At 34.3% G+C, this 72,089-nt stretch overlaps 1 protein-coding gene and 4 non-coding genes across 5 annotated transcripts; 4 read left to right on the top strand and 1 right to left on the bottom strand.

Moving 5' to 3' along the window:
- Window positions 1-12,637: 12,637 nt before the first annotated feature.
- Window positions 12,638-12,709, top strand: TRNAP-AGG (transfer RNA proline (anticodon AGG)). The gene has a single exon. It is a non-coding gene; the product is annotated as a tRNA-Pro (tRNA).
- Window positions 12,710-20,967: 8,258 nt separating this feature from the next.
- Window positions 20,968-23,100, top strand: LOC147790567 (uncharacterized). Its single transcript, XM_087127625.1, has 2 exons — window positions 20,968-21,640; window positions 23,009-23,100. Exons 1-2 carry the CDS (start codon window positions 20,968-20,970, stop codon window positions 23,098-23,100), a joined length of 765 nt encoding a protein of 254 aa, XP_086983751.1.
- A 17,398-nt stretch (window positions 23,101-40,498) lies between these two features.
- Window positions 40,499-40,571, bottom strand: TRNAF-AAA (transfer RNA phenylalanine (anticodon AAA)). The gene has a single exon. It is a non-coding gene; the product is annotated as a tRNA-Phe (tRNA).
- Window positions 40,572-49,111: 8,540 nt separating this feature from the next.
- Window positions 49,112-49,183, top strand: TRNAP-UGG (transfer RNA proline (anticodon UGG)). The gene has a single exon. It is a non-coding gene; the product is annotated as a tRNA-Pro (tRNA).
- A 10,183-nt stretch (window positions 49,184-59,366) lies between these two features.
- Window positions 59,367-59,439, top strand: TRNAA-AGC (transfer RNA alanine (anticodon AGC)). The gene has a single exon. It is a non-coding gene; the product is annotated as a tRNA-Ala (tRNA).
- The last annotated feature ends 12,650 nt before the right edge of the window (window positions 59,440-72,089 follow it).

Raw genomic sequence — 72,089 nt, 5'->3', positions numbered from 1 at the left:
TTATGTCATAGATATTTGGTTCGATTTCAACAAGTGAGGTTGAGGTTATTCAAATGGTTAATGTGATAATCCGGTCATTTTCAAGGTCTCTTTTGTTGAACGCCATCATGGCTGAGATGACTGAGATGACTGAGATGAGCACCAGAGTAAGTTTGACAAGGAGGGTCGTAAAGAACCACACCCCAAGCCACGCTCATGTTGGGCTTAACAAACTAAAAATCCAAAAACACAAACCCTTAAATGGGAACCAGGATGCTAAGGAATTAAAAAACTTTATTTTTGACGTAGAACAATACTTGAAGGTTACAGGAACTTGCTCATAGAAACTAAGAGTTACGTTGGCCACAATGCATCTCATGGACGGTGGCGCTCGAAGGTGGATGATATAAAAAATGGGTCATGCACCATAAACTCATGGGAAGACCGTTGATGGAATCGATGCAATCGACGCTCCCCTTGATGGGTTGCCAATTAAAGACCTGACGTTTGATGTTGACTCTTTTGAAGAAAAAGCCACACGATCGAACACCTTGAAATGTCGCGGTAGCTCTAAGAACTCTATCATACGACCTGAGAGTTGAGGGCTACAGGAACTTTCTCATACGACCTGAGAGTTACGTTAGCCGCAATGCATCTCATGGACGATGCAAAACTATGGTAGTTCTCGAAGGTGAATGGTATAAAAAATTGGTCATGAACCATAAACTCATGGGAAGATCGTTGATGGAATTGATGCAATCGACACTCCCCTGGATGGGTTGCCAATCAAAGACCTAACATTTTATATTGACTCTTTTGAAGAAAGAGCCACACAATCGAACAGCTTGAAACGTCGTGGTAGCCCTGAGAACTCTAACACACACAGGGAAGGACGTGTCGAAGAGTTAGACATTAAGCAAAAGATCATGCTAAAACTCTTCAGCGATCTGACAAAAGACTTCAGGACATCTACACCAAAAATCCATTGTTGTCCAGCGGTAAGGATATCTGGCCTTCACCCATGAGTCCGGGTTTGATTCCCAGCAATGGAATATTATTTTCTTATTTCATTTTATTTTACAATTTCTATCTTAGACTAAAAAGACTTTTATGAACTTCGTACCTTTGTTAGAGTTATGTTATAGATATTTTGTTTAATTTCAAATGGTTAATGCGATAATCCAGTCGTTTTCGAGGTCGCTCTTGTTGAACGACATCATGGTTGAGATGAGCAGGTAATTCAAATGGTTAATGCGATAATCCAGTCATTTTTTGAGGTCTCTCTTGTTGAACGACGTCATGGTTGAGATGAGCAGGTGATTCAAATGGTTAATGCGATAATCCAGTCATTTTCGAGGTCTCTCTTGTTGAACGACATCATGGTTGATGAGCACCCGAGTGAGTTTGACAAGTTGGGCTGTAGAGAACCACACCTCAAGCCACGATCATGTGGGCTTAACAAACTTAAAATCCAAGAACACAACCCCTTAAATGGAAACCGGGATGCTAAGGAATTAAAAAGCTTTATTTTTTACGTAGAAAAATACTTGAAGGTTACTTGAACTTACTCATAGGACCTAAGAGTTACGTTGGTCGCAATGCATCTCATGGACGATGCAAAACTATGGTGGCGCTGAAGGTGAATGGTATAAAAAATGGGTCATGCACCATAAACTCATGAGAAGACTGTTGATAGAATCGATGCAATCGACGCTCCTTCTTATACAAAATTTGGATCAACCAAGAGATAAAGCTAGAATTAGATTATGGAACCTTTTTCTAAATCGAGTCACTCCACAATCGAACTTCATCGAGTTTTGATTGAATGACTCAGATGCAATCTACCACAAGAATTGCATAAAACTTAGAAATGACAAAGATATGCTCGAATTTCTACAGGAGGGGTCATCTCAACTTGAGAGATCAATTTCATTGATCACAAATATGCTTTTACATAATAATGTGTGGGTATTTATAGTCTCCCCACAAAAGAAGTTAGTGGCCATGATTTAATCTCAATCCCTTTAGATCTCGACGAAGTCAATTTGAGCATTACAAACTTTATGAAATTAAAATAAGAAATAAAGTTTTCTAACCACTCATGAAATGATGCTTGCAACTTCATCCGCTACTTCAACCATGCAAATATTTACTTTTGAATCTCCAAATGGTCTTGACTCAAACGACTCAGCTTGTCACACATGAAATGATGGTTGAACCTAGCCTATCCAATTTTGTAGATGAAGTATGAATGCTTGTTGAATCTTCTTGGCCTTGGGTTGTGTAATAGGTCTAGTTGGAACACCGTGATTCTTATCATCATCCCCCGATTCAAAAGGATTTTTCCTCGAATAAGAAAAATCATCACCTACATCAAAAGGACTCAACTCAGCAACATTGAAAGTAGAATGTACACTGTGATTCTTATCATCATCCCCTCTTTAGTATTCGTCCTCGAATAAGAAAAATCATCACCTACATCAGAAGAACTCAATTTAGCAACATTGAAAGTAGAATGTATTGACAATTCTAAGGGAAGATCAATTTTATTGTTCCATGCAATAAACTGAGTCATTTTACTAAATGTCTTATAGAGTATTTATAGTCAAATAAAGAATTAGGAATCCACGCTATCTACAAACGCACTCCCAATTGAGCTATCCACGCTTACGTTAAAATGAAAATTCATCACTAAAATTATTTACGCTAACTCATTGAAATTTTAAAAAGAAATCATCTCTAAATTTAGATAAGATATAAAATTATTTACGCTAACTCATTGAAATTTTAAAAAGAAATCATCTCTAAATTTAGATAAGATATAAAATTATTTACGCTAACTCATTGAAATTTTAAAAAGAAATCATCTCTAAATTTAGATAAGATAGTAAGTTATATTACTTGAATCAGGTGTGGTGAAGGTCCAACAACACCTGACCTTCAAATCTTCAATATTAAGCTCTCCCAACTAAGCTATCCCCTATAACATTGAAAATGAAAATTCTGAAATTTTTAAAACAAATAATCACTAAATTTAGATTAAATTGTCAAGTAACTTTAAAAAGAAATAATCACTAATTTTAGATTGAATATTTAGGTTATGCAAGTTAGTCAACTTGAATTAGGTGCGGTAAACGTGGATCAAACACGTGACTTTCAGATCTTTAGTGATGCTCTCACGTGACTTTCAGATCTTCAGTGACGCTCTCCAAACTGAGCTATCCCCGCTAACATTAAAAATAAAAATTCATCGGTTAAGATGTTTTCACTACTTCATTGAGATTTTAAAAAGAAATAATCACTAATTTTAGATTGAATAGCCAGGTTATGCAACTTAGTCAACTTGAACGCTCTCCAAACTGAGCTATCCCCGCTAACATTAAAAATAAAAATTCATCGGTTAATAAGATATTTTCACTACTTCATTGAGATTTTAAAAAGAAATAATCACTAATTTTAGATTGAATAGCGAGGTTATACAACTTAGTCAACTTGAATCAGGTGCAGTGAACGTGGATCAAACACGTGACCTTGAGATCTTTAGTGACGCTCTCCCAACGAAGCTATCCCGGCTAACATTAAAAATGAAAACTCATTAGTAAAGTATTTAGCTAATTCATTGATATTTTAAAAGGAAATAATCACTAATTTTAAATTGAATAGTCATGAGTGAAGTTATGTGACTTGACTCAGGTGCGGTGAGCGTGGATCGAACACGTGACCTTCCAATTTTCAGTCTGACACTCTCAAAACTAAGTTATCTTCGCTAATATTTGAAAAAAAAAATCATAAGTAAAGGTATTTCCGCAAATTCATTATATTTTAAAAACAAATAATCACTAATTTTAGATTGAATAAAGTTATGCAACTTAATGAACTTATGCAACGTAAACCAAGTGCGGTGAACGTGGATTAAACATGTAACCTTCAGATATTAAGTCCGAACTAAGCTATCCCCGCTAACACTAAAAATCAAAATTCATGTGTAAAGGTATTTCTGCTAATTCATTATTCGTTGAAATTTTAAAAATAAATAATAACTAGGTTATTTTTTATGCAACGTAAACCAAGTGTGGTGAACGTGGATTAAACATGTAACCTTCAGATATTCAGTCCGAACTAAGCTATCCCCGCTAACATTAAAAATCAAAATTCATGTGTAAAGGTATTTCCGCTAATTCATTATTCATTGAAATTTTAAAAATAAATAATAACTAGTTTATTTTTTATTAAATAGTCAGCTTATGCAAATGGAAACAGGTGCAATGGATGCCTTCAAATCTTTAGTTTGACACTCTCCCAACTGAGCTATCCCCGCTAACATTAAAAATAAAAATTCATAAAACTATAAGGTGCAATTGATGCAGATTGAACACAAGACCTTCCAATACTCAATTTGATGCTCTCCCAACTAAGCCATCCTAGATAACATATAAAATAAATAATCACATGTTTTAGATTGAATAGTAAAGATATGCAACTTAGTCAACTTATGCCAGTTGGATAAAAAACGTGACAGATCTTCTACTAATTCATTGAGATTTTAAAAAGAAATAATCGATCTTCTGCTAATTCATTGAGATTGAGATTTTAAAAAGAAATAATCGCTAATGTAGTGAACGTGGATCAAACGTTACCTTTAAATCTTCCTTCTACTAATTCATTGAGATTGAGATTTTAAAAAGAAATAATCGCTAATGCAGTGAACGTGGATCAAACGTTACCTTTAAATCTTCAATATGACGCTCTCCCTGAGCTATCCACGCTGATATTAAAATTAAAAATTGAAAAAGAAATAATCGATAATGCAGTGAACGTGGATCAAGCGTTACCTTTAAATCTTCAATATGACGCTCTCCTTGAGCTATCCACGCTAATATTAAAATTGAAAATTCATAAGTAAAGGTATTTCCACTAATTCATTATATTTTAAACATAAATAATCACTAATTTTTGAAAGAATAGTCAAATTATACGACCTGAACAAAGTGCGGTGAACGTGGATCGAACACATGACTTTCACAGATCTTCAGTCTGACGCTCTCCCAACTGAGCTATCCCCGCAATCATTGGAAATGAAAATTCATCAGTAAAGGTATTTTTCGCTGATTCATTGAGATTTTAAAAAGAAATAATGACTAATTTTTTTATTGAATAGTCAGGTTATGCAAAAAGAAACAGGTGCGGTGAACGTGGAGATCGAACACGTGACCTTCAAATCTTAAATCTAACGCTCTCCAAACTGAGCTATCTTCACTAACATTAAAAATGAAAGTTTTTAAGTTTTTAGTAAAGGTATTTCCACTAATTAATTCAAATGCTAGAAAGAAATAATCACTAATTTTAGATTGAATAGTCAAATTATGCACCGTGAACCATGTGTGGTGAACATGGATCGAACACGAGACCTTCAGATCTTTAATCTAAGGTTATCTCAACTGAGCTATTCACACTAACATTAAAAATGAAAATTCATCAGTAAAGGTATTTTCGCTAATTCATTGAAATTTTAAATAGAAATAATCACTAATTTTTAATAAGATATTCAAGTTATCCAACTTGTATAAGGTGCGGTGAACTAGAACACGTTAGGTATTTCCGATAACTCATTGAGATTTCAGAAAGGAATAATGACTAATTTTAGATTGAATAGTTGGGTTATGCAACTAGAATCAGGTGCGGTGAACGTGGAGATCAAACACGTGACCTTCAAATCTTCAGTCTGACGCTCTCCCAACAGAGTTATCCCTGCTAATATTATAAATGAAAATTCATAAGTAAAGGTATTTTCGCTAATTCATTATATTTAAAAAAAGAAATAATCACCAATTTTAGATTGAATAAGCAAGTTATGTTTTTATATTGTATAGTCAGGTAATAAACTTGTATTAGGTGCGTTGAACGTGGATAAAACACGTGTGACCTTCAAATCTTCAGTCTAACAATCTCCCAACTGAGATACTCTTGCTAACATTAAAAATTAATATTTATCAGTAAAGGTATTGGGTACGCTTTTGGAAATTCAACAAAAGGCAATAGTATTAGATCGAGATGCCAGATTTAAATCTCGCTTCTGGAAAATTCAACAAAGGCATTGGGTACGCAGTTATAGTACGACATTCCACCCATAAACAGATGGTCAAACAGAAATGCTCAAGCAAATATTGGAAGACATATTGAGGGTATATGTGATGGATTTTGCAGGAAGCTCGGATAATTACCTACCCCTTATGAAATTCACTTATAATAATACTTGCCAAGCCACCATACAAATGGCCACATACGAGGTTCTCTATGGACGAAGATTTTGATCCCTTATCTTTTGGGAAGAAGGGGGGAAAACGACAACTATTGGGCCACAGTTGGTGCAAAGTACCACGCCGCAGTCCAGAAGATTAAAGCTAGGATACAAACCGCACAAAGCCGAGAGAAAAGCTATGCAGACCTAAGGCGCAAGAACATGGAATTGTAGGTAGGGGATCATATATTCCTAAAGGTAGCACCCCATGAGAGGGGTGCTCAGGTAGGGTAAAAAGGGGAAGCTAAGCCCTAGGTTTATCCGTCCCTTTGAGATATTAGAAAGGATTGGATCTGTGGCCTATAGAATCGGGCAATGCCCAAACTTGTCTGCAATACATAATAATAGACAAGAATGTCAAATGATTGAGAAACAAGGAAATCTCTCTTGTTAAGGTCCTAGGGAAGAATCATAGAGTAAAAGAAGCCACTTGGGAAACAGAAGGCAAATAAGAACCTTGTACCTTGACCTATTTTAGAATAAACACTTTCGATGACCGAAAGTTTTCAAAGGAGAGGAGAATTTGCAACACTCAAGGTCTCCAATAAGAGAAAGTGTATAATCTCTACTAGGTTGTATCTAGAAGTAAAGAACAAGTAAAATTGAAAAAATATTGAGAAAATTGTACTTTTTCTAATTTGTATAAACTTCCCAAATCATTAAATTTTTTAAAGAATAAGAATTACAAGTTGCTTAAAAAAGGAAGGCTCCGATCGGAGAAGACTTTTCTAGTAGAAGATTCAGAAAAATCAAGAATGAAATTATAGAAATTCTAGACGTTTCATTGATAGTGGAAAATCCGTCTATAAATTATGAATAAGGGTAGACTATTAGGGGAAAGAAGCAAGCTTAATCGAGTACCCAATCGAGAGATACAAGTTTTTTGTTTTGGGGTATCGTGTTCATGGGTTTACCTAGAATTCGAAAACTATAGTCCACTATTCATGTCCAAACTTGTTCCTGCACCTTCTAAATAAGTTTACCCATAAGTTTGGTGAATGAAAGAGGTCCTCAAAGTGCTAGTAGGTTTTCACACGAATTAGTCTACGTTAGGTTACCCTTTAATGTTTTCCTAAGCTAAAACCTCAACTCCTAAAGCCTAATCCATGACATTATGTATCAAGTACCATGTATCAAGTACCTAAAACTATATGAATAACATGTTAAATAAGTTGCTAGGATCCATACCCATAAGTAACCATTATCTGCATTACGATGTGTACTAAAAGGCCCCTATTCTTCTTTAGGTAGGATGTCCTACAATATGTATCAGGAGCTGGATGTTATGATAGGCCTACCTTTCCCATCAGCTAAACGAGATGTCCTGCACCACGATTTACCAGTAGGATTACATGATTATGACGACACCACTCATGTGTTCATGGGGAGAAAATTGAAGGTTATTTTAGCGGAAGGTTTTCAGGATCAGTATATGATACATGACACGATGACCTCTAAGTTCTAAGATCCTGAAAACATAACAAGAAGTAATATCCTAGCTTAAGGTCGCGATTAAGAACCTACGAGTAGGCTACTTACTAAGTTTTACTCACTCCATGTTTATCATTTTTTTTCAAGTAACTAAGAGTTGGTCGTGGATGAGAGTGGACTTTGGAGTGTGGTCCATGGACTAACCTCTATTTTTAATCTAGTATTTTTTTGTTCTTCTCTAGATTCAAAATAAGCGGAAAATGATAAAAAAGCGATGAGGAATTTGTAGAAAAATTATGGATTTTTCGAGAAATATAATAATAAAATATTCGAAAAGTGGCAAATTACCAAAATACCCCTAGAAGAATGGATAATTACAAAAATGCCACTCTAATTAGAATCAGAGCATCTACCGTGACCATCCGAGCAAAATCCTTCGAACACAAATTTCAATCGTCGGATCTCCTCCAAAATTTGATATGATCTAGAACGAACACGCACGGATCATCACATCCAACGACTAGTATTCAAAGCCAAGGTCGGTAAGGCTATGATCGGAGTTGATATCTCCGAAAAATTATCCAGAAAGTTCGATCTCTAAATAACGAAGATTCTGGAGCTCTCAATGTCTGTTTAAGCTCCTCTTATAAAGTCATAAGTAGGAGCAACAATACGGAATAAGAATCGAGAAAGGTCGATCCCCCAATCGAAGGCAATAAGCGTTTAGATTGTGGGTCTCTTACTCTCAGATTTCTAACAAATTTGAGAGAAATCCTCCACCATTTCTCTTCAAACTTCTAAATAACGAAGAATCTGGAGCTCTCAATGTCGGTTTAAGCTCCTCCTATAAAGTCTTAAGTAGGAGCAACAATACGGAATAAGAATTGAGAAAGGTCGATCCCCCAATCGAGGGTAATAAGCGTTTAGATTATGGGTCTCCTACTCTCAGATTTCTTCCATATTTGAGAACAATCCTCCACCATTTCTCTTCAAACTTATTCCTGCCATTTCTCAACAAGATTACCCACAAGTTCTATGAAGGAATATAGTGCTGAAAGAGCCTAGAAACCATTCCCCCAATTCAATCAACCATTGAAGAACTTCAAGAAAAACTTGAAAATCCAATCTGAGGATACATGATGATTCGTCGAGCAAGAATGATTCCAATCAGTTTCTACACCTTCAAGGAATGCTTCCATAGAAGACCACAAAGAAAAGTAACCTCGAGAGCTTGTCGAATTGAAGGAAATAGGTTTCAAAATTAAATTGGGGATAAGAGTCGAATTCCTATCTACGATCTCTTTTCCTTCAAATTAAGAATCCTCTAGCTTCAGAGGAAGAAGTTGAGTAAACTTGATGAAGGAATCGAGAGAGGAAACATCGTAAAACAAGCTACCCAAGAGATCAAAAATTCTGGCGTTTCGAGTGAGTTGCATACCGAGAACGATTTTTGGAAATTAAGGTCTTACATTCAAAGACGTTCCTCCAAACCAATTCCTTTAGCCTGAAGAAAGGATATGGAAGAGGTTCGATGAAGAAATAGGGCCTTGAAACCCCTAGAATCGGCTACCCAATAAGAAATCCTTTGTTTTATCTCCAGCGATAAATCAGATTTTGGATGAACTTTGGAAGCGAATATCTTAGGCTACGATCCACGAGAAGGTATCAAATCAATCCCTAGCCCTTCCTTGTAATAACAATCTTTAAGTTTCACGAAGAAATCGAGGAGAGAAACGCTGTAAATGTGGCTATACAGGCCGAGTTTCAGATGGCGACGACGCGAAAAATGCGCATCTTCTTCCTGTTCAGAGGAAGAAAATGATGATATGGCCAGTTCAACTAAACTGTCCAAGTCAACTCAAAATTTGACATTTTCTCGAGTTTTCTCAATTTTAACCCCATTCCAGACCGATTCTCATAGAAAATCTTATGGTTTCAGAAACTAGACACAATAAGGAGTACGTGGAAGGAAATTTTGAAGTAATTTAGATATTGGAAGATCAAGAATGGACGTCCCAAACGTCGATGACGAGGCAAGTAGCCACCTTGGGCTTTTTGTTAAGAAACACTTGTAGAAATCGCTTGGATTTTCATATGAACCCTAAACCAAGTATGAATTAAGGATATATGAAAGAAAAACCCAAAGAACCGTGAGTTAAGACCCTGAACCGATCAAATAGCTCGAGATTTAAGTAACATTAAAATAACCCACTATGAGCTCCGCTGCCTATCAAATTTTAATACAGAGCATATTATAGTATGTTGAGGTCAGAAGTGAAATTTGGTGGTCATTGGATAAGGATAAGTAGGTAAACGAAGAAACGGTGTAAAATGACCATAGTGCCCCTAAGGTAATTTACCTTCGGTTCATGACCTAGATGACCTTCAAATGCTATGAAATTCTTCGGTAGATCTTATTTTATGAAATGTTATATGAATCCTTATCCCAAGAGGTTATATAACGTAATGAAGTTTGGGAGTTATTGGAAAACTTTAGTTAGCGAAACCAAGATATGGGATAAAATGCTCATCACGATCCATATGACCTTTGCCATGAAGCACGATGTTTATAAGTTTTGTAGTCAATGTTGCCAATGTTTGCTGCACACAAAAAAAGATAGGGATGTTAAATTTTTAAGCCACTTTTGGAATATTAAGTTATAAATTGGGTAACAAAATATTAGGAGCATTGCTTAGGGCTATTATTTATAAGAATATTAAGTCATAAATTGGGTAACAAATTATTGTTTTCAACTACATGTCATCTTCATATTAACGAGCAAACTAAGGTGGTTAATAGAACGTTAGGAGAATTTCTTAGGGCTATTAACAACAACTCTTTAATAAACTAAAATCATACCGTCAACATACTTAAACTATATAAAACTCTCTCGCCTTCCTTATTAAGTTTAGCTCTCCATACAAACTGAATTAAACAGAGGAATCCGCATCTTCATCATGTAAGATTGATGGAATAAGGAAAGAGAATAAGGAAATAGAGAGTTATCCCGGTTTGTTGTCGTTCGTCAATGGAAATTCCCTTCTCTTGAGCTCTCACGTCCACCTCTTTGCCCTAATCAATTCTTGTTGGTCTCCTTTTCTTTCTGCTGTCAACAGCTGCTGGATTAGTGTTTTCTTCTTCTTCTCTAGTTTCACAGTAGAGGCTGCTGCTGTGTAATTCGATTTTCTCCCCAAAATGTGGCTCCTCTCCTCTTGGTCTTCCTTTTCCTTTTATATTGAGCTTGAGTTCCCCTTTAGGGCCGAAAAGGAATAAATAGTCCACATAGATGTTCCTCATTGGGTAGTCAATGACCCACTTGGACGGATGATGTGGATTTAAAATTTTCATGTCATCCCCCATTTGTTTCCAAATTTGCTACTCCCAAATGGTTTAGATGTCTGAAATTTTACCATATAACTCAACTAAATATACAATTAAGATCGATTTATGCCAAATCATATTTTTTTTTTCATGTTAGACCGCAATAAACGATTTCATGCTCACTAAGTAGATTAAATGGGTAATAAATGAGAAAATTGTGAATAAGGGTGCAATATTAACTATAAAAAGACTTGATATAACTCTACTTTTAGAGAGTTATCAATATTATAATGGCTACTACCTAAATTATAACCTAAAGTTGATAATTGATGTCCAATTAGCCAACCCTAAATTTGTAATCATTGTGGAGTGATTGAAATTACAATGGAAGTAGTTTAAACTCCTAGTACCTTAAATGAAGTTGGTCTCTTCTATTAAAACACGAATTTCTCTTTAATATCATTAATACAATTATGCTTCATCTTGAACCTACTAAACATGAAACTAAAACTGCGTTCAATTTAACTCAATTTTATTGTCATCTTGAATGACGTGTAGGATATATTCTTGATTTACCTCGATATTTCATATTAGTTAAGCTTTTTGCAAAATCACAATTAGACAACAACAAAGATGAACTTGGGTCTATTTATTATTTTAAAGAAAATTTCTTTCTCCATCTTATTCCTAAAAACTTTGCAACTAAATTCATATTATGCGAAGAAACAAATTTTTTACTAGAAGTAAAATATGCAACTTTAACTAAAATTTCATCTAAACAAATTTTATTGCTATACAACATAGATGACAATTATAGCCTTCAAACAAAAACTAGAATAGTTGTGGTGAGAACGGGATAGAAACTCTAGTGTTCATCCATAATATACAACCACTACCTAAATTATGACCTAAAAATTTGAAAACATAAGTTGTAGTTGAAAATTACATAAAACAATCCCCTAAATCCAAGAACTCTGTCCAATTAGTAAATCCTAAAGATAGTAGCTAACATAGAGTAATTGAAGCTCCACATGAAGTAATTTAAAATTCCAGTTACTTAACTAAAGTTTATCTCGTCTTTAATGAAGCATGAGTTGCACTTAAGTTCATGAAATGTTTATAGACTCCAACTCTTAGTACTATTAATGCAATTATATTTCATATGAGTTTGTCATAAATCAAACTATGGTACAATCAATACAACTTAAGTTCATGAAATGTTTATAGACTCCAACTCTTAGTACTATTAATGCAATTATATTTCATATGAGTTTGTCATAAATCGAACTATGGTACAATCAATACAACTTCATTTTCTTGTCATACGAAGCAAAATAGAAGAATTAAATCAAACAAACTGATGAACTGAGTCAAATAAATCCAACCCAACCCAAACTGAATAGTTTGATTCATTTGTTGGGTTGTAGTTTATTTGATAACACTTGCATATTAGAACAATTCAATATTACAAGCCTTACTTACAAGTAAAATACTAGACCATCAACTCTTTGTTTTATAGTCCAACAACCGCTCAAGAAAATAGATTTCAAACTTGAGAGAAAAAAATATATTGAGTAGGAGCTAAAAATGTTGCATTTATTTAGAAAGGGCATTTGGTCTAGTGGTATGATTCTCGCTTAGGGTGCGAGAGGTCCCGAGTTTAATTCTCGGAATGCCCCTATGTTCATGTCATCAAAAGATGAGCCAACCTAGTGTATTATCATTTAATGATAATGCTCTTTTAATATCATTTACTTGTGTACTCCACGATATATGTCTCAACCTAGTATATTATCATTTAATAATAATGCTCTTAATATCATTTACTTGTGTAATATATGTCCCAAATGGAACTATCTTAATATCATTTACTTGTGTAATATATGTCCCAAATGGAACTATCTTAATATCATTTACTTGTGTAATATATGTCCCAAATGGAACTATCTTAATATCATTTACTTGTGTAATATATGTCCCAAATGGAACTATCTTAATATCATTTACTTGTGTAATATATGTCCCAAATGGAACTATCTTAATATCATTTACTTGTGTAATATATGTCCCAAATGGAACTATCAAACTAAAACTTAATGCTCTTAATATCATTTACTTGTGTAATATATGTCCTAAATGGAACTATCTTAATATCATTTACTTGTGTAATATATGTCCCAAATGGAACTATCTTAATATCATTTAATTGTGTAATATATGTCCCAAATGGAACTATCTTAATATCATTTACTTGTGTAATATATGTCCCAAATGGAACCAACCTAGTGTATTATCATTTAATGATAATGCTCTTTTAATATCATTTACTTGTGTACTCCACGATATATGTCTCAACCTAGTATATTATCATTTAATAATAATGCTCTTAATATCATTTACTTGTGTAATATATGTCCCAAATGGAACTATCAAACTAAAACTTAATGCTCTTAATATCATTTACTTGTGTAATATATGTCCTAAATGGAACTATCTTAATATCATTTACTTGTGTAATATATGTCCCAAATGGAACTATCTTAATATCATTTACTTGTGTAATATATGTCCCAAATGGAACTCTCTTAATATCATTTACTTGTGTAATATATGTCCCAAATGGAACTATCTTAATATTATTTACTTGTGTAATATATGTCCCAAATGGAACTATCTTAATATCATTTACTTGTGTAATATATGTCCCAAATGGAACTATCTTAATATCATTTACTTGTGTAATATATGTCCCAAATGGAACTATCAAACTAAAACTTAATGCTCTTAATATCATTTACTTGTGTAATATATGTCCCAAATGGAACTATCTTAATATCATTTACTTGTGTAATATATGTCCCAAATGGAACTATCAAACTAAAACTTAATGCTCTTAATATCATTTACTTGTGTAATATATGTCCCAAATGGAACTATCAAACTAAAACTTACAAGATAAGAACTCCAAAATAACTTCTATTCTTTTTCTTCTACTTGTGTAATATATGTCCCAAATGGAACTATCAAACTAAAACTTACAAGAGAAAATAAAAAATAAGAACTCCAAAATAACTTCTATTCTTTTTCTTCTCTATGGAACTATCAAACTAAAACTTACCAGAGAAAATAAAAAATAAGAACTCCAAAATAACTTCTATTCTTTTTCTTCTCTCTACAGTAATTCTATTCTTTTTTCTTCTCTCTACAGTAATTCTATTCTTTTTTCTTCTCTCTACAGTTATTCTATTCTTTTTAAAACTTACAAGAGAAAATAAGAAATAAGAACTCCAAAATAACTTCTATTATTTTTTCTTCTCTCTACACTAATTCTTTCTATTCTTTTTAAAACTTACAAGACAAAATAAAAAATAAGAACTCCAAAATAACTTCTATTCTTTTTTCTTGTCTCCACGTAATTTTATTCTTTTTTCTTCTCTCTACAGTAATTCTATTCTTTTTTCTTTTCTCTCTACCGTAATTAACTTCTAGAAAATAAAAATAACTTCTATTCTTTTTTCTTCTCTCTACAGTAATTCTATTCTTTTTTTTCTTCTCTCTACAGTAATTAACTTGTAGAAAGTAAAAATAACTTCTATTCTTTTTCATCTCTATAGTAATTCTATTATTTACTTCTATTTTTTTTTCTTCTCTCTACAGTAATTCTATTCTTTTTTCTTCTCTCTACAGTAATTCTATTCTTTTTAAAACTTACAAGAGAAAATAAAAAATAAGAACTCCAAAATAACTTCTATTCTTTTTTCTTCTCTCTACAGTAATTCTTTCTCTTCTTTTTAAAACTTACAAGAGAAAATAAAAAATAAGAACTCCAAAATAACTTCTATTCTTTTTCTTCTCTCTAATTCTATTATTTTTAAAACTTACAAGAGAAAATAAGAAATAAGAACTCCAAAATAACTTCTATTATTTTTTCTTCTCTCTACACTAATTCTTTCTATTCTTTTTAAAACTTACAAGAGAAAATAAAAAATAAGAACTCCAAAATAACTTCTATTCTTTTTTCTTCTCTCTACAGTAATTTTATTCTTTTTTCTTCTCTCTACAATAATTCTATTCTTTTTTCTTCTCTCTCTACCGTAATTAACTTCTAGAAAATAAAAATAACTTCTATTCTTTTTTCTTCTCTATACAGTAATTCTATTCTTTTTTTTCTTCTCTCTACGGTAATTAACTTGTAGAAAGTAAAAATAACTTCTATTCTTTTTTCATCTCTATAGTAATTCTATCATTTACTTCTATTTTTTTTCTTCTCTCTACCATAATTCTATTCTTTTTTCTTCTCTCTACAGTAATTCTATTCTTTTTAAAACTTACAAGAGAAAATAAAAAATAAGAACTCCAAAATAACTTCTATTTTTTTTTTCTTCTCTCTACAGTAATTCTATTCTTTTTTCTTCTCTCTACAGTAATTCTATTCTTTTTTCTTCTCTCTCTACCGTAATTAACTTCTAGAAAATAAAAATAACTTCTATTCTTTTTTCTTCTCTCTACAATAATTCTATTCTTTTTTTTTTCTTCTCTCTACAGTAATTAACTTGTAGAAAATAAAAATAACTTCTATTCTTTTTTCATCTCTATAGTAATTCTATTATTTTTTCTTCTCTCTACCATAATTAACTTTTCTTCTTTAGTTAGCTTCTATTCTTTAAATAACTTCTATTCTTTTTTCTTCTCTCTAGAGTAATTCTATTCTTTTTTCTTCTCTCTACAGTAATTAACTTCTATTCTTTTTTCTTCTCTCTACAGTAATTATCGCAAACCCTATGTAAATAATTTAACAGCGGTCTAGATCTAAAAGATCTAAAAGGTATAATAATAATTGCTCATGGATTTCATTAACAAAGAAAATAAATGAAATAATGATGATAAATTTCATAAACAACTTAATATATAGTCGTTAACAAAGGCATTTGGTCTAGTGGTGTGATTCTTGCTTTGGGTGCAAGAGGTCTTGAGTTTGATTCTTGGATTGCCTGCCCCTCCAAAAGAAACAAAGCACAATTTTGAAAGAAAGAAAAAAAAACAAAAAAACAAATAAAAATAATTATCAATGGGGGACTAACCCAAAGGAATGCGTTGCAATGCACCTTCAACCTATATTATTTTTTCATATATTGAGGCACGGAAAATATATAGACTAGCAACTAAGAATTATAAATCTAGTGCAAAGGCATTTGGTCTAAACAAATAAAAACCTTCAACCTATATTATTTTTTCATATATTGAGGCACGGAAAATATATAGACTAGCAACTAAGAATTATAAATCTAGTGCAAAGGCATTTGGTCTAAACAAATAAAAATAATTATCAATCGGGGACTAACCCAAAGGAATGCGTTGCAATGCACCTTCAACCTATATTATTTTTTCATATATTGAGGCACGGAAAATATATAGACTAGCAACTAAGAATTATAAATCTAGTGCAAAGGCATTTGGTCTAAGTGGTATGATTATCGTTTTAGGTGTGAGAGGTCTCAAGTTCGATTCTCAAAATTCCCCCAACAATATTATATCAAAATGAATTATGCAAGATAATATGATTTTAAAATGTGGTTTTTAAACATTGAACGAAGAAGATGAGAATAGAGAATGAAACATATTCCTACAAGGGCAGGACTTCAAAAAGATTTAAAATGTGGTTTTTAAACATTGAACCAAGAAGATGAGAATAGAGAATGAAACATATTCTTAGAAGGGCAGGACTTCAAAAAGAGCATTACACAAATTGTTCTATTGTATTATTTCTAGGAACTTTTCATTATCTTGTCCGCTGTCGTCAAATAGATCATCTGTTGTCACAATCCTTTTAAGGAAGATGCGCCCAAATAACCGATCAAAAAGTTTCAGAGAGCCATAGGTTTGAATCCTGTCACCTTGATGTGGTATTCTCAGGGGCCGAAGTGCAAAGCCCCGTAGTCTATCCGTGGTAAGGAAGGCAGGCATGTTGTCCGCTGTCATCACATAGGTCATCTGTCGTCACAATCCTTTTAAGAAAGATGTGCCCAAATAACCGATGAAGAAGTTTAAGAGAGCCATAGGTTCGAATCCTGTCACCTTGATGTGGTATTCTCAGGGGCCGAAGTGCAAAGCCCTGTAGTCTATCTGTGGTCAGGAAGGCAGGCATGTTGTCCGCTGTCATCACATAGGTCATCTGTCGTCACAATCCTTTTAAGAAAGATGCGCCAAAATAACCGATGAAAAAGTTTCAGAGAGCCATAGGTTCGAATCCTGTCACCTTGATGTGGTATTCTAAGGGGCCGAAGTGCAAAGCCCCAAACCCTATTCGTGGTTAGGAAGGCAGGCGAACCACGCACACTAAAAAAAAAAAAAACAGATCTCTTTTTCTATCACACGTAGAATTGTCATTCTTTTGTCTTTTGAAACCCCTTACCTTATCAGTCATCAGGCAGGTTTTTGGTATCATATATCGAGATAATTATTATGAAAAATCTATTCCACTAATGTGACTTAGATACCCTTTCTATCAGCCATGCTATTTGAATAGCCTGAAGTCATCATAGCCTCTCCACCGGTTCTGAAGACTCCTTGCATCTCCAAATGATCGATCACTAAATATATTATTTCTTTTCAATTTTTTCTTATTTACGACATAATGAGCAAGGATAGTTTCTCATGTCACTATTATTGATGACGAGATGTTTAGGATTTTGTGACGTGAGATCGTGGGGATGTAGCTCAAATGGTAGACCGCTTGCTTTGCATGGGAGAGGTACGGGGATAGATACCACGCATCTCCAAAATAAAACTATCTATTATTAAATATATTATTGAAAATTATTTCTTTTCAATTTTTCCTTATTCATGATAGGTTGAGTAGCTATATTTCTTCATTTTCACTATTATTGATGATGAAAAATTAAGGGTTTTGTGATGCAAGAATTGTGGGGATGTATCTTCGCTTAGCATAAAAGTGGTACGACTTAGCATACGAGAGGTACGAGGATCGATACCTCGCATCTCCAAAAGAAACTATTTATTATTAATATTTTATTTCTATTCAATATTTCCTTATTTATGACATAATATGCAGAGATACTTTTTCATTTTCACAATTATTGATGAAGGGACGTTTAGGGTTTTCTGATGTAAGAATGGTAGGGATGTAGTTCAAATGGTAGAGCGTTCATTTCCCATGTGGAAAGTACGGAGATCAATACCTTGCATCTCTAGTTGAATCGATTACTAAATATATTATTTCTTTTCAATTTTTTCTTATTCAGGACATAATGAGCTGGGATAGTTTTTCATTTTCACTATTACTGATGACGAGATGTTTAGAACTTTTTGACATAAGAATTATGGGGATATAGCTTAGATGGTAGAGCGCTCACTTTGCATGCGAGAGGTACGGGGATCGATACCCCGCACCTCCAAAAAATAAGTCAAATATTTTATTTCTTTTCAATTTTTCCTTATTCATGACATGTTGGGTAGCAATATTTCTTCATTTTCACTATTATTGATGACGGAAAATTTAGGGTTTTGTGATGCAAAAATTGTGGGGATGTAACTCAGATGGTAGAGTGTTCGCTTAGCATGCGAGAGGTACGAGGATCGATACCCTGCATCTCCAAAAGAGAGAAATTATTTTTTTAAGTATGAGTTAATTTAACATGTTATGTATCCGTGGGTACGAGAGAAAAAGAAAAGATACTTATATAAGGATTATTATATTATTATGGCTATGCCTCTTTTATAGATAAAAGAGAGTATGAGTTAATTTAACATGTTATGTATCCGTGGGTACGAGAGAAAAAGAAAAGATACTTATATAAGGATTATTATATTATTATGGCTATGCCTCTTTTATAGATAAAAGAGAGAGAGGACTTATTGTAAGTAGTGAACAGGGAATTTGATGAATTCCTCAAAAGATAAGTGCTTATAGGATGGTGGTAGCGTCCGATGCATATGACAGAACTTCTTCACAATTGCAATATCTGACCAATGAATATTATTGTCATTTATAGCTTCTATCACAATACTATAAAATTTGGGGTCAAAGCCTATATGGGACTGAAAAGACCATTCACCACACGCTTGTAAATTAAATTATATCTACTACCTCTGAAATTTTCCAAGGTAAACCTTCCAACAGCTTGCACTTCTTCATCATTGACATCCTTAATTGGAACTAGATTTTAAGGCAAATCTTCTCCACGACTCATTTTGGAACACTTTTATAGATAGTTTCAACAAACTTACTTTGCTCGTGAATACTTTGGAGTTCAATATTTATAGTTGGAGAACGCTATTCAAATTGATATGGTCGAATCTTACAACAAAGTCTAATTGAGCCTCACTCTATTAGGAGATAGCCTCGAATCAGATTCTTTAGTTTGAACAATGGTTGCATTGTTTTAGTCAAACAACCGAGACTAGTGTATTACCAATAGTATAGACATTTTGTACGTGTATTTTCTTACATATTAACAATTGTATACAAATAATAATTAAATTTATGAGTAGAAGTTTGGATGGAGTTTTATTAAATAGGTACTTAAATTATATATAAAAATATATAAGATTTTTATTTTTTTTATTTTTTTTATATACATTTAGGAGAACAAAACAAAGATTCAAGAAGATGTTATTCCTGCCATGGTTTAATTTTTATTCTTTCTTATTTCTCGAAGATTAAAAAAAAAAAAAGTTATCCTCTCTCAAATATGGTTCGTTATTTGATTATTTTCTCTTGAGTGAATTTTAAGTGAAACACATTCTCTACCCAAGTAATTGCAAGATGCAAGCTTCACACCAAGAGGAATCAAAGTCCCAAGTATCAACGTTCTTAAGTGTCAATTTTTATTCTCCATCTCAACATAAATTAAACTTATTTTCGTGAAGATATCTATTTATAAAAGCAAAATATCTCAGAGTCACAAAAATAAAAATGAGATATAGATACGAGACATAAATATGATACCAAATAGATATGATAACTGTAAGGATTATATTTGATCGAGTTATTTGGATTAGCTTTTATCTAGTTATTTGAATTAGATTTGATTTAGTCATTCTTCAATTGGATGAGAGATTTCTCCCGATTCTTCTGATCTTTCCAGTTTTCTTTTTCTGTTCCTAACATTTTGGTATTAGAGTCATGCCCTAAACTAGTTAAAACTAGAAGCAACAGTCTTCTACGTTTGTCATAATAAAAGTATGTCGATGGAGAGTCCACTTGTGCAGTCTGCTGGAGGAAGGAGTCAAGGTCGTGGAAGCTTTAGAGGCAGAGGAAGGGGACGAGGCCGACAAACCTTCAACAAGGCCATAGTGGAGTGCTATAACTGTCACAAGCTTGGACATTTTCAATGGGAATGTCAAAGCAATACCAGACGAGGCAGACAAACCTTCAACAAGGCCACAGTGGAGTGCTATAACTGTCACAAGCTAGGACATTTTCAATGGGAATGTCAAAGCAAGGAGAATGAGACAAACTATGCAGAGAGTCAAGAAGAGATGTCGATGAGGCTTACGTGAATATGAATAAGGCCAATAAAGAAGATATGTGGTTCCTTGACTTGGGATGTAGCAATCATATGTGTGGGAAGAAGAAATATTTTTTCAGATTTTGATCGAAGTTTCAGAGATTCAGTGAAGCTGGGCAACAACTCAAGCATGGTTGTAACCGGAAAGGGTAATGTACTGCTGGAAGTGAATGGAATCATAATGATAATCACAGGAGTATTCTATGTGCCAGACCTGAGGAACAATTTGTTGAGTATTGGTAAATTGCAAGCAAAGGGGTTACCTTTTTGTTTCAAAATGGAACATGCAAGGTGTTTCATCCTAAGAGAGGCTTAATCATGGAGACAAAGATGTCTTTGAATCGAATGTTCGTATTGCATGCTATATATCTCAACCTGTAGCAGCCGTTCAAACTCAATTGAAACTTATGGGGAGAAGTGGTTCAAGGTCTCTGTCCTACACTCACCGCTCCAATTCCTATCGCCATAGTCAGAGAAGCAGAAGGGACCCAAGTTCTTCCCCCTATCATTCCACTACCAATTCCAGGAGAAGCAGCCGTTCAAGTTCCCTCAGCCGCCAACGTAGAAGTAGGTCTTCCTCGTTATCTCCTTTCCCCAAATTGTCCAGTTCCAGTCCTAGTCGTGCATCCACTGATCGGAATCATTCCATAGAGAAGCTTAAGAAAGAGGAAGAAGAGAAGAAAAGACGTGAAACAGAGTTGAAGAAGTTAGAAGAAGATGCAGCTAGGAGGATGGAAGAACTAATTCAGAAGAATGTTGAAGAAAGGCTAAACTCTGAAGAGACTAAATTAGAAATACAGAGGCGAATAGAGGAAGGTCGCACGAAGTTGTTTGATGATGTTGATGTGCAGCTTGAGAAAGAGAAAGAAGCCGCTCTTACTGCTACAAGACAAAAAGAAGAACAAGCACGAAAAGAGAGAGAAGAGCTAGATAAAATGCTTGAAGAGAATAGAAGAAGGGTAGAAAAAGCACAGCGGCGATTAGTTCTGGAGCTGCAGCGGAAGGAAGAAGAACAATATTGTGAGCTCGAGTTGATTCAGAGACAAAAAGAGGAGGCAGCTCAGAGAACTAAGCTAGATGATAAGAGTTTGAGTTATGTTTTGCTGGGAGTTAGTGAAGAGTCAAAAGCTTACAGACTCTATGATATAGAAACGACAGATGAAAATAAGGATATAGAAGCGGCAGATGAAAATAATGATATAGAAGCGGCAGATGAAAATACTGCAGAGGAAAATATTTCATCTGGCTCTTTGGCTGAAGCAAGCTCTCCTAACTCGAATAAGGCAAGGAATAAGAGACCACCAGTCTGGATGAGAGACCATGCAATAGGAGAAGTTTTTTTTTTGTAAAGAAGATGATGAAGCTCAGCCATGTTTACCCCTATTGAACCTGCAAACTTTGTAAACTTTAGAGAAGTACTGAAGAGTGAGAAATGGAGGCAAGCCAGGGATCTGGAGCAATAAACAGAAATGGCACATGGGAATTGATGAAGTTAACTGGTGGAAGTTTGGTATGAGGTCGTAGATATAAACTGATTACTATTCTTGTTCAGTTTAAGGGAGGGATTGTTAGGATTAGATTTGATTGAGTTATTTGGATTAGATTTGATCTAGTTATGAATTAGATTTGATTTAGTCATTCTTCAATTGGATGAGAGATTTCTCCCAATTCTTCTAATCTTACCGTCTTCTGTTTTCTTTTTCTGTTACTAACAGTAACATGTCATTCTTAAAAAACTAGGATACCGATGTGACAATGATACATTAATTAAAAAGAATTATTTCAAAAAATTTATCAATTTTATATTAGAAATAAATTCATATAAATAAGTTTATATATTTGTATACTTAAAAAAAAAAAACTTAATGTATGTTTCACTCTCAAAATATATTCAAAGTCAAGTGTCTGATACGATGGATTATAAATTTGTAATGTATCCATTGTATTAACAAGTGTTCAGTACATGCCAAACACATGTCAGATTAGTGAAACTAAGTTATTCTCATGCTCTCTTTACACCTATTTAAAGTAGTTTAAAAACTAGCACGTCAAATATTATAATTGACTAACTACAACTTCAATTTTGTGCTTTAAGGATTGTTTTGACCCAAGAGAAATAAAATCCTTAATTTAGTACATGGTAGCAAAGATGGACATGAGAATGAGTTATTCTCATATGGAAAGAGATTTAACCTTATGTTATATCTCATATCCTCTCTTAATCAATTATTTAGTTTTATTTAGTATGTGTTAGAAAGATACGTCCATCAATAGCAAAAAAATAAAATAAAATAAAATAGAATAGATTAAATTAGCCAAAAGTAATGACTAACATAATTAAAATATATATATATATATATATATATATATATATATATATATATATAAACGATGAATTGATTAAATTGGCTAATTGCTAACATAATTAAAAATAAATGTAACAAACACACCGAAGTAAGATTAGGAACACAAGTAAAAACAAAAACACAAACAGCCAAAAAATCAAGATTTGGAAAGTGTTAAACAGTTTTGATATATAGACATTTCAAGACCTTACTCGTGCAATTTTCCCATGAAATCTAACACTAGAGCATCATAAAATTTAGAGAAATGATTGAAATTGATGTCATGTTCATATAGGTTGACTTTAATACAAAAAAACAAATCGAACTTTGTTAAGGATAAATTGGGGACACCAGCCTAAGCTAATCAGTTAGGTGTCCTTACCATCCGTATGGTTATATTTGATGTTGACTGTGCTCGTGGTTCTGCAAGTGTCATATATATTGATATGTGTGAAATGTTTGTGAATCGATATGCTTATGATATGTTATAATATGTGAATTGTATGATAATACTTACGGTACCATGTGTTCAATGGTATATTTGAGATAGGATACGAGAAGGATGCACTAAACGTAATGTAACGATAGGAGTAAGACATGTTCATGAAACGTTATGGTTTGGTTACGTATCGAAGTGCTATGGGTATGACAGATTGATAACAATGATATGGTCACGATGGATTCATAAAACAATACGATTAGGTTATGGGTAGAAAGGGATAGGATTATGATAGATTGATAGAACGATAGCGTTAGGATACGTTCCTGTAACGTTAAGACTAAGGTACGTTCAGGTAACGACACAACTATGATATGTCTAAGGACGTTAAGGCTATGATAAATTAGGGAAGGATATAATCACGAAGTTTTTATGACATGATATGATTATGATACGACATGTGAAGGACTAGTAACACTAGTCTCAATATACTAACAAGTACTAGTAACACTAGTCTCAATGACTTAAAGAATACAACTATTATCTCGAACTATAAAGAATTTAATTCCAACCTATTCTAATGGACAAACGCTTTATTAGACTCTATTGTAAGATTTCACTTCATCAATTTAAGTAGCGTTCAACTACACCTATAAATATCAAATTCTTAAGTATTCATGAACAAAAACGGCCTAACAATGTCTCTTGGAACTATTTACCAAAGGTGTTAGAATGAGCCGTGTGGAAGGGTTGCCTTTAGATGCTTTAGTACCAATTAAGGATGTCAATATCCTAGTAGTGCAGAATGCAGGAAGGTTCGTAGTTGAAAAGAATAACGAGAATAGTGGACATCGTTTCATCTACAAGCATGTGGTGAACGGTCTGGTTGGTATGACTAGAGAACGTCGTCCTCGCAGAATTTATATTATTGTGATAGAAGTTATAAATAACGATGATATTCCTTGGTCTTTTATTACAAAGGTGCAGAACTTTTAAAGAAGTTATCGAGTTCCTTGTCCCCAAGTAGCAATACAACTACTAGAATGCTATCTCTACTTATAATAAAGCCCTCTCTCTCTCGAAATATATATGTGTGTTTGTGGATGTATTACTCTCTTTTATTAATGAAATAAGGCATAGTCATAATGATATTATGAGTATCTTTTCTATCCCTCCCTTCCTTATCGCTATATAAAGAATATGAAGATTATAAGTAAAAGATGTACAAGTAATTTGTTACTTTTGAACTTAAAATGCTTATAATTCAATATATCTTTGTTATCATCAATAATTATCAAACGGTATATAATTTTGTCCAAGTAAGGTCGCTTCTCATTCCCAATATGATATCATAACACAAAATCGAGCGGAAGGGTTAACGATAAAATGATAACAAAAACCCATTCGTCGAACCAACTATAAAGGAAGGGTTGGTTGGAAACCATGTCTATACTTCTTTGCTTTAATCACACGTAACTAAAGATATATAAGAACAACAGAATATGACATGCCCAGTCAAAACATAAAAAATTTCTTGCCATGTTATAGTTAATGAATATGGTATGCACAAAGATCCGATGTCACACTTCATGATTGGAGACCAATACAGTGAGCTATGGTCGTCCATAACGTCCTTTGGTCCAATTATGTCAAGCAAATGTTGTAGCAAGCAAAGAGTTTTTAATAAGTTTGATATTGCAAAGAGCTCGGTTTAAGGCACAAATGTCTCTGATGTGAAAGGCGCACCAATTCAACGAGATTTAAGTAACCATGAATAAGACACATGATACAGCTTGTAAACAAAACGATGTCCATGACTCTTGTTATTTTCTTCCACTACAAACTTTCTAGCCTCTTGCACTTTTTTGTCATTGACATCCTTAATTGAAATTAGAATTGAAGGAAACACTTCTCCACAACTCATTATGGAACACCTTTGATAGATAGTTTCAACAGATTTACTTTGTCGAGGAATACTTTAAAATTCGATATTTATAGTTGAACACTACTTAAATTGATGAAGTGAAATTTTAAAACAGATGTTAATAAATCGTTTGTCTATTAGAAGAGAGCTTGGAATTAAATTCTTTATAGTTGGGATAAGGGATGTTTTAGTCAAATTAAGTATACTTTTTAGTTTTAAAATAAATTAATTTTTTAGTTTAAAATAAATTGATTTTTTAGTTTTAATTTTATTCCTAATAAATTAATTTTGATGCGGTGTTATGTATTTTAATAAAATTAATATTAACTTAATCAACCAAAATTTGTTTTTTTTAAAAAAATTATAAGCTAAATTAATAAAAATACCATTGAAATTTGCACTTTATCTAAAAAAATACTCATAATTTTTTTTAGAAGTTTCAATAATACACTTAAATCTTAAAAAAAAAAATCTATAGAAACTATTAATTTGTTTTTTAAAAAAATACCGTTGAATTTTCAAAAAAAAAAAAAAAGCTTCAAAACTACTCGTTAACTTTCAAAAGTGTTTAAAAAAAGATAGATGGGGAGAAAATTGTGTTCATGGGGAGAAAATTGAAGATTATTTTAGGAGAAGGTTTTAAGATCCTGAAAACATAACAAGAAGTAATATCGTAGCTTAAGGTCGCCATTAAGAACCTACTAGGAGGCTACTTACTAAGTTTTACTCAGTCCATGTTTATCATTTTTTTTCAAGTAACTAAGAGTTAGGTCGTGCATGAGAGTGGACTTTGGAGTGTGGGCCATGGACTAACCTCTGTTTTTAATCTAGTATTTTTTGTTCTTCTTTTAAGTCTGCTTCTTATTTTGTGTTTGTAACGAGTATGTATATGTAACACCCAAAAAATGAAGGAAATTATCTCCCATAAGAATAAGCCACTCATGAAAGACCCAATGGATAGAAATGAAAAAAAATTAAAGGATTAAGCAAGAACAAAGGACTTAGTCAAGTCACTCGTGTACCCTAACAAGTGATTTCACGGAGTTAAAGGCCTTTTGAAAAGGATTGGAAACGAAAAAGTAAATCAAAAGGGCAAAAAAGTCATTTTATCAATTATCAAAAATCATTCCGGATTTGTAATTCCTTATCTAGAAGGAATCTCAAGATTCAAAAAAAAAAGGGAAAAATGATAAAAAAAGAAATTTGTAGAACAATTTTGGATTTTTCAAGAAAAATAATAATTAAATATTCGGAAAGTGGTAAATTACCAAAAAACCCCTAGAAGAATGGACAATTACAGAAATGCCACTCTAATTAGAATCAGAACATCTACCGTGACCATCCGAGCAAAATCTTTCGAACTCAAATCTCAACCGTCGGATGTCCTCCAAAATTTGATATGATCTAGAACGAACACGCACGGATCATCACATCCAACGACTAGTATGCAAAGCCAAGGTCGAATGGCCATGATCGGAGTTGATATCACCAAAAAATTATCCAGAAAGATCGATCTCTAAATAACGAAGATTCTGGAGCTCTCAATGTCGGTTTAAGCTCCTCCTATAAAGTCGGAAGTAGGAGAAACAATATGGAATAAGAATCGAGAAAGGTCGATCCCCCAATCGAAGGCAATAGGCGTTTAGATTATGGGTCTCCTACTCTCAGATTTCTTCCAAATTCGAGAGCAATCCTCCACCATTTCTCTTCAAACTTATTCCTACCATTTCTCAACAAGATTACCCACAAGTTCTATGAAGGAATAGAGTGCTGAAAGTGCCTAGAAACCATTCCCCCAATTCAATCCGCCATTGAAGAACTTCAAGAAAAACTTGAAAATCCAACCCGAGGATACATGATTTCTGGAAATTAAGGTCCTACACTCAAAGACGTTCCTCCAAACCAATTCCTTTAGCCTGAAGATAAGATATGGAAGAGGTTCAATGAAGAAATAGAGCCTTGAAACCCCTATAATCGGCTACCCAATAAGAAATTCTTTGTTTTATCTCCAGTGATAAATCAGATTTTGGATGAACTTTGGTTGCGAATATCTTAGGCTACGATCCACGAGAAGTTATCATCAGATTTTGGATGAACTTTGGTTGCGAATATCTTAGGCTACGATCCACGAGAAGTTATCAAATAAATCCCAATCCCTTTCTTGTAACATCCATCTTTAAGTTTCACGAAGAAATCGAGGAGAGAAACACTGTAAATGTGGCTGTACAGGCCGAGTTTCAGATGGCGGCGATGCAAAAAATGTGCATCTTATTTCTGTTCAGAGGAAGAAAACGATGATACGGCTAGTTCAACTGAACTGTCCAAGTCAACTTAAAAGTTGACCTTTTCTCGGGTTTTCTCAGTAGATTTTATGAAATGTTGTATGAATCCTATGAATCATTTCCGGAGAGGTTATATAAGGTAATGAAGTTTCGGAGTTATTGGAAAACTTTAGTTAGTTTTTATCCATATGATTTTACCTCCTAGGATAACTAAAGTGGTATCCCTAAAGTAATAGATTCCCCAGATGTACCCTTGGTCGCTATTCCTAAGAACTTATAAGTTCCAAGCTTGACCCAAGACATTATGCATAAAGGCCCCTATTTCTCTTTAGGTGGGATGCTATGGTATATGTACCATGAGCCGCCTGCACCACGATTTGCTAGCAGGATGCCACAATTATGACAACGCCACCTATGCACTCATGGGAAGTGGTACCACCGTTTTGTTTTAAAATGTCTTGTGTTGTCAAAGGTCCTACCGGGAGTAGAACCTAAGTCGTTGGATTCAAAGTCCAAAGTGCTAACCACTACACCATAGAACCCCTTGTAAAAATTTATTTTGGAATGGTTTTCCTATTTTATGCAGATTCCACAAGAAGGGAGATCCTATCATGAGTCAAACTCAAGTTATTGGATTCAAAGTTCTAGAGCTGTTTTATCTAACTCGTTGTGATCTTGAGCACCTTTAGAGTGGTTGTAGAAGTAACCCTCCGGTGTTGATTGAAGCTCTTGGAGAACATGTAATTTTATATATTTCTTATAGTTAATTTATATATTGTTGTATATTACAAACAAATTGAAATAATACTTTACATCCCCGTCTTTCTTTCTTCCGTGCAAAACTTAACATGAAAACTATATTATTTCAATATTCGCTCGAGAAACAAGGGGTGAAAACTATATTATTTCAAACCCTCCATTATTGCTTCTACTTTGCGTGAAAATGCTTCCACTAAATCATGTTACTAACTAGTTGGTTTGGTTTGGTTCAATTCTTGGGTCCACTAGATTGAATTGACGTAGCTCAATTAAACTCTTGATAATATAAAAATCATAAGTTTCTTAAATTAAGTTAACTTAAAAGTTTAACCCCTAATTTTTTTTAGAATGTTTAGCTTTGTGTCTAGTTGATCTCTAAATGCTTAGAAGTATCTAATAAGACTTCTATTTAAGGAACTTTTCACTATAAATATTATTTAGTAAGACTTCAGGTTATTATTAAGGAATTTCAAATGAGTGATTTGATATATCGTAGATGACAAAATATTTATTTGTTTCAAATATCTTACGTTGACCATTCTTTTTTGTCAAGTATTTTGAATATTATCATTGTGAATTAATGGCATTAGATTGAATCTAATTAATAACAATATCCCAAAACTCAGATAAAGATGACATCAAAATTAATACTTTAATTTCATCTTCAAAATTTATTTCCACTTAACTCAGTTGACTAATAATCATAATAGTCACCCGTGCACAAATATTTACAACCTTAAAAGGTAAAATTATAAGGAGTACAAGAAAAAAGTGTTTAAAATAGTTTCAAACTATAGAAAAAAAAATAGTAGGAATTGGTCAAAGTCAACATCCATTGATCACTTATGGCACAACACAACACATATGAGGGTAACATTTTTTCATTTCTCTACTATATTAGGCCCTTTGGTTTATTGGCTTTACAAGATGGAGACATGAGGTTTTCTATGTTCCAAATAAATTTGGTTGATTGTTTTCTGGTTAGCATTGATACCATCAAAACTTGTTTATTTCTTTGAAATGTTTTACATGTTTTCATTTTTCTACTTTGTCTGCTTGCATTTAGAAATGAAGCAAAATTAGTCTTAGGCAGATTGTTATAATTATAATTTTTAACTAAAAAAAAAAAAATTAGTCTCGTTGTCACGCTTAAAACTACCCTATAGGTATAATCGAACTATTATCCTTCCACCAATAGGAGAAAAAGGCAACGTTACTATGTGAAACTAGTTTCATGTCATTTATTCAACAATAAGGGTGTTAGCATGCATTTGGAAATGAACCCATATTTAAAAAATTTATATAAAATAGAAAAGAATTGTTATCTCAAAGACAATGATACTATGTGAAACTAGCCTCAAGATGCTTCCTTAACTCTTAGGGGCGGTAAACCAACGATTCCTTCACCCAAGACCCATGGCCCGACTCCCTGCATGGAAGGGATAATCTAGAGAATCATTCCAAGAACCCTAACGGATGGGTTACAAACTCACATTTTGGTGGGTTCTCCAAGCACGGATTGCAAGTTAAAAGAGGTTGAAAACAAAGTAAAATGATAAAAGGAACCAACCAAATTCGAACGGGTGACCTCTTGATCTACAGTCAAATGCTTTACCACTGAGGTATGGACTCATTTTGCATGATTTCAACCTTAATGACCCCTTCTACAGAGTGTCAGTCTAAAAGTGTAAAAAGCGTCTCTCCAAAATAAAAAGGCCCAACCAAGTTCAAACGGGTGACCGGTCAAATTCTCTACCACTGAGCCATGGATCCATTTTGTAGGATTTTAACCTTAGTGACCCCTTAGACATAGTGTCGGTCCAAAAAGTGTAACAAATTTCTATCCAAGATAGAAGGGCCTGTTAAGATCGCACAACAACGCACACGCTCGATCTAGATGAACATAAAGAACAGGATAGAGGAAAGTGCAAGGAGAACTCTGGCTAAAAGGATTTTTCTATTGATGACTTCACGTATGTACAGTAAGAGAGAATTACAGAGAATAGAAAGTACTTTTCAAAGCTCTGGTGGACGGGATATATATAAAGTTCAGTTTACTATATATAGGTTTACCAGATTTAATCATCTACTATATATAGACATTTACTATATATAGCTTTACCCGATTTAACCATCTACTATATATAGCTATTTACCATATATAGGTTTACCGGATATAGTTTTACCAAATATAGCTGTACCGGATATAGCTTTACCAAATATAGCTTTACCGGATATAACCGTTGACCAAGATATAAATAAGCCGCAGGCTCCATATCCTAACAATTCTCCCACTTGGAGACTGATCTCGTCAACCAAGAATTTCATTCTCAAACGAACATGAGCATCTTCATGGTCTTCATGGCACCATATCAATTGAGGCTTTGCACGACCTCAATATTCCAACAACACATTTTGTCAACATGTTTGCTGGATTCTTTGCACCCTCTATCTTCTCCAAACACATCACCATCTTTCACTAACCTGCAAGTGAAATGGTATCGTCTTATGTGTTTTCTCTTTAAATGATAGACCGGGTTCCTTCGCCAACTGTATGACCTCTGGCTATTTCTGTTAAGAATCTTCGTGCTGCTTCTTGCCCATTCTTCCAGATAGTCAGTCATCCATATCGTCTTCTTTCCAGCTTCAACTATTGCCACGTACTCAATGTCAGTACAATGCATTTTTGAAGCCTAGACTTCCCATCATCCATGGCTTGCTCCTACTTGGTTGTATCCTCCAACTGTAGGGTCTCATCAAAGGGTTGTGATTTCTTTTCATCAGCAACAGATAGTGTAATGAAGGTATATACATATCTGGTACTCTGATAGTACAGGATGATTTTCTCAACACCAGTTCAAGTGTCAGTTTCTCCACAGCTGATTCCTCCGCAACAACCTCAGGAGTTTGTTGAGTATCTTCTACAAGATCACTTGGTGATTTTCTCCGCAACTCAACCTCAACTCCCACTTGCTTTGTTGTCTTGGAACCTTGCTCCACATCTGGTTCCTCAGCAGTAGTCTCAGGAGTTTCTTGAGTATCTGCTACAACATCACTAGGTGAGTTTCCCTGCAACTCAAGCTCAACTCCCACTATCTTCGTGCTCTTGGAATCGTGCTCCACATCTGGTTCCATTTCCAATCGCACTTTCTTCAATTCTCTGGCGGTCCTTGTGAAGCTAACTCGTTTCTGCTTGCTCATAACGTAGTTCTCACAACGACCCACATCAACAGATTTCAGACCTTCTAAAACTCCTTTCGCATTCAGCCTCTTCATTCTTTTCGCACTCATAGGTTCAAGTCTATTGTGCTGTAGACTTGAATTTGAAGCACTCTCAGCAACAGCAGCTATGTTCATACACCCTGCAGTGGTGTATAAGGTTCCAGATTTTGAGCCACGTGCTACCACTGTAGCACCCTTCATAATCTTCCACGAACTCTTCCCTAACTTTGTTGCATAACCTGTGCTGTCCAACTGACCAATAGAGATCAGGTTCCTTCAGAGACCAGAAATATATCTGACATCCTTTAATGTCCACTGATTTTCTGTGGGAGTTTTTATGCAGACATCTCCTTTTCCTTTAATCTCCAAATCTTTGTTGTCGGCAATATACACCTTCTCAAAATTTCCAGATTGAAATTCCAGAACAACTCTTTATTTGGAGACGAATGAAAAGATGCATCTGAATCCAAAATCCAGGATTCAATCGAACTGTCCACGCTGAGGATTAGGGCATCCCCAATGTCTTCTGCTGAATTTATAGAATCATCACATCTCCAGATTTGTGATTCTGCTTTCTCTTTGGTCTTGTACAACCTATCTTAAAGTGATCTTTTTCTCCACAATTCCAACACGTTACGTTTGGTCTATTTGGAGATTTTTCTCGGTTCTTTCATTTTGATCGCCCTTTGTTTGGGCCCTTCGGTTTACTTCTTCCCCTTCGATCAACACTGAGAGCATTGCCTGGTGAATCTCCAGTTTCCCGTTTGCGAATACTTTTGCTGAAAACTACATCTCGAATTTCAAAAAACTTCAGTTTATCAGATCCTCGGGAACTGCTGATTGCAGCAACAACTGTATCCCATGACTCGGGTAAGGATGACATCAAAATCAACGCTCTCATTTCATCTTCGAAATTAATTTCCACCGAACTCAGTTGACTTATGATCATATTGAATTCATTTGTATGATCAGCAACAGGTCCACCTTCAGACATCTGTAGATTGAACAATCTCCACATCAAATACGCCTTGTTCATAGCCGATGGTTTTTCATACATATTTGACAGCGCCTTCAATAGATCTAACGTTGTCTTCTACTTGATAATGTTGAACGCCACGTTTCTGGATAGCGTCAACCGAATCAGCCCCAAGGCTTGTCGATCCTTGAGCTTCAACTGTTCCATGGTCATGGATTCCGACTTCACTCCCAACAGAGGTTCGTGAAGATCTTTCTGGTACAGATCATCTTCAATCTACATCATCCAGAAACCGAAATCGGATCCATCGAACTTCTCAATTCCAATCTTTGAACTTTCCATCTTCACAGATCGTGGTGAATTTCGCCTAGGTCTGATACCAGATGTTGGGATTGCACAACAACGCACACGCTCGATCTAGATGAACACAAAGAACAGGATAGAGAAAAGTGCAAGGAGAACTCTGGCTAAAAGGATATTTCTATTGATGACTTCACGTATGTACAGTAAGAGAGAATTACAGAGAATAGAAAGTACTTTTCAAAGCTTTAGTGGATGGTATATATATATAGTTCAGTTTACTATATATAGGTTTACCAGATTTAACCATGTACTATATATAGCTTTACCCGATTTAACCATCTACTATATATAGCTATTTAATATATAGCTTTTAGAAGATATAGTTTTACCAGAAATAGTTTTACCGGATATAGCTTTACCAAATATAGCTTTACCGGATATAACCGTTGACCAAGCTATAAATAAGCAGCAGGCTCCATAATCTAACAGGGCCCAACTAGGTTCGAATTGGTGACCTCTTGATCTGCAATAAAATGCTCTAACATTGAGCTATGGTCCCATTTTGTATGATCTCAACCTTAGTGACCCCTTCTAAAGATTATCGGTCCAAAAGTGACCCTACCGAATCGGCTATGGACCAATTTTGTATAAATTGGTGGATTACCTATCGGGAATTAAACACAGGTCGTTAGATTTAAAGTCGAAAGTGCTAACCACTACACCATAGAACCACTTGTTAAACTTTATTTTGGCAGCGATTTTGATAAGCGCTAACAACACTGGATTTTACAAAGCTAGAGGCTGTAGTATCCTTATATACTTTCACAAGGTGTTTTCATCTTCTTTTATAGGTAATTGAACTTTCGAGTCCATGTATAAATGATTGGTTGGATTAGTATCCGTTGAAGAAGACAGAGGAGAGAAGAGAGACTTTGTTAGAAATTCTCCCGTAGGTAATCCCCCAAGGTGTTTTCAACTTCTTTTATATAGGTCGAATTTTAAAATCAAACCACAACAAAATTTACTTCTATCTAGCAAAATTATTTTTTTTGTTTGAAACAAGATTATTCCCTTCTTTTTCTAAAACTAAATTTGACTCTCGAATAGATTTTAATAGTTTTGTTATTTAAATTTTCTTTAAAATTTTTGTACACCGAGTACAATGGAAATAATACATTTTTTTTTTTTTTTTTTTTTTTTTACTATTTTGTAATTTGTATGGTATTATTGGAGGCTTTTGAATGAAATATGATAATTGATTCTATGTCCTCTTTGACAATTTTAGATACCTCCATATCCGATATTTGATTTTGGGTATGGACACAACTAGCTGATTTCTTTTGATTACATTAATGAATGTATGTAGATGTTTAAAGTGTTGATCTTAATGGTTTTAGAAAATATCAACACATCATCGATATAAACTATCGAATTTTTTTGAAAGGATTGAAAATATCATTCATAATCTTCTGAAATTCGGATGGAGCGTTATTTAGCCTAAATGGCATGACGATCCTCTCATTAAATGCTATTTTATATTTGTCCTTTTAGGAAACTAGAATTTTCCGAAATCCCAATTTCATGTCGAATTTTATAAAAACATTTGACTCTAAATTCTTTTTATCAAATCATTTTTGTTTTGGATGGGATATCTTATTTATTCTAAAACCTTATTTAGAGGTTTGTAGTTAATTACCAGAATTTCTGGTTTCTTTTCACCATGTTGTTAACCTAAAATGCCAGACATGACCACATGCTCTTTGAAGACCTTATCAGCTCCCTCTACAAAATATCACCTAAAATGTCACACTATTTAGTGTTCGATGCTTTTTAACTTAACCCTAGGGTTCTATTTAAAGTGAACTTGTGATAATTTTTGTCAAATTATATATTTGAATACCTAATACATTAAGATATAATATCTTATTTCAATAATATTAAAATGTCGTAGAATATCATAATATATGTTTAATTAATATGAATCTCATTCAAATTTCAAATATATATTTTTATTTAATGTTTATGATACACATCAATTATTTTAATATTTAACATATCAAATACATTAATATGTTTTGATATTATACTTCAAGACTATAGGAACTTGCTCAAAGAACATGAGAGTTACATTGGCCTACAATGCATCTCATGGACGATGCAAAACTATGGTGGCGCTTGAAGGTGAATTGTATAAAAAACTGGTCATGCACCAAAAAATCATGGGAAGACCATTGATGGAATTGAAGCAATCGACGCTCCTGTATGGGTTCCCAATCAAAGACCTAATGTTTGATGTTGACTCTTTTGAAGAAAGAGCCACATGATCAAACAACAAGAAACGTGGCGGTATCTTTGAGAACTCTATCACATACATAAAAAAAAACGTGTCGAAGAGTTAGACATTACACAGAAGATCTGGCTTTCATCGAGGAGACCCGAGTTTGATTCTCGAAAATGAAATTTTATGTTCTTATTTCGTTTATTTTATAGTTTCATCTTTTGTCACCAATTATATTTAAACTTTACCTAGGTTTGAGAAGCACTATAATGGATGAGTTCAATAGTATCTTAAATTCAAAAGACTTTTATGAACTTGGTTTGAGAGGCACTATAATGGTCAAGTTCAATAGTATCTTAGATTAAAAAGACTTTTATGAACTTTGAACCTTTAATACTGTTATGTCATAGATATTTGGTTCAATTTCAACAAGTGAGGTTGAGGTCATTCAAATGGTTAATGTGATAATCCAGTCATTTTCAAGGTCTCTTTTGTTGAACGCATCATGGCTGAGATGACTGAGATGAGCACCAGAGTGAGTTTGACAAGGAGGGTCGTAGAGAACCACACCCCAAACCAAGCTCATGATGGGCTTAACAAACTGAAAATCCAAAAACACAAACCCTTAAATGGGAACCAGGATGCTATGGAATTAAAAAGCTTTATTTCTGACGTAGAACAATACTTGAAGGTTACAGGAACTTGCTCATAGAACCTAAGAGTTACGTTGGCCACAATGCATCTCATGGACGGTGGCGCTCGAAGGTGGATGATATAAAAAATTGGTCATGCACCATAAACTCATGGGAAGACCGTTGATGGAATCGACGCTCCCCTTGATGGGTTGCAAATTAAAGACCTGACGTTTGATGGTGACTCTTTTGAAGACAAAGCCACACGATCGAACACCTCGAAATGTCACGGTAGCTCTAAGAACTCTATCATACGACCTGAGAGTTGAGGGCTACAGGAACTTTCTCATACGACCTGAGAGTTACGTTAGCCGCAATGCATTTCATGGACGATGCAAAACTATGGTAGTTCTCGAAGGTGAATGGTATAAAAAACTGGGTCATGAACCATAAACTCATGGGATGATCGTTGATGGAATCGACACTCCCCTGGATGGGTTGCCAATCAAGGACCTAACATTTTATATTGACTCTTTTGAAGAAAGAGCCACACAATCGAACAGCTTGAAATATCGCGGTAGCCCTGAGAACTCTAACACACACAGGGAAGAACGTGTCGAAGAGTTAGACATTAAGCAAAAGATCATGCTAAAACTCTTCAGCGATCTGACAAAAGACTTCAAGACATCTACACCAAAAATCCATTGTCATCCAACGGTAAGGATATCTGGCTTTCACCCGAGACCCAAGTTTGATTCCTGGCAATGAAGTATTATTTTCTTATTTCATTTTATTTTACAGTTTCTATCTTAGACTAAAAAGACTTTTATGAACTTCTTACCCTTAGAGTTATGTTATAGATATTTTGTTCAATTTCAAATGGTTAATGCGATAATCCAGTCGTTTTCGAGGTCTCTCTTGTTGAACAACATCGTGGTTGAGATGAGCAGGTAATTCAAATGGTTAATGCGATAATCCAGTCATTTTCGAGGTCTCTCTTGTTGAACGATGTCATGGTTGAGATGAGCAGGTGATTCAAATGGTTAATGCGATAATCCAGTCGTTTTCGAGGTCTCTCTTGTTGAACGACATCATGGTTGATGAGCACCCGAGTGAGTTTGACAAGTTGGGCTGTAAAGAACCACACCTCAAGCCACGTTCATGTGAGCTTAACAAACTTAAAATCCAAGAACACAACCCCTTAAATGGAAACCGGGATGCTAAGGAATTAAAAAGCTTTATTTTTGACGTAGAACAATACTTGAAGGTTACTTGAACTTGCTCATAGGACCTAAGAGTTACGTTGGTCGCAATGCATCTCATGGACGATGCAAAACTATGGTGGCGCTCGAAGGTGAATGGTATAAAAAATGGGTCATGCACCATAAACTCATGGGAAGACTGTTGATGGAATCGATGCAATCGACGCTCCTTCTTATACAAAATTTGGATCAACCAAGAGATAAAGCTAGAATTAGATTATGGAACCTTTTTCTAAATCGAGTCACTCCACAATCGAACTTGATCAAGGCTTGATTGAATGACTCAGATGCAATCTACCACAAGAATTGCATAAAACTTAGAAAGAATTGCATAAAACTTAGAAATGACAAAGATATGCTCGAATTTCTACACGAGGGATCATCTCAACTTGAGAGATCAATTTCATTGATCACAAATATGCTTTTACATAATAATGTGTGGGTATTTATAGTCTCCCCACAAAAGAAGTTAGTGGCCGTGATTTAATCTCGATCCTTTTAGATCTCCACAGAAGACGAAGTCAATTTGAGCATTACAAACTTTATGAAATTAAAATGAGAAATAAAGTTTTCTAACCACTCATGAAATGATGCTTGCAACTTCATCCGCTACTTCACCCATGCAAATATTTACTTTTGAATCTCCAAATGGTCTTGACTCAAACGACTCAGCTTGTCACACATGAAATGATGGTTGAACCTAGCCTATCCAATTTTGTAGATGAAGTATGAATGCTTGTTGAATCTTCTTGGCCTTGGGTTGTGTAATAGGTCCAGTTGGAACATCGTGATTCTTATCATCATCCCCCTCTTCAAAAGGATTCGTCCTCGAATCAGAAAAATCATCACCTACATCAAAAGGACTCAACTCAGCAACATTGAAAGTAGAATGTACACTGTGATTCTTATCATCATCTCCCTCTTTAGGATTCTTCCTCGAATAAGAAAAATCATCACCTACATGAGAAGAACTCAACTTAGCAACATTGAAAGTAGAATGTATTGACAATTCTAAGGGAAGATCAATTTTATTGTTCCATACAATAAAATGAGTCATTCTACTAAATGTCTTATAGAGCATTTATAGTCAAATAAAGAATTAGGAATCCACGCTATCTACAAACGCACTCCCAATTTAGCTATCCACGCTAACATTAAAATGAAAATTCATCAGTAAAATTATTTACCCTAACTCATTGAAATTTTAAAAAGAAATCATCTCTAAATTTAGATAAGATAGTAAGTTATATTACTTGAATCACGTGTGGTGAAGGTCGAACAACACCTGACCTTCAAGTCATTTTAAAAAGAAAATTTTGAAACATTGAAAATGAAAATTCTGAAATTTTAAAAAGAAATAATCACCAAATTTAGATTAAATAGTCAAGTAATTTTAAAAAGAAATAATCACTAATTTTAGATTGAATATTTAGGTTATGCAAGTTAGTCAACTTGAATTAGGTGCGGTGAACGTGGATCAAACACGTGACTTTCAGATCTTCAGTGATGCTCTCACGTGACTTTCAGATCTTCAGTGACGCTCTCCAAACTGAGCTATCCCTGCTAACATTAAAAATAAAAATTCATCGGTTAAGATATTTTCACTACTTCATTGAGATTTTAAAAAGAAATAATCACTAATTTTAGATTGAATAGCAAGGTTATGCAACTTAGTCAACTTGAACGCTCTGCAAACTGAGTTATCCCCGCTAGCATTAAAAATAATAATTCATCGGTTAATAAGATATTTTCACTACTTCATTGAGATTTTAAAAAGAAATAATCACTAATTTTAGATTGAATAGCGAGGTTATGCAACTTAGTCAACTTGAATCAGGTGCAGTGAACGTGGATCAAACACGTGACCTTGAGATCTTTAGTGACGCTCTCCCAACGAAGCTATCCTGGCTAACATTAAAAATGAAAACTCATTAGTAAAGTATTTAGCTAATTCATTGATATTTTAAAAGGAAATAATCACTAATTTTAAATTGAATAGTCACGAGTAAATTTATGTGACTTGAATCAGGTGCGGTGAACGTGGATCGAACACGTGACCTTCACATTTTCAGTCTGACGCTCTCAAAACTAAGTTATCTTCGCTAATATTTGAAAAAAAAAATCATAAGTAAAGGTATTTTCGCTAATTCATTATATTTTAAAAAGAAATAATCACTAATTTTAGATTGAATAAAGTTATGCAACTTAATGAACTTATGCAACGTAAACCAAGTGCGGTGAACGTGGATTAAACATGTAACCTTCAGATATTCAGTCCGAACTAAGCTATCCCCGCTAACACTAAAAATCAAAATTCATGTGTAAAGGTATTTCTGCTAATTCATAATAACTAGTTTATTTTTTATGCAACGTAAACCAAGTGCGGTGAACATGGATTAAACATGTAACCTTCAGATATTAAGTCCGAACTAAGCTATCCCGGCTAACATTAAAACTAAAAATTCATAAAACTATAAGGTGCGATGAATGCAGATTGAACACAAGACCTTCAATGATGCTCTCCCAACTAAGCCATCCTAGATAACATAAAAAATAAATAATCACATGTTTTAGATTTTATAGTAAAGTTATGCAACTTAGTCAACTTATGCCAGTTGGATAAAAAACGTGACAGATCTTCTGCTAATTCATTGAGATTTTAAAAAGAAATAATCGATCTTCTACTAATTCATTGAGATTGAGATTTTAAAAAGAAATAATCGCTAATGCTGTGAACGTGGATCAAACGTTACCTTTAAATCTTCAATATGACGCTCTCCTTGAGCTATCCACGCTAATATTAAAATTAAAAATTCAAAAAGAAATAATCGCTAATGCAGTGAACGTGGATCAAACGTTACCTTTAAATCTTCAATATGACGCTCTCCTTGAGCTATCCACGCTAATATTAAAATTAAAAATTCAAAAAGAAATAATCGCTAATGCAGTGAACGTGGATCAAACGTTACCTTTAAATCTTCAATATGACGCTCTCCCTGAGCTATCCACGCTAATATTAAAATTAAAAATTCAAAAAGAAATAATCGCTAATGCAGTGAACGTGGATCAAGCGTTACCTTTAAATCTTCAATATGACGCTCTCCCTGAGCTATCCACGCTAATATTAAATTTGAAAATTCATAAGTACAGGTCGCTAATGCAGTGAACTTGGATCAAGCGTTACCTTTAAATCTTTAATATGACGCTCTCCCTGAGCTATCCACGCTAATATTAAAATTGAAAATTCATAAGTAAAGGTATTTCCACTAATTCATATGACGCTCTCCCTGAGCTATCCACGCTAATATTAAATTTGAAAATTCATAAGTACAGGTCGCTAATGCAGTGAACTTGGATCCCTTTAAATCTTCAATATGACGCTCTCCCTGAGCTATCCACGCTAATATTAAAATTGAAAATTCATAAGTAATGGTATTTCCACTAATTCATTATATTTTAAACATAAATAATCACTGATTTTAGAAAGAATGGTCAAATTATACAACCTGAACAAAGTGCGGTGAACGTGGATCGAACACATGACCTTTAGATCTTTAGTCTGACGCTCTCCCAACTAAGCTATCCCCGCAATCATTGGAAATGAAAATTCATCAGTAAAGGTATTTTAGCTGATTCATTGAGATTTTAAAAAGAAATAATGACTAATTTTTTATTGAATAGTCAGGTTATGCAAAAAGAAACTGGTCCGATGAACGTGGAGATCGAACACGTGACTTTCAAATCTTAAATCTGACACTCTCCAAACTGAGCTATCCCCGCTAACATTAAAAATGAAAGTTTTTAAGTTTTAAGTAAAGGTATTTCCACTAATTAATTGAAATGTTAGAAAGAAATAATCACTAATTTTAGATTGAATAGTCAAATTATGCACCGTGAACCATGTGTGGTGAACACGGATCGAACACGAGACCTTTAGATCTTCAATCTAATGCTATCTCAACTGAGCTATCCACACTAACTTTAAAAATGAAAATTCATCAGTAAAGGTTCGCTAATTCATTGAAATTTTAAATAGAAATAATCACTAATTTTTAATAAGATATTCAAGTTATCCAACTTGTATAAGGTGCGGTGAACTAGAACACATAAGGTATTTCCGATAATTCATTGAGATTTCAGAAAGGAATAATGACTAATTTTAGATTGAATAGTCAGGTTATGCAACTAGAATCAGGTGCGGGAAACGTGAAGATCAAACACGTGACCTTCAAATCTTCAGTCTGACACTCTCCCAACAGAGTTATCCCTGCTAATATTAAAAATGAAAATTCATAAGTAAAGGTATTTCCGCTAATTCGTTATATATAAAAAAGAAATAATCACTAATTTTAGATTGAATAAGCAAGTTATGTTTTTAGATTGTATAGTCAGGTAATAAACTTGTATTAGGTGCGTTGAACGTGGATAAAACACGTGTGACCTTCAAATCTTCAGTCTAACAATCTCCCAACTGAGCTACTCTTGCTAACATTAAAAATGAATATTTATCAGTAAAGGTATTGGGTACGCTTCTGGAAATTCAACAAAAGGCAATAGTATTAGACCGAGATGCAAGATTTAAATCTCGCTTCTGGAAAATTCAACTAAGGCATTGGGTACGCAGTTATAGTACGACATTCCACCCATAAACAGATGGTCAAACAGAAATGCTCAAGCAAATATTGGAAGACATGTTGAGGGTATATGTGATGGATTTTGCAGGAAGCTCGGATAAGTACCTACCCCTTATGAAATTCACTTATAATAATACTTGCCAAGCCACCATACAAATGGCCACATACGAGGTTCACTATGGACGAAGATTTCGATCCCTTATCTTTTGGGAAGAAGGGAGGCAAACGACAACTATTGGGCCAGAGTTGGTGCAAAGTACCAACACCGCAGTCCAGAAGATTAAAGCTAGGATACAAACCGCACAAAGCCGAGAGAAAAGCTATGCAGACCTACGGCGCAAGGACATGGAATTGTAGGTAGGGGATCATATATTCCTAAAGGTAGCACCCCATGAGAGGGGTGCTCAGGTAGGGTAAAAAGGGGAAGCTAATCCCTAGGTTTATCCGTCCCTTTGAGATATTAGAAAGGATTGGATCTGTGGCCTATAGAATCGGGCAATGCCCAAACTTGTCTGCAGTACATAATATCTTTCATGTATCCATACTACGGAAGTATACCCTAGATCGTTCGCACATACTGGCTCATGAAACTCTCTTCTTGAGAGATGACCTAACTTATAAAAAAGACCCGATTCAAATAATAGACAAGAAAGTCAAATGATTGAGAAACAAGGAAATCTCTCTTGTTAAGGTCCTATGGAAGAATCATAGAGTAAAAGAAGCCACTTGGGAAACAGAAGGAAAATAAGAACCTTGTACCTTGACCTATTTTAGAATAAACACTTTTGATGACTGAAAGTTTTCAAAAGAGAGGAGAATTTGCAACACTCAAGGTCTCGGAGACAGTGTATAATCCCTACTAGGTTGTATCTAGAAGTAAAGAACAAGTAAAATTGAAAAAACATTGAGAAAATTGTACTTTTTCTAATTTGTATAAACTTCCCGAATCATTAAATTTTTTATAGAATAAGAATTACAAGTTGCTTAAAAAAGGAAGGCTCCAATCCGAGAAGACTTTTCTGGCAGAAGATTCAGAAAAATCAAGAATGAAATTATAGAAATTCTAGACGTTTCAATGGTAGTGGAAAATCCGTCTATAAATTATGAATAAGGGTAGACTATTAGGGGCAAGAAACAAGCTTAATCGAGTACCCAATCGAGAGATACGAGTTTTTTGTTTTGGGGTATCGTGTTCATGGGTTTACCTAGAATTTGAGAACTATAGTCCACTATTCATTTCCAAACTTGTTCCTGCACCTTCTAAATAAGTTTACCCATAAGTTTGGTGAAGGAAAGTGGTCCTCAAAGTGCTAGTACGTTTTCACACGAATTAGTCCACGTTAGGTTACCCTCTAATGTTTTCCTAAGCTAAAACCTCAACTCCTAAAGCCTAACCCATGACATTATGTATAAACCTAGGTTCATCAATAATCCATGTACCAAGTACCTAGAACTATGTGAATAACATGCTAAATAAGTTGCTGGGATCCATACCCATAAGTAACCATTATCTGCATTACGATGTGTACTAAAAGGCCCCTATTCCTCTTTAGGTAGGATGTCCTGGAATATGTATCATGAGCTGGATGTTATGATAGGCCTACCTTTCCCATCAGCTAAACGAGATGTCCTGCACTACGATTTACCAGTAGGATTACATGATTATGACGACACCACTCATGTGTTCATGGGGAGAAAATTGAAGGTTATTTTAGCGGAAGGTTTTCAGGATCAGTATATGATACATGACACGATGACCTCTAAGTTCTAAGATCCTGAAAACATAACAAGAAGTAATATCCTAGCTTAAGGTCGCGATTAAGAAACTACGAGTAAGCTACTTACTAAGTTTTACTCACTCCATGTTTATCATTTTTTTTCAAGTAACTAAGAGTTGGTCGTGGATGAGAGTGGACTTTGGAGTGTGGGCCATGGACTAACCTCTATTTTTAATCTAGTATTTTTTGTTCTTCTCTAGATTCAAAATAAGCAAAAAATGATAAAAAAGCGATGAGGAATTTGTAGAAAATTTATGGATTTTTCGAGAAAAATAATAATAAAATATTTGAAAAGTGGCAAATTACCAAAATACCCCTAGAAGAATGGATAATTACAGAAATGCCACTCTAATTAGAATCCGAGCATCTACCGTGACCATCCGAGAAAAATCCTTCGAACACAAATTTCAACCGTCGGATCTCCTCCAAAGTTTGATATGATCTACAACGAACATGCACGGATCATCACATCCAACGACTAGTATTCAAAGCCAAGGTCGGTAAGGCTATGATCGGAGTTGATATCTCCGAAAAATTATCCAAAAAGTTCGATCTCTAAATAACGAAGATTCTGGAGCTCTCAATGTCTGTTTAATCTCCTCCTATAAAGTCTGAAGTAGGAGCAACAATACGGAATAAGAATCGAGAAAGGTCGATCCCCCAATCGAAGGCAATAAGCGTTTAGATTGTGGATCTCCTACTCCCAGATTTCTTCCAAATTCGAGAGCAATCCTCCACCATTTCTCTTCAAACTTCTAAATAACGAAGAATCTGGAGCTCTCAATGTCGGTTTAAGCTCCTCATATAAAGTCTGAAGTAGGAGAAACAATAAGTAATAAGAATCGAGAAAGGTCGATCCCCCAATCGAGGGCAATAAGCGTTTAGATTATGGGTCTCCTACTTTCAGATTTCTTCCAAATTTGAGAGCAATCCTCCACCATTTCTCTTCAAACTTATTCCTACCGTTTCTAAACAAGATTACCCACAAGTTCCCCCAATTCAATCAACCATTGAAGAACTTCAAGTAAAACTTGAAAATCCAATCCGAGGATATATGATGATTCGTCGAGCAAGAATGATTCCAATCAGTTTCTACACCTCCAAGGAATGCTTCCATAGAAGACCACAAAGAAAAGTAACCTCGAGAGCGTGTCGAATTGAAGGAAATAGGTTTCGAAATTAAATTGGGGATAAGAGTCGAATTCCTATCTACGATCTCTTTTCCTTCAAATTAAGGATCCTCTAGCTTTAGAGGAAGAAGTTGAGTAAACTTGATGAAGGAATCGAGAGAGGAAACATCGTAAAACAAGCTACCCAAGAGATTGAAAAATCTGGCGTTTCGAGTGAGTTGAATACCGAGAACAATTTTTGAAAATTAACGTCTTACATTCAAAGACGTTCCTCCAAACCAATTCCTTTAGTCTGAAGAAAGGATATGGAAGAGGTTCGATGAAGAAATAGGGCCTTGAAACCCCTATTAAGAAATCCTTTGTTTTATCTCCAGCGATAAATCAGATTTTGGATGAACTTTGGAAGCGAATATCTTTGGCTACGATCCACGAGAAGGTATCAAATCAATCACTAGCCCTTCCTTGTAATACCAATCTTTAAGTTTCACGAAGAAATTGAGGAGCGAAACGCTGTAAATGTGGCTGTACAGGCCGAGTTTCAGATGGCGGGGACGTGAAAAATGCGCATCTTCTTCCTGTTTAGAGGAAGAAAACGAGGATATGGCCAGTTCAACTGAACTGTCCAAGTCAACTCAAAATTTGACCTTTTCTCGGGTTTTCTCAATTTTAACCCCATTCCAGACCGATTCTCATAGAAAATCTTATGGTTTCAGAAACTAGACACAATAAGAAGTACGTGGAAGGAAATTTTGAAGTAATTTAGATACTGGAAGCTCAAGAATGGACGTCCCAAACGTCGACGACGAGGCAAGTAGCCACCTTGGACTTTTTGTTAAGAAATACTTGTAGAAATCACTTGAATTTTCATATGAACCCTAAACCAAGTATATATTAAGGATATATGAAAGAAAAACTCAAAGAACCATGAGTTAAGACCCTGAACCGATCAAATAGCTCGAGATTTAAGTAACGTTAAAATAACCCACTATATGAGCTCCGCTGCCTATCAAATTTTAATACTGAGCATATTATAGTATGTTGAGGTTAGAAGTCAAATTTGGTGGTCATTGGATAAGGATAAGTAGGTAAACCAAGAAACAGTGTAAAATGACCATAGTGCCCCTAAGGTAATTTACCTTCGGTTCATGACCTAGATGACCTTCAAATGCTATTTAATTCATCGGTAGATCTTATTTTATGAAATGTTATATGAATCCTTATCCCAAGAGGTTAAATAAGGTAATGAAGTTTCGGAGTTATTGGAAAACTTTAGTTAGCGAAACCAAGATATGGGAGAAAATGCTCATCACGATCCATATGACCTTTGCCATGAAGCACGATGTTTATAAGTTTTGTAGTCAATGTTGCCAATGTTTGCTGCACACAAAAAAAGATAGGGATGTTAAATTTTTAAGTCACTTTTGGAATATTAAGTCATAAATTGGGTAACAAAATATTAGGAGCATTGCCTAGGGCTATTATTTATAAGAATATTAAGTCATAAATTGGGTAACAAATTATTGTTTTTAACTACATGTCATCTTAAGATTAACGAGCAAACTAAGGTGGTTAATAGAACGTTAGGAGCATTGCTTAGGGCTATTAACAACAACTCTTTAATAAACTAAAATCATACCGTCAACATACTTTAAACTATATAAAACTCTCTCGCCTCCCTTATTAAGTTTAGCTCTCCAAACAAACTGAATTAAATAGAGAAATCCACATCTTCATCATGTAAAATTGATGGAATAAGGAAAGAGAACAAGGAAATAGAGAGTTATCCCGGTTTGTTGCCGTTCGTCAATGGAAGTTCCCTTCTCTTGAGCTCTCACGTCCACCTCTTTGCCCTAATCAATCCTTGTTGGTCTCCTTTTCTTTCTGCTGTCAACAGCTGCTGGATTAGTGTTTTCTTCTTCTTCTCTGGTTTCACAGCAGAGGCTGCTGCTGTGTAATTCGATTTTCTCCCCCAAAATGTGGCTCCTCTCCTGTTGGTCTTCCTTTTCCTTTTATATTGAGCATGGGTTCCCCTTTAGGGCTGAAAAGGAATAAGTAGTCCACATAGGATGTTCCTCATTGGGTAGTCAATGACCCACTTGGACTGATGACGTGGATTTAAACTTTTCATGTCATCCCCCATTTGTTTCCAAATTTGCTACTCCCACATGGTTTAGCTCTGAAATTTTACCATATAACTCAACTAAATATACAATTAAGATCGATTTATGCCAAATCATATTTTTTTTTTCATGTTAGACCCCAATAAACGATTTCATGCTCACTAAGTAGTAGAATAAATGGGTAATAAATGAGAAAATTGTGAATAAGAGTGCAATATTAACTATAAAAAGACTTGATATAACTCTACTTTAGAGAGTTATCAATATTATAATGGCTACTACCTAAATTATAACCTAAAGTTGATAATTGATGTCCAATTAGCCAACCCTAAATTTGTAATCATTGTGGAGTGATTGAAATTACAATGGAAGTAGTTTAAACTCCTAGTACCTTAAATGAAGTTGGTCTCTTCTAATAAAACACGAATTTCTCTTTAATATCATTAATACAATTAAGCTTCATCTTCAACCTACTAAACATGAAACTAAAACTGCGTTCAATTTAACTCCATTTTATTGTCATCTTGAATGACGTGTAGGATATATTCTTGATTTACCTCGATATTTCATATTAGTTAAGCTTTTTGCAAAATCACAATTAGACAACAACAAAGATGAACTTGGGTCTATTTATTATTTTAAAGAAAATTTCTTTCTCCATCTTATTCCTAATAACTTTGCAACTAAATTCATATTATGCGAAGAAACAAATTTTTTACTCGCAAGAAGTAAAATATGCAACTTTAACTAAAATTTCATCTAAACAAATTTTATTGCCATACAACATAGATGACAATTATAACCTTCAAACAAAAACTAGAATAGTTGTGGTGAACGGGATAGAAACTCTAGTGTCCATCCATAATATACAACCACTACCTAAATTATGACCTAAAAATTTGAAAACATAAGTTGTAGTTGAAAATTACATAAAACAATCCCCTAAATCCAAGAACTCTGTCCAATTAGTAAATCCTAAAGATAGTAGCTAACATAGAGTAATTGAAGCTCTACATGAAGTAATTTAAAGTTCCAGTTATTTAACTAAAGTTTATCTCGTCTTTAATGAAGCATGAGTTGCACTTAAGTTCATGAAATGTTTATAGACTCCAACTCTTAGTACTATTAATGCAATTATATTTCATATGAGTTTGTCATAAATCAAACTATGGTACATTCAATACAACTTCATTTTCTTGTCATACGAAGAAAAATAGAAGAATTAAATCAAACAAACTGATGAACTGAGCCGAATAAATCCAACCCAACCCAAACTGATTAGTTTGATTCATTTGTTGGGTTGTAGTTGATAACACTTGCATATTAGAACAATTCAATATTACAAGCCTTACTTACAAGTAAAATACTAGACCATCAACTTTTTATTTTGTAGTCCAACAACCGCTCAAGAAAATAGATTTCAAACTTCAGGAAAAAAAATATATTGAGTAGGAGCTAAAAATGTTGAATATTTTTTAGAAAGGGCATTTGATCTAGTGGTATGATTCTCGCTCAGGGTGCGAGAGGTCCTGAGTTTACTTCTTGGAATGCCCCTATGTTTTCTTTTTTAATATCATATACTTGTGTACTCCACGATATATGTCTCAACCAAGTATATTATCATTGAATGATAATGCTCTTAATATCATTTACTTGTGTAATATATGTCTCAAATGGAACTATCAAACTAAATCTTACACTAGAAAATAAAAAATAAAAACTCCAAAATAACTTCACTTGTGTACTCCACGATCTCAAATGGAACTATCAAACTAAAACTTACACGAAAAAATAAAAAATAAGAACTCCAAAATAACTTCTTTGTGTACTCCACGATCTCAAATGGAACTATCACAACGATCTCAAATGGAACTATCAAACTAAAACTTACACGAAAAAATAAAAAATAAGAACTCCAAAATAACTTCTTTGTGTACTCCACGATCTCAAATGGAACTATCAAACTAAAACTTACACGAAAAAATAAAAAATAACAACTCCAAAATAACTTCTTTGTGTACTCCACGATCTCAAATGGAACTATCATACTAAAACTTACACGAAAAAATAAAAAATAAGAACTCCAAAATAACTTCTATTCTTTTTTCTTCTCTCTACCGTAATTCTATTCTTTTTTCTTCTCTCTCTACGGTAATTAACTTGTAGAAAATAAAAATAACTTCTATTCTTTTTTCTTCTCTCTACAGTAATTCTATTATTTTTTCTTCTCTCTATAGTAATTCTATTATTTTTTTCTTATCTCTACAGTAATTAACTTCTATTCTTTAAATAACTTCTATTCTCTACAGTAATTATCGCAAACCCTATGTAAATAATTTAACAGCGGTCTAGATCTAAAAGATCTAAAAGATATAATAATAATTGCTCATGGATTTCATTAACAAAGAAAATAAATGAAATAATGATGATACATTCCATAAACAACTTAATATATAGTCATTAATAAGGGCATTTGGTCTAGTGGTATGATTCTTGCTTTGGGTGCAAGAGGTCTCGAGTTTGATTCTCGAAATGCCCCTCCAAAAGAAAAATAAAGCACAATTTTGAAAGAAAAAAAAAACAACAAAACAAAATAGTTATTAATGGGGCCTAACCCAAAGGAATGCTGCGTGGCAATGCACCTTCAACTTCTATAAATTTTTCATATATTCAGGCACGGAAAATATATAGACTAGCAACTAAGAATTATAAATCTACTACAAAGACATTTGGTCTAAGTGGTATGATTATCGTTTTGGGTGTGAGAGGTCTCAAGTTCGATTCTCAAAATGCCCCCAACAATATTATATCAAAATGAATTATGCAAGATAATATGATTTAAAATGTGGTTTTTAAACATTGAACCAATAAGATGAGAATACAGAATGAACCATATTCTTGGAAGGGCCGGACTTCAAAAAGAGCATTACTGTTGTCACAATCCTTTTAAGAAAGATGGGCCCAAATAACCTATAAAGACCCAAATAACCTATAAAGAAGTTTGGCCCAAATAACCTATAAAGACCCAAATAACCTATAAAGAACACAATCCTTTTAAGAAAGATGGGCCCAAATAACCTATAAAGACCCAAATAACCTATAAAGAAGTTTGGCCCAAATAACCTATAAAGACCCAAATAACCTATAAAGAAGTTTCAGAGAGCCGAGCATTACTGTTGTCACAATCCTTTTAAAGAAAGATGGGCCCAAATAACCTATAAAGAAGTTTCAGAGAGCCATTCTTGTCACAATCCTTTTAAGAAAGAGTCCAAATAACCTATAAAGAAGTTTCAGAGAGCCATTCTTGTCACAATCCTTTTAAGAAAGATGGGCCCAAATAACCTATAAAGAAGTTTCAGAGAGCCATTCTCAGGGGCCGAAGTGCAAAGCCCCGTAGTCTATCCGTGGTCATCTATCCGTGGTCAGGAAGGCAGGCATGTTGTCCGCTCTCGTCACATAGGTCATCTGTCGTCACAATCCTTTTAAGAAAGATGCGCCCAAATAACCGAGGAAGAAGTTTCAGAGAGCCATAGGTTTGAATCCTGTCACCTTGATGTGGTATTCTAAGGGGCCGAAGTGCAAATCCCCAAAGCCTATCCGTGGTCAAGAAGGCAGACGAACCACGCACACTGAAAAAAAAAAGATCTCCTTTTCTATCACACGTAGAATTATCATTCTTTTGTCTTTTGAAACCTCTTACCTTATCGGTCATCAGGCAGGTTTTTGGTATCATATATCGAGATAATTATTATGAAAAATCTATTCCACTAGTGTGACTTAGATACCCTTTCTTTGTGGTATCAGCCATGCTATTTGAATAGCCTGAAGTCATCATAGCCTCTCCACCGGTTCTGAAGACTCCTTCGGCATCAATGTGCTCCAATGAAAGAGATGAGACCCTTTCCTGAACCATAACCGAGCATAAAACGCCGAGGAGAAAGTCGAAAGTGAGCTCTTTTCGCGTATATGCAATCTCGAAACCCAATTAGCTCACGGACTGTCTCCTCAACCTTGGCGAGTATGAGTGCTTGGTAAGAGAGAATTTCGAATGAGAAAGACATTCAATTATGGCAACATTCGCAACTACCAAAGTGCACTAAACCTAGTAGAGATCTTCGACCTAACGACAATGGAACTTCAAGCCCATTTTATCAATCCGCTTTGTACCTTATTGTTGACCGAATCGGATGCACGCCAGGCCTAAATTCTCTCTCAGTCACCTGGAGACGAAAGGATGATCAGATCCGAAGTTTACGAATCGAAGAGAAAGTGGATCTGAGTTCTACACGCTTTCATTTTCAAAAGCTTCGCTTGCCTACGGTACTTTATTCAGGATGTGCAACAATACGGTCATCTCTCAGCCGTGTATAGAGAATTCCTTGATCATTTCCTTGGCGGATAACACAAATGAAATCGTTTCCTTGACCGCCCATCTTATGAGTCCATTCTTGTCTTGTTGGTTTGTTGTACTATTCTATACCTCTCTCGATTGATAGAAAGACGTTCGGGAGCTGGGAGGGCCTATCGTGAGGGAACTTTCCTTTTCACGATAGGCAAAGGTAAAGCGGGAGCTGCATATATCCACGGTGATCAAGGCAGAGCGACTCCTTCTATAAAAGAGGTTGGTTTTATCGAAACTGTTAGATCCGCTTTCGTTAAAGAAAAAATAGTAGCTCTTGATTTGGCCGATGTCGATTCGTATGGCAATGCGGACTCGACTCAGGATGAGGATTTCGCTTTTCATACTGCTGCTATGAGCCGAAAGAGCTGGTAAGCTATCTCGCTAAACGAAAGGAAAAAGCACGTATCCGTTGACCTCTTTAGGACCGGTTGCTTTCTCTTTTTGTTTATACGTTTGGAGAAACCTGCTAAGCGCGCCTTTCTTACCAGGTGTGGTTCAATCTTTTAGCTCAAACTTTCCTATCGTCCGACGGAAAAGGTAGGAGTACGACTACCTTTTCCTTTTCTTGCCCGAGCCAAGGGATCATTCAGTTTCTACCAAAAAGTTTGCTATCTATTAGTTGTCGTAATCGAATGTATTTCTCATTTCATGTTAGCTCCTCCAAGAGCTTCCTGGTCCGTAGTAGACGAAATCTTGGACTTCTATCGCACTTATAGCATTGCCTGGTGAGCTCGCCGTTGAGGGTGTGCCTTACAGGAGATCGAGCAGCCTTTCTTTACCTACCTGGTATGCTTTTCCACTTATCGTGCAACTAGCAAACTAGCCAAAGAGAGAGGGATAGGGATCATGTCAATCAATTTGTATGTGCATTTTGTCCGTCCTGTACTTGCTTGCTTAGCTTTCTTAACCAACATCTCCGGTTTCCCTCGAACCAAGAGGTCCTGCTTATCTATACCCAACAGTCACACTTTCAGCCGAAAGACTGATTTTTTTCATAAAGTCGGTTCATAGATCAAGAAAGAATGAAGCTGCTTACAGGGACGGTTATGCGATACGTCTTTTCATACTCGCCTTTTCTTTAACCCTGCTATCAACCTAGCCATTCTCGCTTATCAACCTAGCCTTCCGTGGCCCAACCCTTATTTGCAATCAGCATCCAACCATTTCTTTTTCAACCTACACGTATGCTCCAGGCCAAACTCACGTAACTAGTCAGAAGATGCGGCCCACAACTGAACGGAAGACAAGTGTCACAATCGCACTCTTGCAGTAGTGAGACAATGATTATGTGACATTTGTTCTAATCCAATGAACAAGTCAACCATGCAAATTTTAGACTGAACGAACAATAGCAGTGTATGCTCGAATCACATTTAGAAGAAATATTTTAGAAAACGTGAGCGAGGAAATACGTTAAAAACAATTTCAAATAAAGCAATGTTATAAGCTAAAAGTGAAGAAACAACAACTGGTCAAGTTCTCCTATAGTACATTTTGGGACATTTTAGTTCTGATGGGTGTAGATATGATTTTGAGGGCTAATCATACACCCCGTATTGGCACAACAATAATAGTAAAAGCTTATCTAAGATGAAAGAAAGTAAAAGGTATTTGAAATGAGCATGTCACCATGAACCACAAATCGTTTACAAGAATAGCTGAGACATCTAACATGCAGCCACAGGCAACATGCCTTGGCCAATCATGACCGCGACATCTACCCTTACACAATTTGTCAATATCTCTATCAACCGGCTCTTCATAAACTCAACGTTGTAGGATGAGGCTAACTTTAGGTCTCCCGACGCACTTCTAGCTGATCTCAGTATTGAGAAGTCTTTTCCAACCTACTAGGAGCTATTGAAAATCACTTCTCGATTTGTTAACTCATCAAGTCTTCTCTGTTGGTGTTTATCTTACTTTCTTCACTTGAAACAATTTCTTCTTTGCGTGATGTCATACCACCTGCTTTTACTTGATGTTTTCTTGGTCGGAATAATAACGTTTCAAGTTACTGACGTGGACAACAGGGTTAGTCTGTATCTATAGGAGCAATTGGATCCTATATGATGTCTTCCTAATCTTGTGGATAACTTCGACTAGTCCATAGAATTTTCGCACCAGTCTTTGGTTCTTGTTGCTTTGAACTCAAAGTTGATCTGACCTTAACTTATCATAACTCTCTATTTGCTTTGAAATTATCGTGGTCGACCCTTCTCTACATCCGTCTGGATGGTATTTTTGCGTGAACATGTGATGCTTTAGTGGTTTGTTTTTGTCTCCCTTCTTCAGTAGAGGTGTTGGCTTGGTGGCTTTGCCAAGCATTTGAGTGATCACTGACAAGAGCCTTTGCAGGTCAAATAAACCCGACTGTGAACATGCCATTTTGCTATTTGTAGAATTCAACTAGCTCAGGCTGAGCCGCATGACATCTATTTGTGGTAGGCGACATAAAACTAATCTTGTGATTTATCTCTCTTGGTGGGGTTAAAACCCAATATCTCACCTTCTTGTTTTGGGTCGTGGTGTTCATGTAGTGGCAATAAAGTTTTTGTTGAGGTTGGCACACTTGAGCTCCCCTTTTCAAATACAACAATGGCAGCAAGTGTAGATTCATCATGGCTAAGATTCTTTCTCAACTGTACTATCGTCATCATTTTCACCCCTCTTGGTTGATGGATGTTTGTCTGAATGATCGTTGGGTTAAACTCCGTTACTACTAGGCATTTTTCTAGGGGCATGTACATGACTTTGTGTTCTAGCAGGATGTCAATCCCTGACTATTTGGGCTCTAGAAGGTTGGATATGAAGGCTGACTATTTATAGTAAAAATCTGATAGAGATATATATACTAAATAATTAAATATAGTAGGCGGTTACATGTAGTGAAGCTATATATAATAAACTGAAATAATATGTATACCCATTAGTCAGTGCTTTCTAAATGTACATTTCTCATTCTCCATATTCTCTCTTTGCATACCAGAAGTCATTAATACAAAACCATTAGTCAATATTTCTTCTTACATTTTCTCTATCACGTCCTTTGTGTTCATTTAGATCAAGTGTGTGCGTTGTTGTGTGATTCTAATAACTGGTATCAGAGCGAGGAGAGATTCACCACGATCTGTGAAGATGGAAAGTTCAAAGACTGGAATTGAAAAGTTTGATGAATTCGATATCAGTTTCTAGAAGATGCAGATTGAAGATTATCTGTACAAGAAACATATTCAGGAACCCATTTTTAGGGTGAAGCTGGATACCATGACCACGGAGGAGTGGAAGCTCAAGGATTGTCACGCCGTAGGGTTAATCTGGTTGACGCTGCCAGGGAACCAAAGAAAGTGCGATTGGAAATGGTCCATACAGACATTTGGGGACCATCTCCAGTTTCTTCATTTCTAGTACCAAAATTTCATGGATTAGAGGTCTCGCCCTGTGCAACAACAACTCTCTGTTTTCGTAAGGCTAGTCAGATATCTCATGACCACTCTTTTCCTCCTCACCATATCTAGACACTATAATGTTGATCCAGTATTGTCTTATATAGTTAACGTTCACTCTTTAACGTCCGAGGACATTTTATAACTACCACGAAAATCAAAACATACAATAAATTCATACAAGTTTTACAACATATCATATACTGCTTACTTGGTCGCGGAGAGACGTGTCATCGAGCTGAGTCATAGAGATATACGACTCTTTATCCTAAGAAAAAATCTATATAATTTAAAATCTGGCTGCTCTGATATCAATATGTCACAACCCAACTTTTAAGGGTTCCAAACTCAAATAGAAACTAAAATTGATAGTGAAAACAAATAAAAATAAAAGTAAATTAATATAAAAAAAGAAAATGTTTAAAATTAAAATGAGATGGAGAAAACAACACAACATTAAATATAAAATTAAATTAAATTATAAGACGGTGTTGATCAAATTTATCCAAACAAAAAAAAGTGTTTGGGATACAATTACAAAAAAAAAAAAAAATACAAAAAAACTCAAACGACAAACTAAGGCTACATAACAACCCCATCTGTGAGTGCACAACCTTTGAAGGCTCCCTCATCTCAATGATAAGTTCTATTACGAACCCATTCAAAATAATCACACTTGTGACCGCATCTCCTGACTTTAAACTGCTAGTCTGAACATGGTTTCGTCACAAAAGCTTTAGAGATAAATCTATCTTTACAAAAATATTTTTCTCTTAATTTATAATTAGTCATAAAAAGAAATAATTAGTTACAAATTTGGTCTAGAATTCAAAACTTTCAAATCTTACTGTTCCTTAACCAGATGCAAATCTAGATTCTTGAATTCCTAGTACCATAAATAAAGTTGGTATCCTGTAATAAAACATGAATTTCTCTTAAGATCATTAAATTCTTATAGACTCTAGGCTCAATATCATTAATACAATTATGTTTTATCTTGAACACGCTAGACATGAAATTAAAGTGCGTTCAATTTAACTCCATTTTATTGCCATCTTGAATGATGTGTGGGGTATATTCTTAATTTACCTTAAAGTTCTTGTGACATGATAGTTCATATTAGTTAAGCTTTTTGCAAAATCACAAGTTAAAAGACAACAACGATGAACCTAGGTCTATTAGTCAATTCAAAGATAATTTCTTTCTCCATCTTATCGATAATAATAATTCAACTAAATCCATATTATGCAAAGAAACAAGTTTACGACTCATAAAAACAACTACCTAAATTATGTGCTAAAAATTTGAAAACATAAGTTGTAGTTGATAATTACACAAAAATTTCCTTAAATCCATGAATTCGTGTCCAATTAGTAAATCCAAAAGATTGTAACTAGCATATAGTAATTGAAGGTCCAGATGAAGTAATTTAAAGTTCCCCTTACCTAACTAAAGTTTATCTCATCTTTAATGAAGCATGAATTGCACTGAAATTCATGAAATGCTTATAGACTCCAACTGTGAGTATTATTAATGCAATTATGTTTCATATGAGTTTGTCATAAATGAAACTAAGGTGCATTCAATACAACTTTATTTTCTTGTCATACGAGGCAAAATAGAAAAATTAAATCAAACAAACTAATGAACTGAACCGAATCAATCCAACCAAAATTGATTAGTTTGTTTCTTTTGTTGGGTTGTTGGTTTATTTGATAACCCTTGTATATTATAACGATTCAACTTTTTGTGAAATATATATTTAAGTAGAAGCTAAAAATATTTGGTGTTCAAGAAAAGGCATTTGGTTTAGTGGTATGATTCTCACTTGGGGTGCAAGAGGTTTTGAGTTCAATTCTTGAAATGCCCCTATGTCTAAATCTTTTCTTATCTAAGGACATCATATTCGAAATCAGCCTAACTTCATATTCGACATTTTACACTTACCATCATGCTCTTAACATCTCATCCCAAGGCTTTATTCTCCAAGAAAAATTCTACATCCAAGGACTTCAGGTGTTTCCTGCAATACAATACGACCTTAATACCTAGACCTAAGGCTTCATACATACGTTTCAAGTGGTATAATACCTAGGCCTAAGGCTTCATACATACGTTTCAAGTGGTATAATACCTAGGCCTAAGGCTTCATACATACGTTTCAAGTGGTATAATACCTAGGCCTAAGGCGCTTCATACATACGTTTCAAGTGGTATAACAAGGGCATTAGGCTAAGGCTTCATACATACGTTTCAAGTGGTATAATACCTAGGCCTAAGGCTTCATACATACGTTTCAAGTGGTATAATACCTAGGCCTAAGGCGCTTCATACATACGTTTCAAGTGGTATAACAAGGGCATTAGGCTAAGGCTTCATACATACGTTTCAAGTGGTATAATACCTAGGCCTAAGGCTTCATACATACGTTTCAAGTGGTATAACAAGGGCATTAGGCTAAGGCTTCATACATACGTTTCAAGTGGTATAACAAGGGCATTTGGTCTAGTGCTATGAAAGTTCGATTCTCAAAATGCCCCTTCAAGAGATTGTAGTATGAAAGACATTTACCAAGTAAATAAATACATTAAAATAACACAAGTGACACATATGTAAACTATGTTATTAATATTTTATTTCTATTACATCTTTCCTTATTTATGAAATAATGAGCGGAGATATTTTTCATTTTCACAATTATTGATGACGGGAGGTTTAGGATTTTTTAATGTAAGAATCGTGGGAATGTAGCTCAGATGGTAGAGCACTCGCTTCCGATGTGGAAAGTACGGAGATCGATACCTTGCATCTCCAAATGAATCGATCACTAATATATTATTTCTTTTCAATTTTTTCTTATTTACGACATAATGAGCAGGGATAGTTTTTCATGTCACTATTATTGATGACGAGACGTTTAGGATTTTGTGACGTGAGAATCGTGGGGATGTAGCTCAAATGGTAGACCGCTTGCTTTGCATGCGAGAGGTACGGGGATAGATACCACGCATCTCCAAAATAAAACTATCTATTATTAAATATATTATTGAAAATTATTTCTTTTCAAATTTTCCTTATTCATGATAGGTTGAGTAGCGATATTTCTTCATTTTCACTATTATTGATGATGAAAAATTTAGGGTTTTGTGATCCAAGAATTGTGGGGATGTAGCTTCGCTTAGCGTAAGAAAGGTACGACTTAGCATTCGAGAGGTACGAGGATCGATACCTCCATCTCCAAAAGAAACTATTTATTATTAATATTTTATTTCTATTCAATATTTCCTTATTTATGACATAATATGCAGAGATACTTTTTCATTTTCACAATTATTGATGAAGCGACGTTTAGGGTTTTCTGATGTAAGAATCGTAGGGATGTAGTTCAAATGGTAGAGCGTTCATTTCCCATGTGGAAAGTACGGGGATCAATACCTTGCATCTCCAGTTGAATCGATTACTAAATATATTATTTCTTTTCAATTTTTTCTTATTTAGGACATAATGAGCTCGGATAATTTTTCATTTTCACTATTACTGATGACGAGATGTTTAGGACTTTGTGACATAAGAATTGTGGGGATATAGCTTAGATGGTAGAGCACTTGCTTTGCATGCGAGAGGTATGGGGATCAATACCTTGCATCTCTAGATTTTCTTCATTTTCACTATTATTGATGGTGGGAATTTGAGGGTTTTATGATGCAACAATTGTGGGGATGTAGGATGGGAAATACGTTATTAATATTTTAACCTTTCCTTATTTATGACATAATTAGCGGAGATATTTTTTCATTTTCACTAGAATTGATGACCGGACATTTATGGTTTTATGATATAAGTATTGTGGGAATGTAGCTTAGATGGTAGATTGCTTGCTTAGCATGCAAGAGGTAAAGGGATCGGATCGATACCCCATATCTCCAAAAGAAACTATTCGTTATTACTATTTTATTGCCATTCAATTTTTCCTTATTTATGACATAATGAATAGCGTTATTTTTTTATTTTCACTATTATTGATGTTTAGGATTTTGTGACGTAAGAATATTGAGGATATAGCTTAGATGGTAGAGCGTTTGCATCCCATGTGAGAATTACTGGGATCGATACCATGCATCAACAAAGGAAACGATTACTAAATATATTAGTTCTTTTAAATTTTTCCTTATTAATGACATAATGAGCGGGGATAGTTTTTCATTTTCAATATCATTGATGACGGGAAGTTTAGAGTTTTTTGATGTAAAATCATGTGATTGTAGCATGCGAGAGATACGGGGATCGATACCTCGCATCTCCAAAAGAAACTATTCGTTATTACTATTTTATTTCTATTCAATATTTCCTTATTCATGACATAATGAGTAGCGATATTTTTCATTTTCACTATTATTCATGATGAGACGTTTAGGGTTTTGTGACGTAAAAATTGTGGAGATGTAGCTTAGATGGTAGAGCGCTCGCTTTGCATGCGAGTTGTACGGGGATTGATAACCCGCATCTCCAAAAGAAAGTATTTAATTTGTTATTATATTTTTTCATTTTCATAATTATTGATGCCCCACATCACCAAACCAAACTATTTGTTATTAATATTTTGATATTTTTTTTATTTTCACTATTATTGATGATGGGACATTTAGGGTTTATGATGTAAAAATCATGGGGATGTAGCTCAGATGGTAGAGCGCTCGCTTTTCATGCGAGAGGTACGGGGATCGATACCCTACACCTTCAAAAATAGGACTATCTATTATTAAATATATTATTTCTTTTCAATTTTTCCTTATTCATGACATGTTGGGTAGCAATATTTCTTCATTTTCACTATTATTGATGACGGGAAATTCAGGGTTTTGTAATGTAAAAATTGTGGGGATGTAGCTCAGATGGTAGAGCGCTCGCTTAGCATGCGAGAGGTACGGGGATCGATACCTCGCATCTCCAAAAGAGAGAAATTATTTTTTTAAGTATGAGTTAATTTAACATGTTATGTATCCGTGGGTACGAGAGAAAAAGAAAAGATACTTATATAAGGATTATTATATCATTATGGCTATGCCATTTTTATAGATAAAAGAGAGGACTTATTGTAAGTAAAGAAAGCAATCTAGTAGTTATTATACTTGTGAAGAGGGAATTTGATGAATTCCTCAAAAGATAAGAGCTTATAGGATGGCGGTAGATGCATATGACGGAACTTCTTCACAATTGCAATATCTGACCAATGAATATTATTGTCATTTATACCTTCTATCACAATACTATAAAATTTGGGGTCAAGGCCTATATGGGACTGAAAAGACCATTCACCACACGCTTGTAAATTAAATTATATCTATCACCTCTGAAATTTTTCACGGCAAACCTTCCAATAGCTTGCACTTCTTCATCATTGAAATCCTTAATTGGAACTAGATTTTAAGGAAAATCTTCCCTCTGAAATTTTTCACGGCAAACCTTCCAATAGCTTGCACTTCTTCATCATTGAAATCCTTAATTGGAACTATATTTTAAGGAAAATCTTCCCTCTGAAATTTTTCACGGCAAACCTTCCAATAGCTTGCACTTCTTCATCATTGAAATCCTTAATTGGAACTAGATTTTAAGGAAAATCTTCTCCACGACTCACTTTTGAACACTTTTATAGATAGTTTCAACAAACTTACTTTGCTCGTGAATACTTTGGAGTTCAATATTTATAGTTGGAGAACGCTATTCAAATTGATATGGTCGAATCTTACAACAAAGTCTAATTGAGTCTCACTCTATTAGGAGATAGCCTCGAATCAAATTCTTTAGTTTGGGCAATGGTTGCATTGTTTTAGTCAAACAACCGAGACTAGTGTATTACCAATAGTATAGACATTTTGTACGTGTATTTTCTTACATAATAACAATTGTATACAAATAATAATTAAATTTATGAGTAGAAGTTTGGATGGAGTTTTATTAAATAGGTACTTAAATTATATATAAAAATATATAAGATTTTTATTTTTTATATACATTTAGGAGAACAAAACAAAGACTCAAGAAGATGTCATTCCTGCCATGTTTTAATTTTTATTGTTTCTTATTTCTCGAAGATTAAAAAAAAAAAAAAAGTTATCCTCTCTCAAATATGGTTCGTTATTTGATTATTTTCTCTTGAGTGAATTTTAAGTGAAACACATTCTCTACCCAAGTAATTGCAAGATGCAAGCTTCACACCAAGAGGAATCAAAGTCCCAAGTATCACCGTCCTTAAGTGTCAATTTTTATTCTCCATCTCAACATAAATTAAACTTATTTTCGTGAAGATATCTATTTATAAAAGCAAAATATCTCAGAGTCACAAAAATAAAAATGAGATATAGATACGAGACATAAATATGATACCAAATAGATATGATAACTGTAAGGATTAGATTTGATCGAGTTATTTGGATTAGATTTTATCTAGTTATTTGAATTAGATTTGATCGAGTTATTTGGATTAGATTTTATCTAGTTATTTGAATTAGAATTTATTTAGTCATTCTTCAATTGGATGAGAGATTTCTCCCGATTCTTCTGATCTTTCCAATTTTCTTTTTCTGTTACTAACATTTTGGTATTAGAGTCATGCCCTAAACTAGTTAAAACTAGAAGCAACAGTCTTCTACTTGTGTCATAATAAAAGTATGTCGATGGAGAGTCCACTTGTGCAGTCTGCTGGAGGAAGGAGTCAAGGTCGTGGAAGCTTTAGAGGCATAGGAAGGGGACGAGGCAGACAAACCTTCAACAAGGCCATAGTGGAGTGCTATAACTGTCACAAGCTAGGACATTTTCAATGGGAATGTCAAAGCAATACCAGACGAGGCAGACAAACCTTCAACAAGGCCATAGTAGAGTGCTATAACTGTCACAAGCTAGGACATTTTCAATAGGAATGTCAAAGCAAGGAGAATGAGACAAACTATGTAGAGAGTCAAGAAGAGATGTCGATGAGGCTTACGTGAATATGAATAAGGCCAATAAAGAAGATATGTGGTTCCTTGACTTGGGATGTAGCAATCATATGTGTGGGAAGAAGAAATATTTTTTCAGATTTTGATCGAAGTTTCAGAGATTCAGTGAAGCTGGGCAACAACTCAAGCATGGTTGTAACCGGAAAGGGTAATGTACTGCTGGAAGTGAATGGAATCATAATGATAATCACAGGAGTATTCTATGTGCCAGACCTGAGGAACAATTTGTTGAGTATTGGTAAATTGCAAGCAAAGGGGTTACCTTTTTGTTTCAAAATGGAACATGCAAGGTGTTTCATCCTAAGAGAGGCTTAATCATGGAGACAAAGATGTCTTTGAATCGAATGTTCGTATTGCATGCTATATATCTCAACCTGTAGCAGCCGTTCAAACTCAATTGAAACTTATGGGGAGAAGTGGTTCAAGGTCTCTGTCCTACACTCACCGCTCCAATTTCTATCGCCATAGTCAGAGAAGCAGAAGGGACCCAAGTTCTTCCCCCTATCATTCCACTACCAATTCCAGGAGAAGCAGCCGTTCAAGTTCCCTCAGCCGCCAACGTAGAAGTAGGTCTTCCTCGTTATCTCCTTTCCCCAAATCGTCCAGTTCCAGTCCTAGTCGTGCATCCACTGATCGGAATCATTCCATAGAGAAGCTTAAGAAAGAGGAAGAAGAGAAGAAAAGGCGTGAAACAAAGTTGAAGAAGTTAGAAGAAGATGCAGCTAGAAGGATGGAAGAACTAATTCAGAAGAATGTTGAAGAAAGGCTAAACTCTGAAGAGACTAAATTAGAAATACAGAGGCGAATAGAGGAAGGTCGCACGAAGTTGTTTGATGATGTTGATGTGCAGCTTGAGAAAGAGAAAGAAGCCGCTCTTACTGCTACAAGACAAAAAGAAGAACAAGCACGAAAAGAGAGAGAAGAGCTAGATAAAATGGTGGAAGAGAATAGAAGTGTTAGGCTATGGAGCCTGATACTTATTTATAACTTGGTCAACGGTTATATCCGGTAAAGCTATATTTAGTAAAGCTATATATAGTAAAGCTATATATGGTAAAGCTATATCTGGTAAAGCTATATATGGTAAATAGCTATATATAGTAGATGTCTAAATCTGGCAAAGCTATTTATAGTAAACTATACCATATATATATATCTGGTCGGTAGAGCTTTGAAAATGTACTTTTCTATTCTCTGTACTCTCTCTTGTTGTACATACCTGAAGTCATCAATACAAAATCCTTTTAGCCAGAGTTCTCCTTGCAACTTTTCTCTATCCTTTTTTTCTTTGTGTTCATCTAGATCGAGCGTGTGCGTTGTTGTGCGATCCTAACAACTGGTATTGATTCTAACAAGAAGAAGAGTAGAAAAAACACAGCGACGATTAGTTCTGGAGCTGCAGCGGAAGGAAGAAGAACAATTGTGAGCTCGAGTTGATTTAGAGACAAAAAGAGGAGGCAGCTCAGAGAACTAAGCTAGATGATAAGAGTTTGAGTTATGTTTTGCTGGGAGTTAGTGAAGAGTCAAAAGCTTACAGACTCTATGATATAGAAACGGCAGATGAAAATAAGGATATAGAAGTGGCATATGAAAATAATGATATAGAAGCGGCAGATGAAAATACTGCAGAGGAAAATATTTCATCTGGCTCTTTGGCTGAAGCAAGCTCTCCTAGCTCGAATAAGGCAAGGAATAAGAGACCACCAGTCTGGATGAGAGACTATGCAATAGGAGATGTTTTTTTTTTTTGTAAAGAAGATGATGAAGCTCAGCCATGTTTACCCCTACTGAACCTGCAAACTTTGTAAACTTTAGAGAAGTATTGAAGAGTGAGAAATGGAGGCAAGCCAGGGATCTGGAGTTATAAACAGAAATGGCACATGGGAATTGATGAAGTTACCTGGTGGAAGTTTGGTATGAGATCGTAGATATAAACTGATTACTATTCGTGTTCGGTTTAAGGGAGGGATTGTTAGGATTAGATTTGATTGAGTTATTTGGATTAGATTTGATCTAGTTATTTGAATTAGATTTGATTTAGTCATTCTTCAATTGGATGAGAGATTTCTCCCAATTCTTCTGATCTTACCGTTTTCTTTTTCTGTTACTAACAGTAACATGTCATTCTTAAAAAACTAGGATACCGATGTGACAATGATACATTAATTAAAAAGAATTATTTCAAAAAATTTATCAATTTTATATTAGAAATAAATTCATATAAATAAGTTTATATATTTGTATATTTAAAAAAAAGCTTAATGTATGTTTCACTCTCAAAATATATTCAAAGTCAAGTGTCTGATACGATGGATTATAAATTTGTAATGTATCCATTGTATTAACAAGTGTTCAGTACATGCCCAACACGTGTCAGATTAGTGAACTTAAGTTATTCTCATGCTCTCTTTACACCCATTTAAAGTAGTTTGAAAACTAGCACGTCAAATATTATAATTGACTAACTACAACCTCAATTTTGTGCTTTAAGGATGGTTTTGACCCAAGAGAAATAAAATCCTTAATTTAGTACATGGTAGGAAAGATGGACATGAGAATGAGTTATTCTCATATGGAAAGAGATTTAACCTTAAGTTATATCTCATATCCTCTCCTAACAAATTATTTAGTTTTATTTAGTAGGTTTTAGAAAGATACGTCCATCAATACCAAAAAAAATAAAATAAAATAAAATAGAATAGAATAGATTAAATTAGCCACTAACATAATTAAAAAAAAAAAAAAAAAAAAAAAAAAAAACATAAAGGATGAATTGATTAAATTTGCTAATTGCTAACATAATTAAAAAAAAATGTAACAAACACACCGAAGTAAGATTAGAAACAGAACTAAAAAAAAAACAAACAGCCAAAAAAATCAAGATTTGGAAAGTGTTAAACAGTTTTGATATATAGACATTTTAAGACGCAATTTTCCCATGAAATCTAACACTAGAGCATCATAAAAATTTAGAGAAATGATTGAAATTGATGTCATGTTCATATAGGTTGACTTTAATACAAAAGACAAATCAAACTTTGTTAAGGATAAATTGGGGACACCAGCCTAAGCTAATCAGGTAGGTGACCTTACTATCCATATGGTTATATTTGATGTTGACTGTGCTCGTGGTTCTGCAAGTGTCATATATATTGATATGTGTGAAATGTTTGTGAATCGATATGCTTATGATATGTTATAATATGTGAATTGTATGATAATACTTACGGTACCATGTGTTCAATGGTATATTTGAGATAGGATACGAGAAGGATGCACTAAACGTAATGTAACGATAGGAGTAAGACATGTTCATGAAACGTTATGGTTTGGTTACGTATCGAAGTGTTATGGGTATTACAGATTGATAACAACGATATGGTCACGATGGATTCATAAAACAATACGATTAGGTTATGGGTAGAAAGGGATATGATTATGATAGATTGATAGAACGATAGCGTTAGGATATGTTCCTGTAACGTTAAGACTAAGGTACGTTCAGGTAACGACACAACTATGATATGTCTAAGGACGTTAAGGCTATGATAAATTAGGGAAGGATATAATCACGAAGTTTTTACGACATGATATGATTATGATACGACATGTGAAGGACGGATATATATCCAACAAGTGTCTAAGAGGGACGTGAGAATAAATTATTCTCGAGCTTTCTTTACATCGGTCAAAGAGTATTTCATAAGCTTTCAAGATGAAGGGTTTTCTCTTTTCTTCTTCCTTCTTTCTCCATTTTTACGTTTATTTTTATTTTTTTTAAATAAAAAAAAGTTTAATGTGAGAATGAAGAAGTTAGAAAGGAGAAAGAAATGAATGTAATAAAACTTTTCGGTCGGTAGAAATGGAAATGGTGAATGGGTCCTTGACGATAGTCGACCGCTATACTCTTGTTTTGGATGTAAGTGATGATTATCAGCAATATGAGTTGTGTCAATACCACACGGTTATCAAGAGGAAGTAAAGTAGAGTAGAATAGATCAAGCGATCCATTTGTTGAGAGTACTGTAAGAGGCACACAATTAAGAATGTTGGATATAACTACTCTTTCACATCTGAGGGATGAGTCTCAAAGATCCAACTACAATATCAAAGAAACTTCGGGTGGTAGCGATTGCTTGCATTGGTGTCTCCGTGGTATCCCAGACACATGTAACATGATTTTTCTTGCTCAAATATAGCTTCATTTGTCTTAAAAGTTCACTTTTGAGTAATCCTGGAAGGCTTCTTAATTTGTAGCCTCTGGTGAAGATCACTCCGAGGTGGGTTTGTTAGTGATGATGCAATTATATAATCAGGGTTTTATATCAATGGTTCCATTTATATCTATAAATGAAATTTGTGGTGTATTTTTTGGAAATTCAACAATAATCATCGGTTATTTGGTTACCATTCTAAAGAAATTCAACTTTCGACCTTTTGTGAATGCTCAAAGCTACTTGCAAAGTACTGTTGATTATGATCCATAATACTCACAGACTCGAAATTGAGGTTTGTTCATGTTTGAAAATGTGACAAACCAAAAGACAAGATGCTAATTAATATTGTTTGTGATTGTTGTGGTGAATTCTTCATCTTTGAATACATATTTTGGTTGGCTCATGAATTTTTCCATCTTTTAAAAATATTATTTTTTTAGTTCGTGCCTAATTTCGCTATTGAATCACAATATTGCAATATTTTAAGTTACTTTTAAGATTAAAGGTCCATGAATAAAGTAATTACGACAAGTTCTTTTTATGCATCTTATTTTGATCTAGCACATAAATGCTTCCTAATTATTTTATTTATTTTTTTATGAATTAGGTTATGAAGATCATTTGAATTATAAACGCTTTAATTCAAACAATATTTAATAACTAATCATTTTAATATTTATACTCAAATATACTAACAAGTACTAGTAACACTAGTCTCAATGACTTAAAGAATACAACTATTATCTCGATATAAAGAATTTAATTCCAACCTATTCTAATGGACAAATGCTTTATTAGACTCTATTGTAAGATTTCACTTTATCAATTTAAGTAGCGTTCAACTACAACTATAAATATCAAATTCTTATGTATTCATGAACAAAATCAGCCTAACAATGTCTCTTGGAACTATTTACCAAAGGTGTTAGAATGAGCCGTGTGGAAGGGTTGCCTTTAGATGCTTTAGTACCAATTAAAGATGTCAATATCCTAGTAGTGCAGAATGCAGGAAGGTTCGTAGTTGAAAAGAATAACGAGAATAGTGGACATCGTTTCATCTACAAGCGTGTGGTGAACGGTTTGGTTGGTATGACTAGAGAACGTCGTCCTCACAGAATTTATATTATTGTGATAGAAGTTATAAATAACAATGATATTCCTTGGTCTTTTATTACAAAGGTGCAAAACTTTTAAAGAAGTTCTCGAGTTCCTTGTCCCCAAGTAGCAATACAACTACTAGAATGCTATCTCTACTTATAATAAAGCCCTCTCTCTCTCGAAATATATATGTGTGTTTGTGGATGTATTACTCTCTTTTATTAATGAAATATGGCATAGTCATAATGATATTATGAGTATCTTTTCTATCCCTCCCTTCCTTATCGCTATATAAAGAATATGAAGATTATAAAGAATATGAAGATTATAAGTAAAAGATGTACAAGTAATTTGTTACTTTTGAACTTAAAATTCTTAGAATTCAATATATCTTTGTTATCAACAATAATTATCAAACGGTATATAATTTTGTCCAAGTAAGGTCGCTTCTCATTCCCTGTATGATATCATAACACAAAATCGAGCGGAAGAGTTAACGATAAAATGATAACAAAAACCCATTCGTCGAACTAACTATAAAGGAAGGGTTGGTTGGAAACCATATCTATACTTCTTTGCTTTAATCACAGGTAACTAAAGATATATAAGAACAACAGAATATGGCATGCCCAGTCAAAACATAAAAAATTTCTTGCCATGTTATAGTTAATGAATATGGTATGCACAAAGATCCGATGTCACACTTCATGATTGGAGACCAATACAGTGAGCTATGGTCGTCCATAACGTCCTTTGGTCCAATTATGTCAAGCAAATGTTGTAGCAAGCAAAGAGTTTTTAATTAGTTTTCTATTGCAAAGAGCTCGGTTTAAGGCACAAATGTCTCTGATGTGAAAGGCGCACCAATTCAACGAGATTTAAGTAACCATGAATAAGACACATGATACAGCTTGTAAACAAAACGATGTCCATGACTCTTGTTATTTTCTTCCACTACAAACCTTCTAGCCTCTTGCACTTTTTTGTCATTGACATCCTTAATTGAAATTAGAATTGAAGGATCCACTTCTCCACAACTCATTATGGAACACCTTTGATAGATAGTTTCAACAGATTTACTTTGCCGAGGAATACTTTAAAATTCGATATTTATAGTTGAACGCTACTTAAATTGATGAAGTGAAATTTTACAATAGATGTTAATAAATCATTTGTTAATAAATTGTTTGTCTATTAGAAGAGAGATTAGAATTAAATTCTTTATAGTTGGGATAAGGGATGTTTTAGTCAAATTAAGTATATTTTTAGTTTTAAAATAAATTAATTTTTTAGTTTAAAATAAATTGTTTTTTTAGTTTTAATTTTATTCCTAATAAATTAATTTTAATGTGGTGTTATGTATTTTAATAAAATTAATATTAACTTAATCAACAAAAATTTGTATTTTTTTTAAAATTATAAGCTAAATTAATAAAAATACCATTGAACTTTGCACTTTATCTAAAAAAAATACTCATAATTTTTTTAGAAGTTTCAATAATACACTTAATCTTTAAAAAAAAAATCTATAGAAACTATTAATTTGTTTTTTAAAAAGAATACAGTTGAATTTTCAAAAAAAAAAAAAAAAAAAAAAAAAAAAAAAAAAAAAAAAAAAAAAAACTTGAAATCTACTCTGTTTACTTTCAAAAGTGTTTAAAAAAAGATAGATGGGGAGAAAATTGAAGGTTATTTTAGGAGAAGGTTTTCAAGATGAGTATAAGATCGTGAAAACATAACAAGAAGTAATATCCTAGCTTAAGGTCGCCATTAAGAACCTACTAGTAGGCTACTTACTAAGTTTTACTCGCTACTGATGGTGTTACTATAACACATGCGGAAGCAATTTGGATCTTAGGCACTTTTAGAACATCAATTATTGTAAATGACTAGCATGTTCATAAGTATTAAAACTTAATGAGTTTAAATACTAACCTTTTGTAGTTCAAACTCCTTTTGCCTCACGAACCGGTTTCGAACCACCACTAGTGTCTTCTCCACTATTCTCCGGCCTTAGAACGGGATTGTGGAATCCGGTGAGTGACTAGACTTGGGAGAGATTTTGTAAAGATGGAAGAGAGTGTTTTTGAGAGGTTTTTCATCAAGATGAAGAATCCCTTTTGCAAGTATCATGATCACTCTATTTAAAGAGTCAAGTTTGCATGTTCATGCAAACTTGAGATCACCAAATTTTGAAACCTCAAAATTCCACTATCATGGATTTTTCCATTAGATGAAAATCAACATTTTGACTTTCTTCATTTTAATTCAACAATTAATTTGAATAATTAATTTCAAATTAAAATAACATTAAATGATTAATTAAACTATTTAATTAATATTTAATATTAATTCAAATGCCAATCCCAATCAATTCCGACACATAATTGATTAAGATATTTAAATCTTATTTAAATATCTCAGATTCTCTCTCTTTTCGTTTAATTCGTAAATAAAACAAAATTGCGGTTAAATATATCGTATATATGTAACGCATATTCCCTAATTTGAATTCGAACACTTCGAACTCACTCGTCACACTGTTCTATGGTTTAGTCCGATATGAGCTAGCAGAGGGACCTAATGGACCTATAGATCATGGGCTCCAACGATTCAAGATTAACCGATTAAACTCATTAACCTGGTTAACCAACATTCGTTAACTACTAGGACACTCTACTATAGCCTAGTAGTTGCACTCCCCTCACTATAGATATATTTCTGTCCATCTGATATAACCATGATTAGTAAGTCGATCCTTCACAGGTTGTTCGTAACTAGAGCTGGGTCAATTTACCGTTTTACCCCTGAAGTTACTTCTTGTTCCTTATGTCTCACTGATCCTCTAATAAACAATTGGTTTGTGGTCCAACCAGTAAACCGAATCCCTCTCAGGCCAATGAGAGAGTGGGGCCCCTTGTTCAAGACCTGAAGTCAGTGCTTAAGGGAACTACCTTTCTTCTATCCCTAAAAGTGGGTAGGAGTGAATTCCGTCTTGCACCCCACGTCCCTAGCCATTCACCCAGTCTTACCCCTGAAATGGGAGGCCTGTTGAGTCGGCGAACTAGAGCCACTCTCACCCATGCAAATCTAAGGATAATTCCGAATAAACAGGAGTTCATGGTTAGCTCAGGATTAAAACCGAGTTACCTAGGTTATCGAATGAAAAGAAAATCAGTCTCAACAGTAAACGACTTTATAAAGTGAGAGTGGTTTTCTTCATGGTCCGATCTTATACAATACTCATTGCATAGGACGCCCCCACTCACATGTCTCCACATGCACAATTTAGTGATCACATTGTTTATATCATATACAAAAGTGGGCCGCATCCACAGTGTCCCCAGAATAAGGTACTCAGCCTTATCCTTATACTATAGATCATTTTGACTATATACTTGAACTTGATCCACTCTTATGTCTCTACATATAGCTCAAGTAATCATACTATAGCCAGAGTGTTCTTAGTTTATTGGATTTACATTAACGATATTCAATAACAATTTTTTACTGAATAAACATCAATAATAACTTTATTGAAAATAGAATATATCTTTGTTTACAAACTATGAGTTTTAGGACATAAAACCCAACAGCTCCATGTTTATCATTTTTTTTCAAGTAACTAAGAGTTGGTCGTGGATGAGAGTGGACTTTGGAGTGTGGGCCATGGACTAACCTCTGTTTTTAATCTAGTATTTTTTGTTCTTCTTTTAAGTCTTCTTCTTATTTTGTGTTTGTAACAAGTATGTATATGTAACACCCAAAAAATGAAGGAAATTATCTCCCATAAGAATAAGCCACTCATGAAAGATCCAATGGATAGAAAGGAAAAAAATTAAAGGATTAAGCAAGAACAAAGGACTTAGTCAAGTCACTCGTGTACTCTAACAAGTGATTTCACGGAGTTAAAGGCCTTTTGAAAAGGATTGGAAAGGAAAAAGTAAATCAAAAGGGCAAAAAAGTCATTTTATCAATTATCAAAAATCTTTCCGGATTTGTAATTCCTTATCTAGAAGGAATCTCAAGGTAAAAAAAAAAAAAAAAAGGGAAAAATGATAAAAAAGCAATGAGAAATTTGTAGAACAATTTTGGATTTTTCAAGAAAAATAATAATTAAATATTCGGAAAGTGGTAAATTACCAAAAAACCCCTAGAAGAATGGATAATTACAGAAATGCCACTCTAATTAGAATCAGAACATCTACCGTGACCATCCGAGCAAAATCTTTCGAACTCAAATCTCAACCGTCGGATGTCCTCCAAAATTTGATATGATCTAGAACGAACACGCACGGATCATCACATCCAACGACTAGTATGCAAAGCCAAGGTCGAATGGCCATGATCGGAGTTGATATCACCAAAAAATTATCCAGAAAGATCGATCTCTAAATAACGAAGATTCTGGAGCTCTCAATGTCGGTTTAAGCTCCTCCTATAAAGTCGGAAGTAGGAGCAACAATACGGAATAAAAATCGAGAAAGGTCGATCCCCCAATTGAAGGCAATAAACGTTTAGATTGTGTTTCTCCTACTCTCCAATTTCTTCCAAATTCGAGAGCAATCCTCCACCATTTCTCTTCAAACTTCTAAATAACGAAGAATCTGGAGCTCTCAATGTCGGTTTAAGCTCCTCCTATAAAGTCTAAAGTAGGAGCAACAATATGGAATAAGAATCGAGAAAGGTCGATCCCCCAATCGAAGGCAATAGGCGTTTAGATTATGGATCTCCTACTCTCAGATTTCTTCCAAATTCGAGAGCAATCCTCCACCATTTCTCTTCAAACTTATTCCTACCGTTTCTCAACAAGATTACCCACAAGTTCTATGAAGGGAATAGAGTGCTGAAAGTGCCTTGAAACCATTCCCCCAATTCAATCTGCCATTGAAGAACTTCAAGAAAAACTTGAAAATCCAACCCGAGGATACATGATGACTCGTCGAGAAAGAATGATTCCAATCAGTTTCTGTACTTCCAAGGAATGCTTCCATAGAAGACCACGAAGAAAAATAACCTCGAGAGCATGCCAAATTGAAGGAAATAGGTTTCAAAATTAAATTGGGGATAAGAGTCAAAATTCCTATATACGATCTCTTTTCCTTCAAATTAAGGATTCCTCTAGCTTCAGAGGAAGAAGTGGAGTAAACTTGATGAAGGAATCCAGAGCTAAAACGTCGTAGAATAAGCTACCCACTAGATTGAAAATCTAGCGTTTCGAGTGAGTTGCATACCGAGAACGATTTCTGGAAATTAAGGTCCTACACTCAAAGACGTTCCTACAAACCAA

This window comes from Cucurbita pepo, chromosome 10, assembly GCF_057944985.1.
Source record: "Cucurbita pepo subsp. pepo isolate OVF chromosome 10, ASM5794498v1, whole genome shotgun sequence".
Classification (NCBI taxonomy): Eukaryota; Viridiplantae; Streptophyta; class Magnoliopsida; order Cucurbitales; family Cucurbitaceae; genus Cucurbita; species Cucurbita pepo.
Note: the sequence above shows the minus strand (reverse complement) of the source record. Positions and strands in the feature narration are given on the sequence as shown.

Excerpts from the sequence above, each read along its gene's own strand:
- LOC147790567 (XM_087127625.1), top strand. The coding sequence starts at position 20,968 with ATGGGGAGAAGTGGTTCAAGGTCTCTGTCCTACACTCACCGCTCCAAT. Across the intron at positions 21,641-23,008 it reads TCAGAGAACTAAGCTAGATG|ACCGAAGTAAGATTAGGAAC; the intron begins ATAAGAGTTTGA and ends TGTAACAAACAC.